The following is a 72089-nucleotide window of genomic DNA, read 5'->3' on the forward strand; positions in this document are numbered from 1 at the left end:
TTAGTGGTATAGATGCTACTGGTCTGTAGTTAGTTATTTCCCTTGTGTTTTTCTTTGTGTCCTTGGGTTTTGGGGTGAGTAAAATGTTTCCTTTTTCTTTTGGGAAAAGTCCGTTTTGTAGCATGAAATTCATGTGGTTAGTTAGGTCTATTATGAATTGTTGAGGGGCTGATTTCATGAGGTTGTTTGGGCAGATATCTAGTTTGCATTGGGATTTGGCGTATCTTTTGAGCGTTTTAGATATGAGGTCCTCTGATAGTATTTCGAATTCGGTCCAGATCCTGTCTGTTGGGTATATTCCGTCTTCTGGGTCTAGACAGTTTAGGAGTGTTGCGTATTCTGTAGGGCTGGTGGGTATTTTAAGTCGTAGTTGTATGATTTTTTCCTTGAAGTATTTTGCTAGGTCGTCGACCCCTGGTGTATCTTTGCTGTTGCTTGTTACTGATGTGGTGTCTAGCAATTTGTTTACAAGGTGGAAGAGTTTGTGTGTGTCTTTGTAGTTTGGTCCAATCATTGTTTTATAGTGTAGTCTTTTAGTCTGTTTGATGGTATATTTGTATTTCCTCCGGAGTGATTTCCAGGCATTCAGTGTGTGTTCGTCTTTCTTTTTGTTCCATGTGCGTTCTAGTTTTCTGACTTGTGTTTTGAGTTTTTTCAGTTCTTCGGTGAACCATGAATTTGGTTTTTTCCTGTGTGATGTTCTTGTTTGGATAGGGGCAATTGTGTCTAATGTTGTCCTACATATGTCATCCCATTCTTGGAGGAATTGAATGGTGTCTGTATTTGTTGACCATTCGTTTTGGTAGACCTGTTGCAGAATGTTGTAGGGTCTATTTTTCCTCTCGTGGTGTATGTTGTTCGTTCATGTTTGTTAATTGCGTTTCTGTTTGTTTTTTGCCAGTAGAGGGAGACCAGCGCTTTGTGGTGGTCTGTCCATGGTGCAGGTATCCATCTTGTATCTGTAAGTAGGAGAGTTGAGTCTGGGTCGAATTTGTGTGTAATGATGTCCAGTGTGTGTCCTTTTTCATGTGTTGAGTACAGAATAATGAGTACAGAAAGAAGAAATGTGGCAATAAGGGTAGATAAAAATGGCTAAGAAATGGAAGAGCTAGAAGGAAAGAAAAGGAGATGGAAAGTTGTTAAGTAAGTGAAAAGCAAAAAGAAGGAGATGAAGGACTGGGAATGAGAAAGAGGGTAAAATTTGAGTAGACAGAGAAGCAGAAAATGAAGAAAAGTGAGAAAACAGCTAAAAGGGAAATTGAATAGGGGGAATTGAATAAGATATTAGGAGGAAATGACAAATGGACAGTAGCTTCTGGAAAAAGTTAGCAGCAGAGAGACATAAAGAGAAAAGAGAAATTCTGATCAACATAATGGAAAAATAAAATGTCCATTCAACTAAGGTAGGATGAAAGTATCCTATTTTGAATTTATTAACTAGAATATGTATCATGGGTAATCAGTTGAAATAAACATGGAAAAGAAAATAAGATGATACCTTTATAGTACTAAAGAACAAATATTCTATTTGTCAACATTTGCTCATTTCTGACCTAAGAAGAAGGTATTGCCTTTGAATCTAATAAAAAATGTAAGTTAGATTCAAAGGCAATACCTTCTTCTTTAGGTCAGAAATGAGCAAATGTTGACAAATAGAATATATAAGAAAAACATAAAAGTATTCCAATGACAGTCTCACAGAAAGAGGGTAGAGATGGATTAGGTGAGGAACAGGGAGCTGGGTTGGTAATCGGAGAATGACAAAGCAGTATAATTTTATGATTTATAATGTGATAGAAAATCCAGATCTTTGTTAAGTCCTGTCTGGTGGATGTCAAAATATGTAATAATTTAAATAAAACAGCTCTAGAGGTGTAGTTAACCTTTCATGAATAACAATGGGGTCCTATAAGATGTGCTAAGAAGTGGTCTTAGCATGTTTTAATGCAGGACTTTCCCATATGCTAAGCCCATTTCTACTGCATCCCTAAATTAGGGCTTTTTCATTTTTGTAGATCCCAAAATGCACAAGATCTGCAAAAATATTAATATGGAAGCACTTACCACCTCCTATTTAGCGCAGGCTATGTGAACAAATACTTCTTAGTGTAAACTAGCAATAATGAGGTTGCATCATTAATACCTCTAACAGCTATAGGGTGAATATAAATGCCAAGGTGTTTATATTCAAATGAATTTACATTTATTAGCATCATATGTTAACTATACTGGTCGCACATTAAGAAGGAGGAAGGATCAAGGGGGGCGGAGCAAGATGGCGGCGGTACCATCTGTCTGCATCGGTGACTAGTTCAACGCTGCTGGAGATTGAATTTACTCTTGGGCTTTTTTCTTCAAAGATTCTTTCTTTTTCCTCTTACCTCCACGATGCCGCACACCAAGAGAAAGGGGACCGTTAGACCGGCGGCCCAGTCGGCGCTAACATCAACGCCCGTCCAGCAGAAGCTTGACCAGTTCCTGGTGCGACATTCCACTGCACAGATTGGAGGTCCTGCTGATATTTCGGCGTTAGGAGACGCCGAAATCTTGGGTTTAGACACGTCGTTGTCCCCTCCAAATATTTGCCCACCTTTGCAACCGGCGACGCTCGACTTCGAGGGTGGAACGCCGATACCGGAAGTCGGAGTAAGCGCTACACCGTTGGGCCAGAAAGTCGGTTTGTTTGCCGGGGCTTCCCTGCCATCGGAACCAGAGGGCATAATTGCTTCTCAGGAGAGTCCAATAACATCTAAGGCCTCGAATGCAAAGGTAACGCTGGAGACGATATGGGAGGTGCTCCAGCGTTTGGATAATACGATGAGGACTTCAACTAGCAAGATTGATTTACTGACTGAAAAGGTACAGACTTTAAATACTGCAGTTACTACAATGAAAAGTGAGGTTAATGAGCAAATAAACCTTTTGAATACTGATTCCACCAAAATGAAAGAAACAACTGTTAAGCTGATACAGGACAATACACTAATTCACAACAGACTTGAATACTTTGAAAACTTCAATCGAAGATTGAATCTTCGATTGTTAAATTTTCCTAGGATATCAGTGTATTCACCCATGGATATTTTTTAAAGATTTTGGTGGAAAACTTAAAGTTTACCTCTGATAATATTCCACCTTTGAGTAAAATTTATTACTTACCATCAAAAAGATTAAATGATGACTTACAGATTCCGCAAGGTGACTTAAACGTATCAGAACTTTTGGAAACCTCTTTGACCTCTAAAACTAATAGACAAACCCTTTTGGTATCTTTTGTGTTTCAACAGGACTTGGAGCTAGTGAGAAAACTGGCTCTAAGAAATTTACAAAACCCCTTTTATGGGGGGAAAATCTGGGTTTTCCCAGACGTTACCAAAGCTACACAAACAAAAAGAAAGGAATTTTTGCTCTTACGACCAGCAGTATTGTCATTGGGTGCCTCTTTCAATCTAAACTACCCGTGTAAATGCATTGTAAAATATATGGATGTAAAATATGTTTTCTTTGTACCAGATCACTTAAAACAATTTATTGCACAAAAGAATATTATGAAAGCTGTTTGAAGCCAACTTGTATTAACTTTAGGGAAAGTAATGAAGATTTACAGTGGTAATATCCGTTAAGCTTTACTTATTATTTACTATTTTTGATAAGCTCTTCTCCTGAGTTATCGGCATACTCCCCCCGTTATGGTGGTCTAAGACAAGATGTCTATTTTCTTTTAACTTCTTGTGAGAAATTTACTTTGTAAACCAAATTAATCTGTTTTTCTGTACAAGTATTTAAGCTTGTAAATATATAAAAGGATAAATAAAAGAATTAATAAGAAGGAGGAAGGATAAGAGACATTTTGGATGTGACCAAAATTAATCTGGATAATGACTATATGAGAATTGTGGGATATCATTTTTATTTGTTCAGGGTATTTTGGATACTCCTTGAAGGGCATGTGTTTGAGTTTCCATGTTCAGGTCTTAACCGTTTGAACCACAGCTCCATCAGTTCTCATGACCTTTGAAATTATTTGATGTGGAATGTCTGATGCCCTTCATTTCATTACATATTTGCTATCTTAAGGTTTTTGAAAAATGAAAGTTGGAGTTGCTGATGCTATGATGTCCCACTGTTAATTGTTTTGTAGTATTGTTATATTATGTACAGTATTATATTTTTCCTCTTGGTTGATCTCGTTTGGTGAAACAGGAGATAGATATTCAGCACTATCTGAGAAAACATTATTCATTTAGTCAGACAAAATAGCAGTACTAACTTAAATAGATAAGTTATCCATTTTAATTTACTGCCACATAATCTGCAGCCCTACCTAAATGGATAGGGTCACTGAATTATCAGCATACAGATAAATCATCAACTTTATCTTTTTACAATGGCCATGCAGTTGAGTACTGCCCATAAATATTTTTCAGAACCAGTATCAGTTAACATTTACATTAAGAAAAGGAGAGGAAGACCATGAAGATGGAGGAAGAGTTGTATGAAAAGAACCATGTGTTAATAATCCTAATTTTGATGGGAATCAAAAGAGACATAAAAGAAATCAGGTGTACATATGAAAATGAAAATTGATTCTCCACTGATAAAATTGAATGGACCCTTTTATTCTTTCTTTTCAGAAGCCTAACCATAAGACTGCAAGAAATACTGATAAAGACTGCAAGCAACTATGCTTACTATTCCCAGTAATAAATTGTGTTTGTGTTAATGAATAGTTCAACTGTAGCATTAAGTCAAAAGCTACAACATAAACAGAAGAACCAAAATAGAAAGTTGAGTCTGTTAAAGCTCAGTATGTTTAAGTAAGCAGATGTGGTCAGGAAAAATGTCATCAGCCTTGTTGCTTCCAAATTTAGAATACATTCACCAGAAACATCTTTAACAGCGAGAGGTGTTGCAGTATGTTTATGGTAATCCTAGCAGCCCCCCCCCCCCCCCCCCCCAATGATAATTTAGAAACTTTCAACAATGTCAGCTTTTTAGAGGATGAAAACCAGGGCTTTTTTTGATGGGGTACTTGGGTGTATTGAGTACCGGCACCTTTTCCATTGTCTGCTAAAATTAACCCATGGTCCCCAGGCTTTAATGAAAAAGCTCAGGCTCGACACACCAATTCTGCCTTGTCATAGATTCTGTGACTGATTGCAGGGGGCCTGGCTATTGTGGGATGAGTCCCTCAGTGATCACACCACCCCTGAAGGGTGGCCTAGCATTTGAGTACTGGCACCTTTTTTGCTAGGAAAAACATACTGATGAAAACTTCTTGTTCTCAAACTGGTTTCTGGAAAGAAAACATATTTTATAATATCTTTTACTAAATGAGCCAAATGAATTATACTTTAAACCATTCAGTTTTGACCCCTTCTTCAAGCGCAGAAGAGTATGGGAATGGAGCCTTTGCTGTGTTCTAGCACTTTTTACCCCTTTAAGTCACAGCAAGTGCATCTCTGGTAATTTTCATTCCATGGCTATATTAGGAACAGATATTTTTCATTAGGTATGATCAATATTTATTGTACACTGCATTTAGAAGAATTGTATTCCACTGTCTACAAAATTATTTTCATATTCTAACTACATGATGCCCCAGCAGGCCTGCGTAATATGCTAACTGATTGCAATAAAAAGAAATTCAAACAAAGCCCAACTGGAAAAATTGTTTCATTATCCATCTCATGCTAAATATTGCTACCTTCCGTATTTACAAACGATGAGGTCTTAATTTATTTTTATATATGAAAGAAACTTTCCCCAGACTACAACAGATGACAGTGTTTTAATATAAGGTAGGTTTGTCAGTTTAAAATAGTTGGTTCTTGCAACCTCATGTGGGATATTAAAATGTGCAGTCCTTAACGTGTGCCATTCACAATCCCAATTCCCTTCCCCAACAAATTACACTTGTATAATATTTATGGAGAAACAGGGCCGCAGCTTTATTAAATTGTATTCAAAGAAGACTTGCACTCAATAAGGACTTATTTTAAAAAGCCGTTTAGTGATTCCTGCATGGTAAATGAATGGAAGCCCATTCAATTCCTATGGGCTTCCTCTCATTTGCTGAGTGGGAATTGCTAGCGCAGCTTTGAAAAAGAAGCCATAAATCTCAAACCCATTCAGAAAACATAAATACATCTCAACTACTTGACTAGACGGTGTCATACTAGCCAAACATATACCATCCATAACTTCGGTCATCCGTGACCCCAAGGGTGATGCCAAGGGGCAGAATCAATGGCCATCATAAATTATTCATACCTGCACAAAACTCAAATCCTCAAGCAGTAATGCAAGAGAATCTGCATAGTCCGTGCTCAAAAATCAAATACTTAAACTCATCTTTTTTGGAAAATTCCAGGGCATACTTTTTTGAAACCGCAAAGCTGCGACAATTCACCCACCTCACTCAATCAAAACAACCAGGCAGGTGAGAGGAACCACAAAAACTACCCACGCGTTTGCCCTCCTGCGGCTTTGTAAAAGGGCCCCTAGATAATCAATAGGTGGACTACAAAAAGGGCCGGCTATTCTACCCAAATCAATTTCTTTACATAACTTCTCAATCACAATCCTACTATGTGTAATCACTTAGGGCTCTGTTTACTTATCCACGCTGTACGCACGCAAACGTTTTAGAAACACCCATAGGAATATAATGGGTGTGTTTATCAGGGCTTTTTTGGAGGGGTTACTTGGGGGTACTGAGTACCGGCACCTTTTCCATTGTCTGCTAAAATTGACCCATGGTCCCTAAGGTTTAATGAAACAGCTCAGGCTCTACACACCAATTCTGCCTTGTCATAGATTCTGTGACTGGTTGCAGGGGGCTTGGCTATTGTGGGGTGGGTCCCTCAGTGATCACCCCACCCCTGAAGGGTGGCCAGGCATTTGAGTACTGGCACCTTTTTTGCTAGGAGAAATGCACTGGTGTTTATTGTTAGAGCGAGCTAAAAAGTTATTGCTCCTACAGCACGGCTTAGTAAACAGGGCCCAGAGGGTTAATTCTGTGCCTTATAACCTAATCCAGACCCTGAAAAGAAATCCGAAAACCTTCACTAAAGCCCTCTAAAAGTAATTTTGCATCATCTCTGTGTGGATAATGCAATGACCAGTCTTCTAACATTACCACATTAATTGGAGATGGGGCCTTGCAAAATACTTCCAGAGGGCACTGTTCTGGGTCCATAGGGTCTGGCAGCCAAACCCACTTTAACATTGCAGCAGAAGGTGGGATGATTTCTTCCACAGATGTAGCATTTATTCTGAAACTTACAGGATTGTCTTGCACATTGTCCAGAGTTGAAGTGAAAACAGGCATCCCCCCCCCCCCCCCCCAACTCCTCTCACTCCAACAGTTCCTCCTGATAAACTAACCCCTCCTGCAAGGGTAAAAGTTTGTGCAAGCATTTAAAGGATAAAACATTCATGCACAATTTGAGATGTGTGGTAAAGCATCTTGATGATGAAAGCGCAAGAGAAGGGATATGGGTAATTATCCTGTAAATGTTTGGGAATCATCATCCACAATGAATATGAATGTAAGAGATCTGCATATAGTGGAAGCAGTGTGTGCAAATCAAGTTCATGCATATTCATTGTGAATATCCTGAAAACCTGACTGGCAATGGGTACTCCCAGGACTGGACTTGGGAAAACACTGCTATAAACAATGCTCAAAATTAGGCACCATTATAGAATAGTGCTTAGCACCGGGATCCACGACTACCTTTAGGCATGAGGATTTACACAAACTGAACCCATGATCCTCTCCTGCTTAGAGTACTAGGACCTGGATACTGAATTCTGGGAATGGGACCAGCCAACGTGAAGAGGCGTTTAGAGAATCAAATACCAAAGTACCAGGGTAATGTCCCTCTGATAGCCAAACTTTGCCCCACCTGGTTCCCTGGGACCCTTGAGATAACTATTAATCATGACCATGCAGTCTTCAGCAACAAAATAAGGGGTTGGTACTTAAAGTTAGTTAACTAGCACTCACTGGGTCTAGAACACTGAATATCATATCTGACTGCTTCAGCACTATCTGGTTATTGCCAGAACAGTCCAGAGGTGGAGCTAAGGCAGAACCAATAGTTATCTGGGTACTGGCAATATTGCCGGTGTCACAAGAGAAACAGATGCCAATGTACAAGTTCAGTGTTCGTGGCTTGTTCATTCACATTTCTTCACACCATAAACACAAAAGTAATTATCTTGTGGTATTGTTTTGGTTTCAAGGCATCGTGATTTGCCACTAGTTACTTGGCCCCCTGAGGAAGCTCAATTGCAGAGTGAAACGGTGAGCCCCGTTGGGCAAAATTAAACAGTTACGTAACATTACTTGTTTAAGCAACAGTTAAGCAACATGATTTAGGATATTGCTTACCTTATTCACAGCTCTTACTTACGCACAGTGGAGTTTTTTTGACCAATGATAAAAACGGAGTCAAAGAAATACGAGCATTGAATGCATTTATTGTTCTGCTGCTGCACGGTGACTACTGAGGTCTTTTTCTCCACTTCAAATAGAAGTAAGAAGTAAAAAAGAAAAAGAAAGCCATTAACTGGATACCGCACACTTTTAAGTGATTAGGTTAGTTAAGTTCATTTCAGCTCTTTATCAGCAGTATACTGGCAATATTGAACAGATAATTACCCAGGCAAGTTATATTAGAGAAATAGCTGTCTTAACTTGCCCAGATAGCTACCCGAGTACCGGTACTAAATATTAACCATACTCAGCTTCCAGTGGCTGCTAAATAACCAGATATTCAGCATCAGTATCTGGGTACAGCCTGGTGCTAAATCTGCCACAGGTTTAGCTGCTGCTCATGGGGTCATTTTACAAAGCTGCAGTAAAGCGTGGCCTGCGATAGTGTGGGCATGTCTTTTGGGCAATTTTTAAAGGGCCTGCGCTACTACTAAACTAATGCTCGCCTACTTACGGCCTGAGCCCATACTGCCACCCTTTGACTTTGCAGTAAGGGCTCACGCGTTACCCACACTGTAATCATGTAACGCATGTCAATTTGGTTGTGCTGCCAGTTGCTGCCAGGAATGCCCCCGCGGTATTTTCTACCATGAGATCAGCGCATGCCAGAAATCAGAATTACCACCGGGTGCATGCACTACCCCAGCGGTGGTGCCGAATGGACGCACACTACCCGCGTGTTAGCCCTCCTGTGCCTTTGTATAAGGGCCCCTGTAGGCAGTACACCAAAACAGTGAATGGATTTAATCAGACTAAAACTGGTTATTACAGATTAAACAGAAAATAGGCAATTAGGGTACATCTTAGGAAATAACATACAGTGAAACGTTAGCTAGATCATGGTTTTTGGTGTAAGACATTTTAGGCAGGAGAATGGGGAAAAAAACAGCCTGATGCCTAATGCCCAGGGCAGACCTGTCCCATTAAAAGAAAAAAACGCATATAAAACCTTATTCAGTCTGTTGGCAGCCACAAGCTGACTGAAGACTTCAACCTCTAGATGGAACTAAATGGAATACAGTCTCTGAGGCTTGCGGAGCACAGTCCCTGGACAAGAATCCTGATAGAACAACCCATCCCTATACAGCTCTGCCTCACAAACACTGCAGTCTCTGAGTTTAGGATCTTTATGGGGGGGGGGAGGGGGGTCAGCTCCTGATAAGTCTGAAATATCAGAACTCAGCCCCTATGTTAAATGGGAAGGAGAAGATTAAACTCACCTCCTTGACCATTCCTTCCTCAAAATAATAGATTGGAGAGGATATCCCCTCACTCTATTTTCTCAATGCAGCTATCACACAGCTAGAAGCTCACCCCTATGCTAAGCCCATGCTGAGTTATCCCCATTAAACCATATCTACCAGCTGTCTTGATTTGATTTAATTACTTAATATACCACTTATTACAATAAAGTTTTAAAGTGGTTTATAAAATTAAACAATAGTCATAACAATAAATAAAACCCATGCTGAGTCATTCTCATTAAACTGTATCTATCTGTATAGTCAGCAATTTTGTTTTTTAGTATAGCTTCTACAATTTTGCTCAGCATCCACAACAGGCTTATCATTATACTTTCCCATAGCTCTTTTTAAAAATTGGCACCCTCTACTCCTCAGTTATTGTGGCGATTTTAAATGGCAGGGAACAGATTAATAATAACAGGTTAGCTAATTCTTGTTTGAACTCCTTCAGAACTCTGCTGTGAATACCATCTGGTCCTACTGATTTGTTATTCTTTAGTCAATGTTAAAACACAAGCCTTTTCTTCTAGATTTACCCTGATTTGCTTCAGTTTTTTTATTTTTTTATTTATCAAGATTTTTATACCTTCACTTCCCAATATATGTGCTTCAAAACTATTTGCAAGGTACAAAAAAAAACTGTATAATCATAAAATACACATAAAGTAGCCAAATGGTTAGTGCAGTGGACTGAAATCCTGGGGAACTGAGTTCAATTCCCACTGCGGTTCATTGTGACCCCGAGCAAGTCACTTAGTCGTCCATTGCCCCAGATACAAAAAAACACCTTAGACTGTGAGCCCAATAGAGACAGTATATATAGGACTAGATTCTATATATGGTGCCAAAAAAATGTTATTCTATAAGCCAAGCTTAAAGTTAGGTGCAGTTTATGCAACAGCGCTGATGCCCGGGAATTACATATAACTTTAGGTACGACCATTTGCACCAACTGAAATGTGATGCAAATGTATGTACCTACATTAGGCATGTATCCCCATTATTCTATAATGATGTGCTTTAATTTTAAAAATGCCCCATTCCACCCATGCCCCTCCCATTTCCATGCTCCCTTTTTCAGTAGAATTGAACCTTGCTACTTTAAGGAGTCTGCCAAGTCCTTTAACCTGGATTGGCCACTGTTATAAACAGGACACTGGTCTGGATAGATGTATGCTAAGACCCAGTATGGAAGTTCTTATGTTCTAAGAGTGACAAGTCCAGATTCTATTTCCACAGCATCTGTAATCTTGTAGACCAGGAGGAGGCAAAGGTGTTGTATGTTGTATGCCATAACCATTATCCAGACTCTATCTTAGTAAAAGCAAGGTGACTAATGTATTCCAATAAAGCTGAGAGTTCTAAATTTGTGCCCTATTTTCAGCCAAACTTAGGAGCTAGTTTTCAGCTTAAAATTAATGGGGTCTTTTACTAAAGCTTAGCTCGAGTTATCTGCAGCAAGGCCCATTTTATTCCTATGGACCCTGCTGCAAATAACTCAAGCTAAGCTTTAGTAAAAGACCCCCTAAGTCATCTTAAGGAGCACATTTACTAAAGCTTGTTTAGATCTGGGCTTAGCGCATTTTAATGTGGAACTTTCCCATGCATTAAGCCCAGATAATCCATTGTAGTATTAAGGACTTCCTAAATAATTGCATTTTGTAGGTCCCGTGCTAATTTTCCCATTAGTGTGTGGGACTGGCAAAAAATTAATATGGAAGCACTTATCACTTCCTACTTAAGAGGTACTACGTGCTCCTGCATTAAGTCCATATTATCCAGTTAGAGCATGCTAATCTGAATGCTCCAACTGGATAAAACTCCCACACTCATTCCCCGCCCATGGCCCACACCATCCTGAAAAAATCTAAAATAAAATAAATAATGCATGATAAGAACGTGCTAACAGGCAAATTATCACAAAACCACTTTAAAGTGAATTAGGGTTTAATGCCCTTTAGTAAAAGGTTCCCTAATTTAGGAGCTTAAAGTTATGCATATAAATTTAGACCTGCCATTCATTTGCATAGATTTATATGCCTATTGCTGAAATCAGTGCTGATCTCCTATTTTTCCCACCCTAAATCTGCAGTGTTGACACCCACTTTTTATGTTCCTAAATTTAAGAATTGAGTGAAATTTTGAGTATAAGTTTGGGCACTTAGCTCTAGCAAATTTTGAAACAGACCAATTTATTAGCATAACTCTCAGAGTTAAGAGCAAAAATCCTTTGAATATTTGGTCCAAGGAGTTTAGTTCAGGTGAGGATTATTAAGTAATAAGACTATAAAATAATAATTACAACAAGATCATATTCATTATTATAATAATTAACTAGGAATAAGCTAAAACCTAAGTCCACCCACCACCTCCAGTTACCACCTAGACTGCATAACCATGTCTTAACCCCTTTTTCAATAACCTAGAAACACCCCTTCCAACCTTAACTCCCAATGTGGAGTGGAGGAGTGGCCTAGTGGCCTAGTGGTTAGAGCACCGGTCTTGCAATCCAGAGGTGGCCAGTTCAAATCCCACTGCTGCTCCTTGTGATCTTGGGCAAGTCACTTAACCCTCCATTGCCTCAGGTACAAACTTAGATTGTGAGCCCGCCTGGGACAGAGAAATATCCAGTGTACCTGAATGTAACTCACCTTGTGTCACGTCTGTGGCCGTGACCACCCTCAGACTTACCTTGTTCCTGGGGGTCAGCTTCCTAGCTGGCTCCTGTTTCTTCTGTCTGTCCTTTCTGAGCTAGCTCTGGCTCTCTGTGCTGGCTGCATCCAGCAGCATGACACTAATTGCCTCACTATACTGCACCTGTGGGTGTTGCCTGGGTTAGCTCTCTCTCTCTCTCTCTCTCTCTCTCTCTCTCTCTCTCTGTGTGCTGGCTGCTTCCAGCATGACTCTAATTGCTTCACTACACTACACCTGGGTGTGGGAAGCCTCTCTGTGTTTCACTGTGCTTTCTGCCTGCTCTGTGGTTTGTGCCTGAACAGCCTCCGTAGTTACTTAGAGATTGCTGCAGCTGTGTCTCTGGTGTTGAAGGGCTTTATTAATCACTTAGAGACTGCAGCCTTGGCCTTTGCATCGTATAAGGTCCCTGGTATGCTAGAGTGCTCTGTGCACTGCTACATTGTCCAGTTCTGTGTGATTGCCAAGTGTTTGCCTAGTTCGCTTGGGCACTGCTCTGCTTGTTAGCTTGTGTACAGCTTCCAGGTCTCCTGAGTTTAGCCTCTGGTTTTCCCCGGTGGGGTTTCCTTGGTTTCTGGAGCTTCAGCCCTAGTCTTATCCTTTGCCAGTTCTCCTTGTTACTGGAGCTCCAGCCCTAGTCTTGCTATTGGTTCTGACCCTTGCCTGTACCTATGTACTGCTCTGCTAACTGCCTGCCCAGAGACTCCTGCTTTGAACCTGACCACGCCTGTCTCTGCCTATTGCCTATACTCAGTTATTCTCTGCCAGCCACCTGTCTCTGCCTATTGCCTGTACTCAGATCTTCTCTGCCAGCCACCTGTCTCGAACTTTTGCCAGAACTCGGACATTCCCTGCCTGCCTGTCTCATGTTAACCTAGGTACCTGGGAGCACTGCTGGATCCTGACTCCGGTTGTTCCTGTTGCTAGTTCCAGTTCTGGTTTTCCCGTAAGCCCTACCGGCTGCTCGAACCTGAGGGCTCAACCCTCGGGGAAAGGCAGCTAAGCGTAGATGAAGCCTACTCCAGTGTGTTCCGGTCTGGTGCGTTCCAGTCCCGAGTGTTCCAGTGCAGGACTCCAGTCCGGGGTTCCAGTCCAGCCTTGTCTCTTCACTGCTCCGAAGGTGATCTTGCCTGCCACTGCCGCTCCTTGGCCGTGGTCCAAGGACTCACGTACCCAGGGTTCCCGGGGAAGAAGCCTGACAGAATGCCAAGGTCCTCGAGAATGCAACACCTTGATCTACTACTGAAAAAGGTGTGAGCAAAATCTAAATAAAATAAATAATAAATAAAATGTGATAAGTTCTATAGTATGGAAACTCTGGGGCTAGTCATGGGTTACATGATACTGCTGCCAACAACCTCAAAGACAAGTTTGAAGGTAGGACACAGGGGTAGGACACAGGGTGGGTTTAAGATAGGAGACATACCAGATTGGGGCAGAAGTCAGCTGTTAAGCATCTGCTGTCTGTGGCTTGCTTCTCATGGCACTTGGAGATGTTGACACATTGGACCAGCTTTCACCTCTTCAACGTCCCCCTACTGGAGTAGTCTGGGAGTTGCCTAAAGGAAGGGTGCAGAACCCATCCCTGGAAATCCCTGAGGAGAGAGTGTCTATCCAGAGCTGCTGCAGTTTGTGATAGGTCTTGTGTGCATCCAGTAAAGGGCATCACAAGTGGCCGAGCATCTCCTAGATTCATGTAATTGCACCAAGTTTACGCATGGACTTGCACATTTATTTACAGATTCAAAGGCAGTAAGTGTGGGTTTTTCAAGAGGGAAGGTTCCCTGAATGTGAGTTGTTTCCACAGTATGCAATATCAAGATGAACTGTCAGTCAGAAGTGCTGGAGATGTCAGTGAAAGGTCACCAAATTGAGGAAACAATGCTTGCTTTGCTACACACCATCCTCCTTCACCAAAGCACTGGGAAATTCCACTATAAGAAGTAAGAGACTTATTCCATTGAAACAGTAAGAATACAAGACATAGATTATGACTTTGAGTTTACTTATATGAGAGAGTCAACCACTAGATAAACTTTGAACTGACTTTTCAGTATATCAAATAAAGTTCATGATGATGAAGCTAAGAAGTGATATGCTCTTTAAGAGGCCCTTTTACTAAGCAGCGGTAAGCGCAATTTGAAACTACCGCCAGCCCGACGCGGGTGCCGGTAGTTCTGCCCCCAGCGTGTGGCATTTCCAGTGCTTGGGAAAATAGGTCCCTATTTTTTACTGCAGCAGTTACCCAGTGGTAATCAAGCAGCGCAGTTACTGCCGAGTTAGCACAGGAGCCCTTACCACAACCTCACTGGGTAGCGGTAAGTGCTCTCCCTCGCATGGCCACACGGTAAATGTAATCTTACCATATGAACATTTTTTTTCAGCCTTTTTACCCGCTTCAGTAAAAGGGCCTCAGCACGTGGCAAAAATGGCCACTGCCACTAGCACAGGGTCTCTTTTACCACAACTTAGTAAAATGACCCCTAAGAGCAGTAAGCAGCCTGGCTGTGGGAAGACAGAGCTTCCAAGTTACTCAGTTCCAGGAGGGAGATTTTACACCAGTCCTGGATTTCTTCCATCTTCACCCTGATGCATTATGGAACCTGAAACTCTGATTTCAATGGATAGAATCAGGAACTACAAATACCACACTGCTTTGGGAAGTAAGTTTAAAACCAGTACTGGCCAAAGAGTCTCCTTCCTGGAACTGGGTAATTTGGCAACAAAACCTGTTACAAAAATCTTAAAGATGGCTGACATCATTGCATGAATGAATTACTAATAAGAGGTTAGCAAATAAACAGACCCCTCCAAATTCATGGCTTTAGGAACTAGGATAATAACTATGAACTTATTTCTATTTTAACTGGCAATCAATGCAATTTTCCTAAGAACTGGCATAATATGCTCACTGAAAGAGAAGACCGAAGAGAAGGGTAAAGAGAGTGGCCCTTCCAAAAACATGAGGGAGACTGGATGATCCTTGTACATAGTGTTTATTTAAATACATCTAAAGACTTCAAAGAGTCTTCTCCTGCTACTTTCGTAGAGATTGGTGTTCCTCCACTTCACGTGGTCATTCTTACCATAATATGTTCACTAGCATTTTCCCCATTAGGACTCTAGCTAAAGTGTACTAGCTCAACTGTAATATCTTAATTATTCTTTGTGTCAGCCCTTGGTGCAGGGAATTCTAGTAATCCATGTGACTACAGCCATCTATACAATTATTGCCAAATAATCCTATCCAAAAATGGGTGAAGCTAACAAATGAACATTCCCTTATAGAGGTCCCAATTGTCACGTCTCTAATGATGTTCTGTTGGTGAGCCCTCAAGATCCCCGAGGCCCCACAAGGCCCCAGAGGACAGCCGAGCACCCTGAATCTTCACCCGCGGCGACCGCCGTTCACCGAGGGTTGAGCCCTCAGCTGCAGGCGGCCAGCAGGACTGCTGGAACCGCGGGGTGACGGCTGACCTGGCTGATAGTCAGCACGCAGTCCTTAAGGGAGGACTAGCCGAGGCGGCTAGAACTCCGAGAGGAGCTTCAGGCTCTGGAGGTGGCTAGCAAGATGGCTAGCTGAAGACACCGTCTCTGAAGGAGGCTAGCAGGACGGCTAGCTGAAGAGGAACACTGTCTCTGGAGTTGGCTAGCAAGGACGGCTAGCGGAAAACACAGTCTCTGAAGGAGGCTAGCAGGACGGCTAGCTGAAGAGGAACACTGTCTCTGGAGTTGGCTAGCAAGAACGGCTAGCGGAAAACACAGTCTCTGAAGGAGGCTAGCAGGACGGCTAGCTGAAGAGGAACACTGTCTCTGGAGTTGGCTAGCAAGGACGGCTAGCGGAAAACACAGTCTCTGAAGGAGGCTAGCAGGACGGCTAGCTGAAGAGGAGCACTGTCTCTGGAGTTGGCTAGCAAGGACGGCTAGCGGAAGCGGACACAGTCTCTGAAGGGGGCTAGCAGGACGGCTAGCTGAAGAGGAGCACTGTCTCTGGAGTTGGCTAGCAAGGACGGCTAGCGGAAGACACAGTCTCTGGAGGGGGCTAGCAGGACGGCTAGCTGAAGAGGAGCACTGTCTCTGGAGTTGGCTAGCAAGGACGGCTAGCGGAAGACACAGTCTCTGGAGGGGGCTAGCAGGACGGCTAGCTGAAGAGGAGCACTGTCTCTGGAGTTGGCTAGCAAGGACGGCTAGCGGAAGACACAGTCTCTGGAGGGGGCTAGCAGGACGGCTAGCTGAAGAGGAGCACTGTCTCTGGAGTTGGCTAGCAAGGACGGCTAGCGGAAGACACAGTCTCTGGAGGGGCCTAGCAGACGGGAACCCCTGTGTCGGCTTCTGACGAACGAAACGGAAGCACTGGACCTCTTCCGTTTCGTGGTTTAAATCCCCCGCCCGTTCTTCCTCTGGTAACAGCTGGAGCCAATCCTCTTGTCCCAGGCAGGCAGAGGGGGCCCGGATTGGTCCCCCTGCCCGGCGGGCGGAGTCTCCCCGTTGATGCGCCAATCCGGCGCGAGTGGGCGGAGCTGCCTCGCTGGTCCTGCCCCAACGAGGAGGACGACGACGCCGGCGCCGCCATCTTGGCCGGCGGATCACCTTCTCCGAGGCCGGCGCTTGCTCCCTCGGATCGCCGGCCTCGGAGCAGCCCGCGGCACCGCCGGCCCTGTCGGCAGCTTCTCTTTGCCGTCCCGGATCCTGCGGGTGCCACTGGTTCCCGCTCCCTCCTGCGGGCCGCCAGGTAAGAGCCCGGGATGGGACAGTATCCTCCCCGGATGCCCCCTTCTCCCGGGGCCCGGGTTTGGACGGATATCGGGCGTGGAAGGCTTTAACCAATTCTGGAGCATGTACATTAGCAGCGGGTTCCCAGGAGTTGTCTTCGGGGCCGAAATATTTCCAGGATAACAAATAATACAGCCTTCCCCGCCGCTTTTTAGAGTCGAGAACCTCCTCTACTTCATACTCCGGATCAGGAGTAACCTCGAGAGCTTCCTCCTCGGATGGGTGAGGGTGCCATCTGGACCCACGGAATCTCTTCAATAAGGAGATGTGGAAGGCGTTGTGCACTCGTAGGGTCCTCGGTAACCACAACCGGTACGTTACTGGTCCAATTCATTCTTGGATAGCAAAAGGTCCAGCATACCGAGGTCCCAGTCTCCGGGAGGGCACCCGGAGCCTCAGGTACTTGGTGCTTAACCATACCTTCTGCCCCGGCTGGAGCACTGGAGCGGGTCGCCGGTGGCGATCTGCAAAGACCTTATCTTTGGCAACGGTTTTCTGTAGTTGCTCCCGAGCCATCTCCCAGACCTTCTGTAGATCCGCTAGGGTTTGGTCCCCCACAGGGGTTAAAGCTGTAGAAGGGAACAGCCCCGGAAGCCGAGGATGTTGTCCGTATACCAAGAAGAACGGAGAGTGTCCTGAGGATGAATGGTCACTCTGGTTATAAGCAAACTCGGCCCATGGAAGCAGAGAGGTCCAGTTATCTTGACGTTGGTTGACAAATGCCCGCAAGAATCCTTTCAATGTTTGGTTAATCCTCTCGACCATGCCGTTGGTTTGGGGATGGTAGGCGGATGAAAAGTGAGTCTCTACCCCCAGAGCCGTGCACAAGGCTCTCCAGAAGCGTGAGGTAAATTGGGGTCCTCGGTCACTGATGATCCGACTGGGCAGCCCATGTAGCCGAAAAATGTGCTGAATGAAAGCCTGGGCTAGAGAGGCCGCCGAAGGAAGGCTCGATAATGGAACGAAATGAGCCATTTTAGAGAAACGGTCTACCACAACCCAAATCACGGTATGGCCCCGGGAGCGGGGTAGGTCGGTGATGAAATCCATGGATAACTCCGTCCAGGGAGTGGTCGGTACGGGCAGTGGTTGCAGGTCCCCCACGGGGGGCCCCACTAGTGGCTTGGTCCGTGCACACACAGGGCACGAGGTAACAAACTGGAGAACATCCCGCCTCATTTGCGGCCATTGATACTGTCTCGCGATGAACCGGAGGGTCTTTTGATACCCGAAGTGCCCGGCCCATCTCGATGAGTGCCCCCATTGCATTATTCTTTTTCGGTCGGCGGCCGACACGAACTCCCTAGTCGGCGCGACTTCCCCGGTAGCCGCACTGAGACATGCGGGATCTAACATAGGGTGGACCTCCTTGGTCTCTTCAGGAACTTCAAATGCTCGGGAGAGCGAGTCCGCCGGGGTATTCTGAGACGCCCCCCGGAATACTAACTGAAAGTGAAACCTGGCAAAGAATAACGACCATCGGGCCTGTCGGGGGTTTAACCGCTGAGCCTCTTGAAGGTATAAGAGGTTCTTGTGATCAGTGATTACCGTAAATCGGTGCTCCGCTCCCTCCAGCAGGTGCCTCCATTCCTGCAGGGCTAATTTCAGGGCCAAGAGTTCTCTATCCCCTACCGTATAATTCCGTTCTGCTGGGGAGAATTTACGTGAGAAGAAAGAGCACGGTTGACGCCGGCCTCCGGGGTTGACTTGTGAGATGACCGCCCCGGCCCCCAAGGCGGACGCGTCCACTTCTACAATGAAGGGTTTCTCGGGATCGGGAGCTAGCAGGATGGACGCTGACTCGAAGGCCTCCTTCACCTGGCGAAAGGCCGCTTGTGCCTCTGGCGGCCAATCCCGGACCCTCGCGTTCTTTTGGGTGAGCGCCGTCAGCGGCGCTGTCAGTTGGGAATACTGAGGGATAAACTGGCGATAGTAATTTGCGAACCCCAGGAACCGTTGCAGTGCCTTCAATCCCAACGGTTGTGGCCACTCTCGAATCGCCCGGAGTTTGTCTGGCTCCATCTGTAGGCCCCCAGGTAGCAGAATGTGTCCTAAAAAGGGTAATGACCGCTGATGGAAGGCGCATTTACTGAGTTTAGCGAATAGACGGGCTTGTCTTAACCGGTGCAGCACAGCGCGGACGTGGCCCGTATGCTCCGCGGGGTCCTTAGAGTAGACCAGAATGTCATCCAGGTACACAATCACCATGGAGTTCAACAAATCCTCTAGCACGTAGTTGATAAGACGTTGAAACACCGCAGGGGCATTACATAGGCCGAACGGCATCACCCGATATTCAAAATGTCCCTCGTGGGTGTTAAAAGCCGTTTTCCATTCGTCCCCTGACCGGATTCGAACTAAGTTGTAGGCCCCCCGCAAATCCAACTTGGTGAACATCTGTGCTCCTTGCAGCCTGTCAAAGAGCTCGGGAATGAGCGGTAGAGGAAAGCGATCTTTCACTGTGATGGCATTGAGACCCCGATAGTCAATACAGGGCCTCAGGGACCCATCCTTCTTGGTAACAAAAAAGAATCCCGCCCCCGCTGGGGACGTAGAGGGCCAGATGAACCCTCTCCGCAGGTTCTCCCGGATGTATTCTTGCATTACCTTGGACTCTGCTCGGGACAGGGTGTACAGTCGGCCCCGAGGGGGCATGGTATCCGTCTTCAGATTAATGGCACAGTCAAAAGACCGATGAGGCGGTAGCACCTCCGCTTCCTTGGGATTAAACACATCTGCAAAGTCTCTATAATCCATAGGCAGAGAGCCCAGCTCTACCCGTCCCTCGCCGGGCAGCGTATTTAAGGCAGGGCAGCTGCCAGCCCGGCCCTTACAACAGTTCTCCTGACAGGAACTACCCCAAGCTTGAATCCTTCCCCCGGTCCAGTCGATAACAGGACTGTGGCACCGTAGCCACGGCAATCCCAGGACCACTGAGTGGATGGTCCGGGATAGCACTAGGAATTGGACCTCCTCCCGGTGATCCTCCCCCACCTGTAATCCCAACACGGGGGTGATCTCCGTGACCGGCTGGGGAAGTGTAGTTCCTTGGATGGAGGTTATTCGCAGCGCCGGCCTCCGCGGGAGCGTAGGCCAGCCCATCTGCTGCAGCAGTTCGAGTCCGATAAAATTGCCCCAGGACCCCGAGTCCACCAGAGCCCGGGTCTGGATTGTGGCCTCTTGCCACCGTAATATTACTTGCAGTGTTATCAAGGAGTCCGGTAGGGGAGCGGAGTGCCCCAAGAACCCTCCCCTCAGGGTGCCTTGGGGGAAGCATTTCCCGGCCGGACGGGACAAGTCCGGATGAAATGACCAGCCTCACCACAATAGAGGCACAGTCCGTTCGACAAGCGTTTCTGCCTGTCGGAGGGAGCCAGCCGTTGACGGCCCATCACCATCGGCTCTTCCCCGGGCTCCGTGGAGTCCCGGTTCCCCTGGCGAGGGGACGGCCCTTTGCCCATCCGGGACGTCCCCCGCGCCCACTTCTGCCGCTCCGCCCGGGCTCTGGCTCGCTCCTGGAACCGGGTGTCTACTCGTATACAGAGCGAGATGAGGGCATCCAACTGTCCTGGGACCTCCCGTCCCGCCAATTCATCCTTGATTCGTTCTTGTAAGCCTTCCATAAAGATGGCCATCAAGGACTCCGGATTCCAACGCAGCTCCGTGGCTAAGGTCCGAAACCGAATGGCATAATCGGCCACCGTCCCTTCTCCCTGATGAATCCGCAGCAGTTCCGACGCCACAGAGGAGGGTCTCCCAGGAAGGTCGAACACCATCCGGAACCGGCGCTGAAATTCACTGTAATCATCCAAGATGGGGTCCTGTTGTTCGTTTAGGGGGGCCACCCAGGCCTGGGCCTTCCCTTCGCAGAGGCCCATAATGTAGCCCACCTTACTTTGGCAGAAGCAAATGCCTCCGGTTGCATCCGGAAGGCCAGGTTGCACTGGTTGAGGAACCCCCGACAACCTCCGGGGGTCCCATCATATCTTGCTGGTTCAGGGAACCGAGGTCCCATGCGGAACCCTCCCACACGGGGAGCTGCTGCGGCCCCCTGGACCGCAGCGGCCTGGTTCTGTACCTGAAGCGTGGAAAGTTGAGAGCATACGTTCTGCGTTAAGCTGCTCCTGCTGCTGCTGGAGTACCTTGGCCAGGTCCCGTAGATCAGGTTGCGTTGGCGAGCTCATGGCTTCCGTTTCCTGTCACGTCTCTAATGATGTTCTGTTGGTGAGCCCTCAAGATCCCCGAGGCCCCACAAGGCCCCAGAGGACAGCCGAGCACCCCGAATCTTCACCCGCGGCGACCGCCGTTCACCGAGGGTTGAGCCCTCAGCTGCAGGCGGCCAGCAGGACTGCTGGAACCGCGGGGTGACGGCTGACCTGGCTGATAGTCAGCACGCAGTCCTTAAAGGAGGACTAGCCGAGGCGGCTAGAACTCCGAGAGGAGCTTCAGGCTCTGGAGGTGGCTAGCAAGATGGCTAGCTGAAGACACCGTCTCTGAAGGAGGCTAGCAGGACGGCTAGCTGAAGAGGAACACTGTCTCTGGAGTTGGCTAGCAAGGACGGCTAGCGGAAAACACAGTCTCTGAAGGAGGCTAGCAGGACGGCTAGCTGAAGAGGAACACTGTCTCTGGAGTTGGCTAGCAAGGACGGCTAGCGGAAAACACAGTCTCTGAAGGAGGCTAGCAGGATGGCTAGCTGAAGAGGAGCACTGTCTCTGGAGTTGGCTAGCAAGGACGGCTAGCGGAAGCGGACACAGTCTCTGAAGGGGGCTAGCAGGACGGCTAGCTGAAGAGGAGCACTGTCTCTGGAGTTGGCTAGCAAGGACGGCTAGCGGAAGACACAGTCTCTGGAGGGGGCTAGCAGGACGGCTAGCTGAAGAGGAGCACTGTCTCTGGAGTTGGCTAGCAAGGACGGCTAGCGGAAGACACAGTCTCTGGAGGGGCCTAGCAGACGGGAACCCCTGTGTCGGCTTCTGACGAACGAAACGGAAGCACTGGACCTCTTCCGTTTCGTGGTTTAAATCCCCCGCCCGTTCTTCCTCTGGTAACAGCTAGAGCCAATCCTCTTGTCCCAGGCAGGCAGAGGGGGCCCGGATTGGTCCCCCTGCCCGGCGGGCGGAGTCTCCCCGTTGATGCGCCAATCCGGCGCGAGTGGGCAGAGCTGCCTCGCTGGTCCTGCCCCAACGAGGAGGACGACGACGCCGGCGCCGCCATCTTGGCCGGCGGATCGCCTTCTCCGAGGCCGGCGCTTGCTCCCTCGGATCGCCGGCCTCGGAGCAGCCCGCGGCAGCGCCGGCCCTGTCGGCAGCTTCTCTTTGCCGTCCCGGATCCTGCGGGTGCCACTGGTTCCCGCTCCCTCCTGCGGGCCGCCAGGTAAGAGCCCGGGATGGGACACCAATAGTTCCATTGAATATTCTTTTAGATCCATCATAAACTAAACACTGACTTTCTGCATTCTACCAATACACTTCACTTTGTCAGCTTAACTAACAAAGGTATAGACAACCTGGAATACCATAGAAACTCAGACTTGACAAGGTTTCATTTTAATTTGTCGGAATCCAACCAATGCCCTACTGTGTTGAAGCACAAATTCAACTGAAAACTGGCTGGCTCTTGGTCTTCCTCCACCCTTATATAGAGCTCTATAATGTCTTTAAGGTATGATACTCAATTTCAAAGCTCTGTATGACATCAACAAATAGAGGTTAAATAAAATGACTAACAAGGCAGATCTTTGAGGAACCTCATACATGAGGGTTCTAGAGATTGATCAAGAATTTCTCCAGACTGGGTTCTATTAACAAGAAAGTACTTAAATCAGTTCCATGGTGTGCCAATACAATCCAATAGCTACATTCCTTCAATAATAGATTGTGAACAATTGTATTGAATTTTGCAGATAAATCTACAAAACACCAAGAAGGAATCCATCCCAGTATCTGTACTAAGAATTAGGTTGCCTGATCTGTGCCATTATGGAGGAGAAGAACAAGGCACAAAATAAATGAGATAAATGGAGAAAAATGTAGTTAATATCTGCCATACTGATGTTCTTCATGGGTTTGTAATAATGAGTTATATAATGGGGCTTGTGTTTTAACATTGATTTTCTGCCTTCTGTGTTTATGTTTAAATAACACAATGCTATTCAGTTTCTTTTATATTAATAATCTTCAGAAAAGATAACAGTTTAAATTAACAGTTCTACAATTCCTAGAGGGAAAAAAACAGTCTTTCTTTTATATACCAGTACACAGATTGAGGGCAATTCTATAACTGGGTGCCAAAGTTAGAGGTTTAGATACAGCACGCTAAACGCTAATTCTAAAATGATATCTGGGTGCCCTGATTCTATTTTACAATACTAACATATTTTGGCATCTACACACCTACAGTTAGGTGTGCCCACTTACACCATGTCAACAGCAGGCATACATGTGTGCACCTAAATGCGGCATTTTAACACATAACTAATAGTATTCTGTAAGGGGTCCTTTTACTAAGGTGCACTGAAAATGGCTTGTGGTAGTATAGGCACGGGTTTGGGGCGTGCACTGATCCATTTTTCAGCACACCTATAAAAAAGGCCTTTCTTAATTTTTGCAGAAAATGGACGTGCAGCAAAATCAAAATTGCTGCGCGTCCATTATGGGTCTGCGACCTTACTCCAGCCATTGACCTAGCGTTAAAGTCTCATGCGCTAACTGGGCAGTAATGACCTATGCGCGTCAAATGCCACTTGGCGCACATCCAATACATGTGTCCAAAAATATTTTTCAGATGCGCATATTGGACACATGCCAAAAATGGAATTACCGCAACAGCTACGCAGTACTCAGATGGTAGCTCCATTTTGACACGTGTTGGGTGAGCGTAGGCACTTACATGGCTTAGTAAAAGGGCCCCTAAGTTATGTGTAGAAGTTGGAGTCCTGCCTATGCCTCACCCATGCTCCACCTGTTTGTATACCCTTTGCATTTACATGCTAAGCAAATTGTGAGCTTAAATTATAGAATGTGCGCAAGTATATATATTTTGCACATAAATGCTAGTATTCTATAATTTAAGCATGCAATTGACACTTAAATATAAGCACCTTGTTATAGAATGAGGGAGATTGTTTGACTGCTCTTCTCTTTCCTTCTCTGTTTTACCCTAAAGCTCCAGAATATCACGAGTTGTACGTAGCTAGATAAGTTTCCTAAATGTCTCCACCGTGCTTGGAACTTTGTTTCAAGTCCATCAGCGAAGTAGGTAAGTGTGTCATCTGATTCTATATAATGTCACTTTGGTGCATTAGGGCACAATTAGAAATCAAGCTAAACTAGAATTAGCTTAGACATAGACCCAAGGGTATCAGCTTGTAGCTTGATATAATTGTAATCCATCCCCCTATCTTTATTGTATGGTTTGTGAATTAATAAATTCCCTGCAGCTGATATTTATATTAAGTTAAAAAATAAAATGAAAGAAAAAAAAACAATGTAAAAATGACTTTCAGACATTCTGTCTGGCAGTCTGATCATCACGAACCTTATAGGAAGCCATTAGCACAGAGAAAAAAAAATCTGATGTCAAGATATTGCAGTAAAGGACTAAATTGAAAGTAGAAAAGGAAAATCATATAGCTACATAGTGCCAATTATATTATCACATTTTGTCGTTGCTGCAAGACTGAAAAGAATCTACCAGCATCTAGATCCCAAGTGACTTGAGCATGTCTGCTGAAAATTGGAAATCAATAGGAGTCTATAATCGCCAACAAACTGCATTATTTTCATTAAGGTGAAAGATGACAGACATCAAACCATTGCTAAAGAAACTGCTCCACACACAGTGCACTTGAGGAAACCTTGCTCATCATGAGTAATACATCACAGTTTTGTAATGTAAAACACCTGCCTTCAGGATAACAAAATTAAAATAAACAAATGTGTCACTTATAGTGCATTTTTTCTAGCAAAAAAGGTGCCAGTACTCAAATGCTAAGCCACCCTTCTAGGATGGGGTAATCACTGAGGGACCACCCCACAATAGCTAGGCCCCCTGCAACCAGTCACAGAATCTATGACAAGGCAACATTGGTGTGTAGAGCCTGAGATCTTTCAATTAAAACTTGGGGTCCATGGGTCAATTATAGCAGACAATGGAAAAGGTGCCAGTACTCAGTACCCCCATGTACCTCAAAAAAGCCCTGCTTATTGTAAACAACAACCCTATTTAGGGGGGGGGGGGAATTATCAACATGGGCTAATGTTAAGATGTGTTATTTTACTATTAACCCCTGTTACTAGTAACTAGGTCTCGTAGTATCAAATGATGAGACCTGTGATAAAATAGCACGTGTTAATGTAAAATAACACATCTTAACGGCAGCCCACATTGATAACTATGGGCCTTTTTTTATCGTGCCACACTAACAGTTCCCGCGTGGCAATGCTGACAGTGCACATTCAAAGTGAATGGGCTTTGTCGGCAATTGCTGCACCGGTGTGTGTTGGGGCAGAGAACGGGCATGAAGGCACTATTCAACTAGCGCATCAACATGGGTGCGCACTAATTGGTTAGCACGACCAAAATGCGGGGAAGAGGTAAGTGCTCCTGCATCAAATTTTTCAGGTTAGGCAAACATTAGCACACAACCTGAAAAAAAGATACTTAAAAATGCCCTATTTCCTGGGCACACAAGAAATGGGCATACCCCCGGGTTCTATATAGCGCACCTAGAGTTACGTGTGATTCTGCACATAAATCAACATATATATTTTATAACTACATGCGTAGATTAATTATTTTAACAAGCTGTTAAGCGTTGTTAACAGCTCTTAACAAGCAATAATGAGCACTAATTGGCAAAAATTTGAATTTACGCACATACATTGCTAAGCATATTCAGTAATGTACTGCGCCTAAATTCTTATGCGCACAGTTAAAAAGGAGTGTGCTTATGGGCATGGAAATAGGCATTTTGTGGGAGTTCCAAAATCTACATGTGTTGTTATAAAATAGGGGCCAGTGCGTGGAAATCCACGCGCAGAGATTTATACCAACTTTTCATTGGCATAAATGGATGCACGTAGATTTAGGGCCCTGTTTACTAAGCAGTGTTCTAGGCACATTAATGTTTTTAACGCGTGTTAACAATGTACGTGCATTAATCATGTACGTGCCTACAATATTCCTATAGGCACCTACATGATTAGCGCATGCGCCTATAGTAGGCGTGCTAAAAACACTAACGCACCTTAGTGAAAAGAGCCCTTAGTCTCATAAACTACACCTGAGTATGCTAAACACCACGCATAGATTTATGCACGGTATTTAGAATACACTTAGGCGTAATTGCCTAGCGCACTTTAATTTTAGGCGCCATATATAGAATTTGGTCCTTAGTGCACAGGAAAGTCTCTAAGCACACACTAACCCATTTACTAGCGCACTTTAGTAGACATACCCCTCTGTTTCACAAATGTGTACATGCTGGCACCAGGGCCGCCGAGAGACTGGGTCGACCCCCCCCCCCCAAGGTCATTGTCGTCGCCGCTGCCCCCCTTCCACCCACCCCCTCTGTCCACCACTGGGCCAGGCCCCCCTGAATTCAAATCATAGCGCCTCACTTCGACCTCGCTCCGTGTGAAAGAAGCGCAGCAGCGGCAGTCTACAGATCGCCTCCCTTCGGGCTTTCCCTCCCTGTGCCCTGCCCTTGCATGAGGGTGGGACACAGGGAGGGAAGGCCCGAAGGGAGGCGATCTGCAGACTGCCGCTGCTGCGCTTCTTTCACATGGAGCGAGATCGAGGTGAGGTGCTATGATTTGAATTCAGAGGGGCCCGGCCTGGTGGTGGATGGAGGGGGGTGGGTGGAGGGGACTGCGGTGCCTGGCCCCCCTTGGAGGCCCAGGCCCGGGGAATTTTGTCCCCCCCTGCCCCCCCTCTCAGCGGTCCTGGCAGGCACACCTGTGTATTTAGCAAACAAATTTCAGTTATGTGAAGCTAGTAGGTTGCTTCATTCTTCACAACAATGTCTGTTAAAGGGAGCCTGACCTGTTTGTTTATCCTGCAGCAGAGTGAGTTCTTTCTGTTGTTCCAAGTCTTTGGAATTTTGACTTAAACAACACTATCTCCAGTTTAACTATCTTAAAACCTATTTCTTTTGTTCATATTTTTGAGGATTAAGCTGAACTAGAGATGGAGTGGGGATTCTGTTATATTATTTTAGCATTTTGGTGTCTTTTGCGGGGAATTTTTAATATGACATCTAAATTCGATTTTGGATGCTTTGCTGAAAACATCGAAAAATCAAGTGGCTATTTTCAAACCAGAAAAATGTCTATCTTTTTGTTTCAAAAATTGCCATTCCCTATACGTTTTGTGCTCAGTGCATTTTTCTTTCTGAACGTTTACAAAAAAAAAAAAGTCCAAGGGAAAAACGCAGAAAAACAAGCCATTGGGATATATGAGAGGCCAGAATTCTTGATAGATTGGCCACACAGACATCCCAGCAGAGCAGTGAAGTGCCCTAGGAGGCACTGCAGTGGACTTCACATAAAAGGTACACATCTCACTGTTATTCCCTTATATTGTATGAGGAGCCCTCCAAAATCCACCAAAAACCTATTGTACCCAACTGTACACCACTACAATAGCCCTTTTGGCAGTAGATATCACCTTTTAGGTTTTGGGTGGGTTTTGGAGGGCTCACACTTTCCACCACAAGTGTAATAGAGTGGGATATTGGCCTGGGTCCCTTTCTTTACAGTACACTGCACTGACCACTAGGCTACTCCAGGGACCTGCTTGCTGTTCTGATAGGACTGGCCATAACATCTGAAGCTGTCTTAGAGGCTGGTATGTACTGTCTCTTTCACATCTTTGGGGGGTGGGAGGGGGTAAGTGACCAGTGGAGGAGTAAGGAGAGGGTCATTTTTTTTTTTTTTTTTTGTTGCATTTGTATCCCACATTTTCCCACCTTTTTGCAGGCTCAATGTGGCTTACATGGTACCGTAGTCGGCGTTAACCGATTTCGGTATGAACAAATACAAGTTGCGATTAATATCAAGGTGATATTATGGTAGAGTGAGATACATGTAAGGTAAAGACAATTGGGGAGAGCTTAGAGAGGGAAGAAGAGTTAGGATATGTCCGTTATGATCTTTGGTTAAGTCATGCCTTAATCCCGCCAGTGGTCATCTGGTCATTCAGGGCCCCTTTTTATGACTTAGTCGTGGTTGACTAACTTCTAGTCCTGGACGGTTTTGCATTGTTCCATTATAGCAGAAAAATGTCCACGTTCTGGGAACACCCAAATCCTGCGCTCACATGTCCCCTTGTGATTTGGACACACTGTAGACAAACGGCTTGGAAAAATGTCTTTAAAATGGGTTTTGAAAATAGCTATTTGGATGTTTTGGCACAAAAAAAAGTTCATCTGCCGCTTTTTGGACATTTTTCTGTTTCAATAATGAGCCCCTTTATATGTAACATTTTGGTGTTAAATGTAAAATATTTTATATTATACTCTGTCTTTTATTATCACAATTCACTAGGGTTTGAGCAGTTACAGACAGAAGATCAAATGATTAAATCAAAGCCCTTGCCTGCACATCGCACTAGTAACCTCAGATAGCTAGTTTTTGCACTGTGAGTGTAGGCCATCTGGGGGAAAAAAAAATCTCATCTGCATATTTAAAAAATAACTTTGACTTACAAACAGCATCCAGAAATCCAAGAGAGAAGTAATATCTGGAGAAACTTCTGAATCACTGATCAATGAACCAATATGAAAGTCAAAATGAAGAATAGCAAACCATATTACAGACCTCCGAATCATAGGCTATCAAAATCCAAGAGTGTAATATTGTTGTATCGTTGTTAAATTTACACATGGTCAATGGATAATCAAACTGGTAGGAAATCATCTGTATATTTTGAGGACAAATGCACTGATGATAAAGCCATAATGGCCAGCTTTGTGTTTTCAGTGAAAGCAAAATATGTTAACATAATATTTAATATTGGTTATACATAAAATACACACGCCTTCTTGTTTCCTAACATAATTTAAATCAGTAGTCTATATAAGTCAAACATTTTTTCATGGAACAAACTGTCTTCATAAAATATATGCTGCTATACAGAGCATAATATTTATGCTAAATGTACTAAATATTATGGAAAATGACATGTAAAATAAAGAATGTTCAGATGCATTGGTTCAGAATTACATAGTAACGTGGTAACATAGTAGATGACGGCAGAAAAAGACCTGCACAGTCCATCCAGTCTGCTCAACAAGACAAACTCATATGTGCTACTTTTTATGTATATCTTACCTTGATTTGTAACTGTCATTTTCAGGGCACAGACCGTACAAGTCTGCCCAGCACTAACCCCGCCTCCCACCACCGGCTCTGGCACAGACCGTATAAGTCTGGCCAGCACTATATATATATATATATATAGAAGCTCATTTTCAAAGAACTTAGGGGTCCTTTTATGAAGCTGTGGATAAAGGGTATTGCGCTGGCATCGGCGTGTGTTATTGATGTGCACCGAGACCCCCTTTTACCGCGGCGGGTAAAGGAAAGTCTTTCCTTTTTTTAAAGAAATGGCTGTGCAGCAAGTGAAGCCCTTGGGACGCAGCCATTTTCGGAGGGGGAGTACTTACCGCGTAAGGGCTGCCATGCTAGCCCAGCGGTAACTGGGCAGCATGCGGCACTGCCCAATTATCGCCTTGTACACACTGGTGCTACAGAAAATTTTTTTTTTTTTTGTAGTGCCAGAAATGGTGCACACTGGGGATGGGGACTACCACCAGGCTACTGCGGTAGCCCAGTGGTACTTTTGTTTTAGCGAGCCGTAAGCCTACACTGGGGTTACTACTGCTTTGTAAAAGGACCCCTTAGACTTACAAAGTTCCATAGGTTACTATGGGGCTCCTGCAGTCAGCGTTGAGTCTGAATATTCAATGCTGGGCAATTTTCAATGATTAGCATTGAATATCCAACTTATTTTTGGCTGGTTCCAACTTAACCGGCCAAGCAGATATTCAGCACTGGCTGGTTAACTTTGAACTGGCCAAAGATAGGCCTGCTATTGATGGTAGTTGGTGATGTGCTGAAAATCAGCGGATAGTCAGTTATATTGTGCAATATAACCGGCTATCTGCTAGACACTAATCGGCAATATTCAGCAGGAGACAGCTGGCTATCTCCCACTGAATATGACCTGATAGCCAACTAAGTACCATTTAACCGGCCAGATGCCCTTCCTGACTGGTTAAATGGTTTTAAATATTGGGGGGCATAGACTTACAAAGTTACATAGAAGGGCATTTTCGATAGTGTCTAGGACTTTGGACGTCTTGCACCAAATGTACCAAATCTGAATAGAAAATATACCCATTTCAAAAAAAAAAGAAAAACATCTATCTATACTTTTGAAAATACCATTTTGTTTTGTGTGTTTACCTTTTCAGGCCATTATCGAAAAGAAAAAACATTCAAGTGAAAAACTTAGAAAATCAAGCCATTCAGATGTAGTGTAGGAGGGGGGCCAGCATTTTTAGTAGACAAGTCCCCCAGACATCCCAGGAGAGCAATAGGGAACCCTAGGGGTCACTGCTGTGGGCTTCATATAAATGCTCTGAGGTACACATCTCATGGATGCTCCCTTATCTTGTCTGCTCAGCCCTCCAAAACCCACTACCCCATAGGCGCCGGTATAAAAGGCTTGGGGAGGCAGCCACAGCAGGATGGATCAGCTGTTTCTATAGAAATGCTAAATAGTATTAGTAGTAGTTCTCCTGCAGAGTCCTGCTGCTCTGGGATAGCAGCAGCTGCAGTGAAAGCCCTCTCTAGCCTTGTGTATAACCAGTTGTAATTTGATCATCTTACTGCTGGGAGAGCAGAGCAGGGGAGGGGGGTTGGCTGGAGGTGTCCTGGGTTGTCAGGGAGATATTTAACTAGGATCATGAATACCTGCACATGAGCAATTCACACCAAAGAGACTTGCAATAACCCCTGATATTTTAAAGGTGCTAAAAATAAGTTTTAAAAGTATTTGCATTAAATCTAATTGCAGAATTTAGGTGCTAGGAAGTGGGATTGGTATGCTATGTACTCAAATTTGCTCAAGCCATATGCAAATTAGTCCGTTTTTGGGATGTTCTCATTTGCATATTTATGGGTAAAAATTGTTGGAAATGTTTACAGCTTTAATGTTAGGGCATGGCTCTGATCAAAAATGTGAACTTTGATCCAAAAATGAAGGGTTTAGCTAGTGTTTTTGACTAAAGATTCCCATTAGAGTGTTTCTGTTGGATTATTTGTAGTAAATAATTAGCAGATTTTATACACACAGCTTCAGCTTTAGAAATGTTAATTTCTTTTCTTCATCTCTCTCACATACACCCCAGAATAATTCACTGCTGAGTCACTTTAAAGTTGAAGTAACAAAACATCTGTTTACTCACAGTTTGTAGTTAGATTATATTCAGACAGGCTTATATATACATAATACTATACATTTGGATTATCAGCTCTTTCCATGTACTTAGATGGTAATGGATGCTCACACCACAGATCCTCAGCTTAGGAGAGATCATGAGCTCCATGTGCTGTGCCTAACCCCCACAGGAAGTTGCATAGGTGTGACCTCTCTAGGTAATTCACATCAGAGGTCACAGAGTAATCACAGAGAAAAAATTGGTGACAGGCAATGCATGTAAAATACAATACATTATTCCAACAAACCCCTTCTCATGCATAACTGTCATGCAATTATTAATTCACACAAAGTCCAAGCTTTATTCGCAGATTCTCAAAACGTTCTCTGGGTAACGGTTTGGTCATGATGTCAGCTGTCATCTCACTGGTGTGACAATAGTCTAGACTGATGACCCCTTCTTTCGCCAGCTCTCGCACGTTGTGATATTTTGTTGCGATGTGCTTGGTGCGTGACTGAACCTTGTCATTCTGTGACAGTCTGATGCAGCTCTGATTATCTTCCATTATCTGGATTGGTCTCTGTTCAGCTATTCCAAAATCCAGCAAAAGTTTTTCAATCCACATCAGTTCTCTGCATGCTTCTGATACGGCCACATATTCAGCTTCTGTAGAAAACAGACTCACAATACTTTGTTTATGACTGGCCCAAGAAATTTGTACATTTCCATACATAAACACATATCCACTTGTGGATTTATAATCAGAATGATCCCCTGCCCAATCTGAATCACAGTAACATATTAGTTTTGGATTACTATTGGCTGAAATCTTTAATTTACAATCAATGGTACCTTTTAAATACCTTACCATCCTTTTAACTGCAGTCCAATCTGATTTGGTAGGTGAGCTGACCCTTCTGCTCAAAATTCCTACTGCATTTGCTATATCAGCCCTGTATGTGGTAGTCAGATATAAAAGCTTACCTATGGCTGATCTATATTGGATGTTATCTGGTAAAGGTTCTCTTACTGTTTCATCCTTCAGAAAATCAGTGATCATGGGAGTGCTTACAACTTGGGCATCTTGCATACCTAAACTTTCAATAAGCTCATTTATTTTCTGCTTCTGGCTTAGAAGATAAGAACCATCATTTTGTTTCTCAATTTCTATACCAAGATAGTATGACACATTACCAAGTTCTTTTATCTCAACATTCAGGTTTAAATATTTTACAATGTCCTTGTACTCTTGCTCACTTTCGCTTGCAATGAGCAGATCATCAACAAAAGCTAAAATGTATGCATATTGTCCATTTCTGCACCTAGTGTACAAGCATTTATCTGCTTCACCTTGCTTAAATCCTAAATTTGTCAATATTTCATGCAATTTGTCATTCCAACATTTTGCACTTTGCTTTAGTCCATAAAGACCTTTGTTTAATTTACACACTAGCTGTCTTTGTTTTGTATTTATGAAACCTGTTGGCTGTTCCATGTACAAGTCTTCAGTTATATCTCCATGAAGAAATGCTGTTTTCACATCAATGTGGTTGACTTGCATGCCTTTTTAGACTGCAATGCTCAGAAGTGTTCTAATTGTCGTGTGTTTCACTACAGGTGCAAACACTTCATCAAAATCTTCTCCATATTTTTGAAGATATCCCTTTGCGACTAATCTGGCTTTATACCTTTCCACTTTTCCTTGTGCATTCCTTTTTAACTTGAATACCCATTTGCATCCTATAGCTTTCTTGCCAGGAGGTAATTTTGTAAGAATCCAAGTTTTATTTTTATCCAATGCATCAATTTCTTCTACATAAGTACATAAGTACATAAGTAGTGCCATACTGGGAAAGACCAAAGGTCCATCTAGCCCAGCATCCTGTCACCGACAGTGGCCAATCCAGGTCAAGGGCACCTGGCACGCTCCCCAAACGTAAAAACATTCCAGACAAGTTATACCTAAAAATGAGGAATTTTTCCAGTCCATTTAATAGCGGTCTATGGACTTGTCCTTTAGGAATCTATCTAACCCCTTTTTAAACTCCGTCAAGCTAACCGCCCGTACCACGTTCTCCGGCAATGAATTCCAGAGTCTAATTACACGTTGGGTGAAGAAAAATTTTCTCCGATTCGTTTTAAATTTACCACACTGTAGCTTCAACTCATGCCCTCTAGTCCTAGTATTTTTGGATAGCGTGAACAGTCGCTTCACATCCACCCGATCCATTCCACTCATTATTTTATACACTTCTATCATATCTCCCCTCAGCCGTCTCTTCTCCAAGCTGAAAAGCCCTAGCCTTCTCAGCCTCTCTTCATAGGAAAGTCGTCCCATCCCCACTATCATTTTCGTCGCCCTTCGCTGTACCTTTTCCAATTCTACTATATCTTTTTTGAGATACGGAGACCAGTACTGAACACAATACTCCAGGTGCGGTCGCACCATGGAGCGATACAACGGCATTATAACATCCGCACACCTGGACTCCATACCCTTCTTAATAACACCCAACATTCTATTCGCTTTCCTAGCCGCAGCAGCACACTGAGCAGAAGGTTTCAGCGTATCATCGACGACGACACCCAGATCCCTTTCTTGATCCGTAACTCCTAACGCGGAACCTTGCAAGACGTAGCTATAATTCGGGTTCCTCTTACCCACATGCATCACTTTGCACTTGTCAACATTGAACTTCATCTGCCACTTGCACGCCCATTCTCCCAGTCTCGCAAGGTCCTCCTGTAATCGTTCACATTCCTCCTGCGACTTGACGACCCTGAATAATTTTGTGTCATCGGCGAATTTAATTACCTCACTAGTTATTCCCATCTCTAGGTCATTTATAAATACATTAAAAAGCAACGGACCCAGCACAGACCCCTGCGGGACCCCACTAACTACCCTCCTCCACTGAGAATACTGGCCACGCAATCCTACTCTCTGCTTCCTATCTTTCAACCAGTTCTTAATCCATAATAATACCCTACCTCCGATTCCATGACTCTGCAATTTCTTCAGGAGTCTTTCGTGCGGCACTTTGTCAAACGCCTTCTGAAAATCCAGATATACAATATCAACCGGCTCCCCATTGTCCACATGTTTGCTTACCCCCTCAAAAAAATGCATTAGATTGGTGAGGCAAGACTTCCCTTCACTAAAGGCAGCTCTCCCTCCACTAGTCCGTTCCCCTCTCTCTCCTTCCCCTCATTCCCTTTCCTCCTTTCCTGAAGTTACTATTGAGGAAACTACACTTCTCCTTTCTTCCTCAAAATGTACCACCTGTTCCTCTGATCCCATTCCCACCCACCTTCTTAATGCCATCTCTCCTACTCTTATTCCTTTTATCTGTCACATTCTCAACCTCTCACTTTCCACTGCGACTGTCCCTGCTTCCTTTAAACATGCTGTGGTCACACCTCTCCTTAAGAAGCCTTCACTTGACCCTACTTGTCCCTCTAATTACCGACCCATCTCCCTCCTTCCTTTTCTCTCCAAATTACTTGAGCGTGCTGTTCACCGCCGCTGCCTTGATTTTCTCTCCTCACATGCTATTCTTGACCCATTACAATCTGGTTTTCGCCCTCTCCACTCAACTGAAACTGCGCTTACTAAAGTCTCCAATGACCTATTACTGGCTAAATCCAGAGGTCAATATTCCATCCTCATTCTTCTTGATCTTTCCGCTGCTTTTGACACTGTCGATCACAGCATACTTCTCGATACCCTGTCCTCACTTGGATTCCAGGGCTCTGTCCTTTCCTGGTTCTCTTCCTACCTCTCCCTCCGCACCTTTAGTGTTCACTCTGGTGGATCCTCTTCTACTTCTATCCCTCTGCCTGTCGGTGTACCTCAGGGTTCTGTTCTTGGTCCCCTCCTCTTTTCTATCTACACTTCTTCCCTTGGTTCATTAATCTCATCCCATGGCTTTTCCTACCACCTCTATGCTGATGACTCCCAAATCTACCTTTCTACCCCTGATATCTCACCTTGCATCCAAACCAAAGTTTCAGCGTGCTTGTCTGACATTGCTGCCTGGATGTCTCAACGCCACCTGAAATTAAATATGACCAAAACCGAGCTTCTCATTTTCCCCCCCAAACCCACCTCCCCGCTCCCCCCGTTTTCTATTTCTGTTGATGGCTCTCTCATTCTCCCTGTCTCCTCAGCTCGAAACCTTGGGGTCATCTTTGACTCTTCTCTCTCCTTCTCTGCTCATATCCAGCAGACCGCCAAGACCTGTCGTTTCTTTCTTTACAACATCCGTAAAATCCGCCCCTTTCTTTCCGAGCACTCTACCAAAACCCTCATCCACACCCTTGTCACCTCTCGTTTAGACTACTGCAATCTGCTTCTTGCTGGCCTCCCACTTAGTCACCTCTCCCCTCTCCAGTCGGTTCAAAACTCTGCTGCCCGTCTCATCTTCCGCCAGGGTCGCTTTACTCATACTACCCCTCTCCTCAAGACCCTTCACTGGCTCCCTATCCGTTTTCGCATCCTGTTCAAACTTCTTCTACTAACCTATAAATGTATTCACTATGCTGCTCCCCAGTATCTCTCCACACTCGTCCTTCCCTACACCCCTTCCCGTGCACTCCGCTCCATGGATAAATCCTTCTTATCTGTTCCCTTCTCCACTACTGCCAACTCCAGACTTCGCGCCTTCTATCTCGCTGCACCCTACGCCTGGAATAAACTTCCTGAGCCCCTACGTCTTGCCCCATCCTTGGCCACCTTTAAATCTAGACTGAAAACCCACCTCTTTAACATTGCTTTTGACTCGTAACCACTTGTAACCACTCGCCTCCACCTACCCTCCTCTCTTCCTTCCCGTTCACATTAATTGATTTGATTTGCTTACTTTATTTATTTTTTGTCTATTAGATTGTAAGCTCTTTGAGCAGGGACTGTCTTTCTTCTATGTTTGTACAGCGCTGCGTATGCCTTGTAGCGCTATAGAAATGCTAAATAGTAGTAGTAGTAGTAGTAAATCCGTGCTGACTTTGTCTCATCAGTCCATGTTTTTGTATATGCTCTGCAATTTTATTCTTAATAATAGCCTCCACCATCTTGCCCGGCACCGACGTCAGACTCACCGGTCTATAATTTCCCGGATCTCCTCTGGAACCTTTCTTAAAAATCGGAGTAACATTGGCTACCCTCCAGTCTTCCGGTATTACACTCGATTTTAGGGACAGATTGCATATTTCTAACAGTAGCTCCGCAAGTTCATTTTTTAGTTCTATTAATACTCTGGGATGAATACCATCAGGTCCCGGTGATTTACTACTCTTCAGCTTGCTGAACTGACCCATTACATCCTCCAAGGTTACAGAGAATTTGTTTAGTTTCTCCGACTCCCCCGCTTCAAATATTCTTTCCGGCACCGGTGTCCCCCCCAAATCCTCCTCGGTGAAGACCGAAGCAAAGAATTCATTTAATTTCTCCGCTACGGCTTTGTCCTCCTTGATCGCCCCTTTAACACCATTTTCGTCCAGCGGCCCAACCGACTCTTTGGCCGGTTTCCTGCTTTTAATGTATCTAAAAAGTTTTTACTATGTATTTTTGCTTCCAACGCTAATTTCTTCTCAAAGTCCTTTTTTGCCCTCCTTATCTCCGCTTTGCATTTGGCTTGGCATTCCTTATGATCTATCCTGTTACTTTCAGTTGGTTCTCTTCTCCACTTTCTGAAGGATTGTTTTTTGGCTCTAATGATTTCCTTTATCTTACTGTTTAGCCACGCCGGCTGACGTTTAGTCTTTTTTCCCTTTTTTCTAATACGTGGAATATATTTGTCCTGAACCTCCAGGATGGTGTTTTAAACAGCATCCACGCCTGATGCAAGTTTTTTACTCTGCGAGCTGCTCCTTTCAGTCTTTTTTTCACCATTTTTCTCATTTTGTCGTAATCACCTTTTCTATAGTTAAACGCTAGCGTACTTGATTTCCTAGTTTCACTTCCTTCAATGCCAATATCAAAACCGATCATATTATGATCACTGTTATCAAGCGGCCCTCGTATCGTTACCCCCTGCACTAGATCATGAGCACCACTAAGGACTAAGTCTAGTATTTTTCCTTCTCTTGTCGGCTCCTGAACTAGCTGTTCCATGAAGCTGTCCTTGATTTCATCAAGAAATCTTATGTCCCTTGCGTGTACAGATGTTACATTAACCCAGTCTATATGCGGGTAATTGAAATCCCCCATTATTATTGTGTTGCCCAGTTTGTTTGCGTCCCTGATTTCCTTTAACATTTCCGCATCCGTCTGTTCGTCCTGGCCAGGCGGACGGTAGTACACTCCTATCACTATCCTTTTCCCCTTTGCACATGGAATTTCAATCCACAGTGATTCCAAGGAGTGTTTTGCTTCCTGCAGAATTTTCAATCTATTTGATTCAAGGCTCTCGTTAATATACAATGCTACCCCTCCACCAATCCGATTCACCCTATCACTACGATATAATTTGTACCCCGGTATGACAGTGTCCCACTGGTTATCCTCCTTCCACCAGGTCTCAGAGATGCCTATTATATCTAATTTTTCATTTAGTGCAATATATTCTAACTCCCCCATCTTATTTCTTAGGCTCCTGGCATTCGCATATAGACATTTCAAACTATGTTTGTTGTTCCTAAGTACATCATGCTTAGTACTTGACAGTATTAATTGGCAATCTTTTGTCTGATTTTTATTGTTATTTAAAGATACCCGATCTACTACAATCTCTTTTGCAACCTCACTATCAGGATACTCTTATCTTCCCTGTTATGGTGATATCTTTGAAAGATACCTTATCCCGAACCATGCTCTTTTGAGCGACTGTCGGCCTTCCCCCCATTTCTAGTTTAAAAGCTGCTCTATCTCCTTCTTAAACGCCGATGCCAGCAGCCTGGTCCCACTCTGGTTAAGATGGAGCCCATCCTTTCGGAATAGGCTCCCCCTTCCCCAGAATGTTGCCCAGTTCCTAACAAATCTAAAGCCCTCCTCCCTGCACCATCGTCTCATCCACGCATTGAGACTCTGGAGCTCTGCCTGTCTCTTGGGCCCTGCGCGTGGCACAGGTAGCATTTCAGAAATGCTACCCTGGAGGATCTGGATTTCAGCTTTCTACCTAAGAGCCTAAATTTTGCTTCCAGAACCTCTCTCCCACATTTTCCTATGTCATTGGTACCCACATGTACCAAGACAGCGGACTCCTCCCCAGCACTATTCAGCAGCTTCTTCTGCTGGCATTTTCTCAATCTCATCCCATGTTAAGGGCTCTTGAGCTTCTGCTGACTTTGTTAGGTAAGACAGTCTTGGGGGTGGAACACCTTTGTTTTCCCTGGATGAGCGTCTGACAACAGGTTGGTCTGACCTTTCCGCATCCTCTAAATCTGAGAGTCCTTCTCCAATTGATTCCCCTTCTCCAACTGTACTGTCTTCTTCAATGATCCTTTCTGTGTCTGCTTCCTCTGCCTGTTCCTCGTTAGATACAGATGAGTTGCTTTCAGACATCTGCCTTGGTATGGCATTTATATACACTGGCATGTCTATTATGGTTCTAGTTTCATATTCTGGATGATAAGGCTCATCTGGGATAATCCAGCCTTTATTAACTCTTTTGTTTTCATCAAAATATGTAACAAGTCTTATGCCAACAATGCCAGTTTTCAGATTCAAAATTCTATATCCTTTGTGTCCTGGAGCATAGCCAACTAAAATGCCCCTTTCTGTTGTGGAATCCAGCTTATGCCTTCTTTGCTTTGGTACATGAACATATGCTGTACTTCCAAATGTTCTTATGTGTGACAGGTTTGGCTTCCTACCATGCCGTGTCTCATGTGGTGTGCGCTCAGCGCCTTTAGTTGGCATTCTGTTTTGTAGGTACACTGCTGTGAGAATGGCTTCCCCCCATAGTCTTTTAGGGAGATTGCTATCTGACAGCATACACCTGGTCATTTCCACAAGTGACCTAAATTTTCTCTCTGCAACAGAATTTTGCTCTGGTGTATAAGCTACTGTTGTGATATGCTGAATGCCTTCTTGTTCTAGAAATGTGCGCATGCTTTGTGAAGTGAACTCACCACCATTGTCGGTCTGAAGAACCTTTGGTTTTCTTTCAAATTTATTGCTCACCATGGCTACGTATTTCTTCAGCATGTCTGTGACTTGACTTTTTTCTTTCAGCAAATAGGCCACACAATATCTAGAGAAATCATCCAAGAATATTAGCACAAATCTGTTATTTCCCAATGATGGGATATTAAATGGTCCACATAAGTCACTGTGTATTAAGTCCAGTACTTTATTACTCCTATTTCCTGTGTATGCAGGAAATGAGGGTCTCACACCTTTTTGAGTAACACAGTCTATGCATTTCTCCATTTTACCAGTATCTGCACTTATCTGAATGCCTGTGGCAAGTTGCTTACTGTAAAGATCCTGGATCACCTTAAAATCACGATGTCCCAGGCGGCGGTGCCAGATTTCCAGACTACATTTACCATCATTCTTCCTTACTTGCGCCAGATGTGAGGCTTCACCTGAAATGCTCAGTTTATAAACATCATTATGCATAAAAGCTTCAGCATACACTTCATCATTTTTAGAGATTGTGCACTTACTGTTTTCAAAATGAATCGCAAATCCCTTCTTATCTAATGTAGATACACTAAGCATATTGCAAACTGCTTGGGGAATATACAAGACATCACTTACAGGAATTTCTTTAACTTCATTAGACACTTTGCATTTTAAGAATCCAATGCCTTTTGCTTGGATCTGAGTAGTCCCTGCGTTTGCAGTATGAAGAATTCCTTCTTCTGGACTCACTTCCTGAAAGAAATCCTTACAATTGGTTAAATGGCATGTGCTCCCCGAATCCAAAATCCAAGTACTTTCATTTGAATTATTATTTACCATAGTCAAAGATTTTTCTGCCATTAGAAAGCTCTTATGTTTATCATTGTCTTTTGTGCATGTCCTGCTTGGAAAATTCTTTTGTTCCATTGGCTTAGGTGAGCTAGAGGGGGTGTTTTGTGTTTTCTTACACCATTTAGATACATGTCCCTCCTTTCCACATGAATAGCAAATCAGCTTGCCCTTGGGTGGAGTTTTCCCATAGCTCCGCCTTCCTCTATTCTTTGCCAAGAAATTTGTTTCATTTCTCTCTGACTGTCTTTGAGAACACATCTCCTCAGAATCATTAATTATGCATTCCTGCCTCAGTTTTGATGCTGCCTGTTCAAAAGATTGCCCTTCAATGGCTTCATTTACAGACCTAAAAACATCAAACTTCTTTGATAGTGAAGTAAAAAGAAATGCTCTTTTCAATGCATCACACATGGGAATTCCAGAAAGTTCTAACTTTTGAAATGAAGACATAAGATGCATAATGTGATCATTACATTTACTTTTATCCCTTAATTTGGTTTCATTCAACTCTGCTAACCAAATTGGTTGCTGTTTTGCATATGTAGTTGCATACATAGTTCTCAGTTTATATAAAATTTCGTTTGCTGTATCTTTTGCCTCCACTAATATGGCTTGTTTCTCTGAGAGAGCTTCCAAAAACATGCACTTCACATAATAGTTTGCATTGTCCCATTCAGCCATATTTTCAGCTGTTCTGTTTTGGTCTAAACATATACTTAATTTCTTTGCTTGAAGGAGACATCTGAATCTTAGTTCCCACTGCTGATAATTAAATTCAGTTAATTTAGGCACCTTGAGAGAGTAGAAAAATGGTGAATTTCCTCCCTCAGCCATTTTGTAGCCTTGCCTTCTGTTTGGTGTGTGGGGAGAGAGAGAGACAGACTGAATCTTTCTTTTAAAACTTAAGAGAAAAATTTGGCTTTTTCACTGCCTGGTAATATTTCTCCCTTTTCAATTCCTGGGCTGGGCCCATAACCCTTTTTGTTGGATTATTTGTAGTAAATAATTAGCAGATTTTATACACACAGCTTCAGCTTTAGAAATGTTAATTTCTTTTCTTCATCTCTCTCACATACACCCCAGAATAATTCACTGCTGAGTCACTTTAAAGTTGAAGTAACAAAACATCTGTTTACTCACAGTTTGTAGTTAGATTATATTCAGACAGGTTTATATATACATAATACTATACATTTGGATTATCAGCTCTTTCCATGTGCTTAGATGGTAATGGATGCTCACACCACAGATCCTCAGCTTAGGAGAGATCATGAGCTCCATGTGCTGTGCCTAACCCCCACAGGAAGTTGCATAGGTGTGACCTCTCTAGGTAATTCACATCAGAGGTCACAGAGTAATCACAGAGAAAAAATTGGTGACAGGCAATGCATGTAAAATACAATACATTATTCCAACAGTTTCTTTGTTAATCTGCATTCAAATAGAGCTCTCTGATTGGATGAGCAGCTCCTGTTAGAAAATCTGCCCAGGAACAGAGAGGAGAGGAGAGAATCAATGGGTGGGTGGGTGTGGATGGCTGGAGGGGGGGCAGGGGAGAGGAGAGAATCAATGGGTGGGTGTGGATGGCTGGAGGGGGGGCAGGGGAGCGAGGACAAGAAATGAAGAAAGGCAGAAAGTAAAGAAATAAATGGAAAGGAAGACCTGGAAACGGAGTTAAGAGGACAGATAGCAGCAGAATCGGATACTGGGCCAGCATGATCAGAAAAACAAAGTCACCAGACAACAAAGGTAGAAAAGATAATTTTATTTTCATTATAGTGTTTGGAATATGTCCACTTTGAGAATCAGATGCTCAACATTAAATGTTTATATTTATTTACTTATGTATGGCATTTTATCCCACATTAAACATGAATTAGGATGTTTTGTGGCTCTACATGAGAATTGTGATATTATGATCCTTGTTTCATATTGTTAACGGTCTGCATTTTCCGTATGGGTGGTATATTGGTGTATTAGGTTCTGCCCAGTGTAATATGTATGGTACAGTAAGGTTCTGAGTGTGTTTTTGCACAAAGTTGTGCATAGTGTTTTGTAGCTATGATTGCGGTTAGTATATGCTTTGAGCAACCACTTTATTCTTTGACATATGCATATCTAATATCTAAATTTAATAAAAGGTATTAATTGTGACTTTTTATTTATTTATTTTTTCTGTGTGTTATCAGACAATTATGGATTTAAGCTCCACCCCTGGCCACACCCCTAACCCTGCCCCCTTTAGCCTCCCCAAACAGTTGGGCCACCGACCGTCTATGCACTACCCCAACTGTTCACCGCTACAATAGCCCTTATAGGTGAAGGGGGCACCTATATGTGGGCATAGTGGGTTTTGGAGGGCCCAAAGTTTCCACCACATGTGTAACAGGTAGAAGAAGGTATGGACCTGGGTCCACTTGTCTACAGTGCACTGAACCCACCACTACACTACTTCAGAGACCTTTCATGCTGCTCTAATGGACCTGGCTATAACATCTGAGGCTGTCATAGGGGCTGGTGAGTACAATTTTTAGACATATTTTTGGGGATGGAAGAAGGCCATTGAACACTGGGGGAGTAAGGGGGGGGTCATCCCTGAGTACCTTCAGTGGTCATCTGGTCATTTACAGCACTTTTTTATGTCTTATTTGTTCTAAAACCAGGTCTAGACCAAAATGTTGAAGTTTTTGCCCTAGACATTTTGGTTTTGTTTCATTATGGCCTTCAAAATTCCCTAAGCGACCCCCTTGTGATTTGGATGCACTGCAGATGAATTGCATAGATAGATGTCTGCAAAATAGGTTTTGAAAATACTGATTTGGATGTTTTGAGAAGAAAAATATCCAAATGCTGCTTTATGACACTTTTTGGATGTTTTTCTCTTTCGAAAATGAACTGTTTAGTAGACATCTGAAGAATGTAGTGATTAAACAAATAAGATGTTCCAAAAGATATCCCAAAAAGCGCATATAAGTAATAAAAAGAATAAAGGACAGAGGAGAGCCCTGAGGGACTCCACATGGATTAGTCCATTTGTCAGATAACTTATCATCCGTTTTAACTCTGTATGATTGTTGAGTATGAAAGCCCCGTAACCAATTATGAACTTGGCCCACTATGCCCATATTCTCCAGAATGTGTAATAAAATGCAATGATCCATCAAGTAAAAGGCACTGGAAAGGTCGAACCATAATATCAATGCCTTTCTACCTTTGCACAATAATTGTCAAACATTATCTACTAAGGAATAAATTACTGTTTCTGTACCTGTAACCTGAAACCGGACTGAAAGAAATATAAAATGTTATATAATTCTACATATTCCATTAACTGAGATGTAACCAATCCCTCCAGAGTTTTTTCCCTTGTCCATCCTCACCAGGTCCTCAAATCTCACCCTCATAAGTACATAAGCACTGCCACGCTGGGAAAAGACCAAAGGTCCATCAAGCTCAGCACTCCGTCTCCGACAGCAGCCAATCCAGGCCCCAAGAACCTGGCAAAAACCCAAAATTTAATAATGATCAATGGACTTTTCCTTCAGGAATCTGTCCAGACCCCCTTTAAACTCAGCAAGGCCAGCTGCCGTCACTACCTTCTCCGGCAATGAGTTTCAGAGTCTAACCACGCGCTGAGTAAAGAAAAACTTTCTCCAATTTGTTTTAAACCTACCACATTCTAATTTCATCTTGTGTCCCCTGGTTCTATTATTGTTAGAAAGCGTAAACAAACACTTCACATCTGTCTGCTCTACCCCACTCATTATTTTGTACACCTCTATCATATCTCCCCTCAGCCGCCTTTTCTCCAGGCTAAGGAGTCCTAGCCTTCTTAACCTCTCCTCATAAGATAGTCGTCCCATCCCCGTTATCATTTTCGTTGCCCTTCTCTGCACCTTCTCCAATTCCTTTATATCTGTTTTGAGATGAGGCGACCAGAACTGAACACAATACTCCAGGTGTGGTCGCACCATGGAGCGATATAACGGCATTATAACATCCTCATGCTTGTTTTCCATCCCTTTTCTAATAATACTCAACATTCTGTTCGCCTTCTTAGCTGCCGCAGCACATTGAGCGGAAGATTTCAACGTCCTATCCACGATGACTCCCAGATCCCCTTCTCGGTCTGTAACTCCTAAAGCGGAACCTTGCATGACATAGCCGTAATTCGGGTTCCTCCTTCCCACGTGCATCACTTTGCACTTGTCAACGTTGAACTTCATCTGCCATTTGGATGCCCAATCCCCCAGTCTCACGAGGTCCTCTTGTAATCTTTCACACTCCTCCAGCGACGAGATGACCCTGGATAACTTTGTGTCATTTGCGAATTTAATTACCTCACTAGTTACTCCCATCTCAAGGTCATTTATAAATATGTTAAAAGCAGCTGCTGAGCTCTGAGTGCTGATTACACTTCCAGGACCACACACCTCCGCTGAGCTCCAAGTGCAGATTGTATCCCAAGGAGCCTCTGCCTCCTCCAGACTCTGAATGTCAACTGCACTCTCAGGAGCCTTTCTGCTGCTTGGCCTTTTATACTGATTTCACACACCCCCCCCCCCCCCCAAGGCCTTGCTGTGTGCTAGCTCTCAAGGGTTGCTCTACTGCTGGACTTCGGGCCTGACTATGCCCCAGAGGTCTTCTGTCTCACCCTGAGCTGCTCCTGAGGGCTGTTGTGCTTCTCGTCCTTGGGCACTGATTGTGCCATCAATGACCCTTTTTCCTACCCTGAGCTGCTCCCAGGGGCCACTGCTCTGAGCTTGCTCCTCAAATTGGCCTCAGGCACCAATTGTGACCTCAACGGCTCTTTTTCTGCCCTGAGCTTTCTCCCAGAGGTTTCTCTGCCCTGAGCCTGCTCTTAAGGGCTGTTCCACTGCTGTCTTCACTCAGGAGGAGCCTCAAGAGGTCTCCTTCCCTGCTAAACCCATAGCTCCTAGCTCTGAGCATATGGCCTGCAGTTCCAGGTTTTTCCCACTAGAGGGCAACCTGTCAAAAGGTCAAGAGCAGAATCTCCGTATATCAGAGAAACACCTCCAGAGCATGACTAACCCAGAGAAGTTACGGTTAGCCCACCTTCTGAACTCCTGATGAGGAGATTTCCTGACCTCTTGATCAGCTTCAGTTACCCTTATCCAGTGAGTGTGTATTATTAATCCTAATTTACTCATATCACCCCTCTCCTCAGGTCACTTCACTGGCTTCCAATCAGATACCGCATTCAATTCAAGCTTCTCCTTCTTACCTACAAATGCATTCAGTCTGCTGCCCCTCACTACCTCTCCTCCCTCATCTCCCCCTATGTTCCCGCCCGTAACCTCCGTTCACAGGACAAATCCCTCCTCTCTGTACCCTTCTCCAACACCGCCAACTCTAGGCTCCGCTCATTCTGCCTCGCCTCACCCTATGCTTGGAACAACCTTCCTGAGCCCTTACGCCAAGCCCCCTCCCTGCCCATCTTCAAGTCTTTGCTTAAAACCCACCTCTTCAATGCTGCATTCGGCACCTAACTCTTCCGTTCACTAAACCCAGACTGCCCCAATTTGACCGCCCCTATCGGACTGTCCGTTCACTTGTCTCTTAGATTGTAAGCTCCTTGAGCAGGGACCGTCCCTCTATGTTAAATTGTACAGCGTTGCGTAACCCTAGTAGCGCTTTAGAAATGTTAAGTAGTAGTAGTAGTAGTTTATCAACATTAAAGGAATAGTTATCCCCAAACCACCAAATTCTATAAATGGCGCCTTAAGTTGTACGCGCTAATTTGGTTGCATGGCCAAATTGAGTGCACAACTTAATTAACAAGCCAATCAGTGCTGATAATTGGTACTTAACTAATTAGTCACACTAATTGGCGTTAATTAAAATTTACATGCACAACTTTCTAGGTGTATTCTACAACATGGTGTACATAAATTCTAATGTGTGCAGCCAAAAAAGGGGCATGGCCATGGGTGTAGAATGGGCAGCTTGTGGGCATTTAAAAAAACTATGTGCACTGTTATAGAATACACCCGATCTGCACCTAAGTTAGGTGCAGGTATTTAGGCCTGGTCTTAGGTGGCCTAAATGGGTGCGCCTAAATTTTAGTTGCAAAAATGACGCGTGAGCATATTCTATAAACTACGCCTAACTTTAGGCATAGTTTATAGAATCATGCCACACGCATGGTTTTTAAGCGCCAATTTTAAGGTGCCATTTATAGAATTTGGCCCAAGGTGTATAAATATGACCCATTTTTCCTGTCTGTTTCTCTCAGTGAGCAATTTACATATCCCCGTGTACAACTAAGTCTGGAGACAACAATGTACATTCTTGTATGTTACTCAGCTTGTGTAAAGGAGGATTTTGGGTAGAATGCAGTTTAATGTAATTTATTCAGATTGTTTATAAAGTGCATGTTTTTGCACATATATTCTTACCCACTACAAACATTAACCGAGGAATGTTCCAAAAATGTGGAATCCACAAAGTAGCCATCTTGCAGACACATTACCTGCTTCATCAGGGTTTCTTTTGCACCTTTTGCTATTCCTTACTGTTGCAGACGTTTTTGCTGTTTCTGGCTTCTGTAGAAACCTTCTTATTGATAACACTTATCTAGTCAAATGTCAGGTTCTGTCCTGCTTATGCCAGGTCAGAAGAAAGTGGAGATTTCTGGGTGAAAATGATCTCTGAAGGGGTTGCATTATTTTGCATATCACAGTCTCACTACCTTTACAGCCCCCCTGCACAAAGAAGAAAAGGCCAAAATCCAGTGTTTTCAGAAATCTTCAGATAGTTTCAACCTCATTTCAGACAGTTGAAAAACCACAAGTTTTATATTCAGGACCAGTTGATGGGGAGGGATCTTACCTCTTAGCAGTGTCTCCATTAGTATTATAGCTATGGTGAAGGCTGTGCCGTCAGAGGTTCTACACTTCTGTTTTTGTGCTTTTGTCTACCTCTGCTCAATTTCTATGTGTAGTCTCTTTGACTGCTACTCATTATCAAAATGGAAACTTTTCATACTGGCATACTGTCAATAGTGGAGGAGTGGCCTAGTGGTTAGGTTGGTGGACTTTGGTCCTGAGGAACTGAGTTTGATTCCCACTTCAGGCACAGGCAGCTCCTTGTGACTCTGGGCAAGTCACTTAATCCTCCATTGCCCCATGTAAGCCACATTGAGCCTGCCATGAGTGGGAAAGCACAGGGTACAAATGTAACAAAAAAAAAAAACAGGCCTAAGGTAAACACCAAACTTCAGAACTGTCCATCCCTTCTTCCTTATTCTGTCCCCTAAAGCCCAAAGGTGGGCACTGTAACCCTTTTCTAATTTCATCTGTGTTTTGTTTTGGTTTTTTTGTTACATTTGTACCCCGCGCTTTCCCACTCATGGCAGGCTCAATGCGGCTTACATATTATATACAGATACTTATTTGTACCTGGGGCAATGGAGGATTAAGTGACTTGCCCAGAGTCACAAGGAGCTGCCTGTGCCTGAAGTGGGAATCAAACTCAGTTCCTCAGTTCCCCAGGACCAGAGTCCACCACCCTGTGTGGAAGGTAATTTTATAATAGGGAACTCAGACAGAGAAGACAAGTAGGTGCATATAATATGTATGTACCTATATGCCTTTATAAAATTGCAAACAAGTCCAAGAGTAGGGATGAACCAAAGAGACTCTTGCAGCTGAACGGGTAGTATATAAATCTTTATTAGGCATCACTCTTGCAGCAAACCTGCTATTGGGCCGTGTTTCGACAGGAAACACTCATCTGCCTCAGGGGTCATACACTCTGGAAGAGTAAAAATGGTATGAGTTGGTGCAGAAACAAAACAGTAAAATACCAAAACATGTACTACTATGAATGCTGTGGTATCTACAAAGATGCCGTCAAGCCCGCCAAAATTTAAAAAAAATTTATAAAATTGCTCCCAGGAAGTAGGTGCAGGCAATTTATACCTGCTTTGACTCTTGCTATTTTTTAAAAACTTTTTCCAGTCATTCACTAATGTTCACATTAGCCCACAATACCGGTAAAATGTTAAGGAGGGGAAAGTGCTCCTACGCTAGCCATTTTCTTGAATGACTGAGAACGGAGACGAGCCATAGAAGTGAAGTGAGGCATTTAAATTTACTGTTTTGCTACAAGCTGCATTTAATACTGAGATGTGATAATGGCCTTGGACAGCAGGAAGAAATTATGCATCTTTATAAGATAAGTTTTTGAATTTTGTGATTATCTTTTGTTCCCACACAAGTTCATGAACCTTTCCAATTTAGAGCTGATTTTGAGAAATGTATTAGGTTATTGCAGCTAAGTTATATTTTTGATAAGGATCCAGTAGACAATATTTTTTCAGTGGTGAAAAATAAATCAAGCTGGATGCCTCTAGGATCTATAAATTCCATGATTGCTACTAAGAAATTAAAGTCATAGAGCAGGAAAAAGGTGAGTGCAAAATCTATTGTACTAGACTAGAAAAAAATGCATTGAAGATTCTTCAGAATAATAAGGCAATTGTTATTTGAACAGCGGACAAAGAAAGAACTATTGTTCTACAGAATTGATCAGATTATGATGGCAAGATTCTAAGACATCTATTAAAGGCTGTAGATTACCAGTAACTTGAAAGTGATCCAATGGAGCAGCTACAAGAGCAGATTAGATACATAATGCAGGAAAGTTTGCAAAAGGGTATTTGACCAAACAAGAGTATGATTTCTTCAACATGTCCTATCCGGTTATGCAGTTAAATATTTTACCCAAAAATTTTTTTTAATTTATACAGTCTTTCAAGTAGACCCAAAGTCTCCAGTAAAGTTTCATTATTAAAACCATTGTTTATATATGTGGACTGTTTATTGAAAAATTTAGTTCAGGGATCTTTTTCCTATATTAGAGATTCTAAGGAGCCCTTTTACTAAGCTGTGTTCAGCTAATGCAGTGTTTACCACATGGTAGATGGTAACACACACCCGTGTTATTATCTCCTGTGTTACAAAGACAGCTGCTATTGTAAAAATCCTATTTTAGAGATTTTTACCTCAGCTGCTGTGACAGCTAGTGTGCAGGTCAGTACTATGCACTAACTGTCATGACTGCCAATAGCAGAGCTGAACTTATCACCACCTCAAGAGGCAGCAGTACATGCTTACCGGTAGTCTGGTAATACAGTACGCTGTCAGAGGAGTTGTGGTGACGCTCTTTCCCCTTCAGCATCACTCTCCCTCATCCCCCCCCAAATAACACCTGATCACTACCCCATACCCTGAGTCTAAAGTTTAAGTCCTCCCAGCATCCCTGATCTAATGTTCGAGCCCCCTGGCATTCCGATCTAAAGCTTAACTTCCACAGCACCCCTGATCCAAAGTTGAAGTCATCCCAGGACCCCTGATCTAATTTTCAAGCCTCCAGCAATTCTGATCTAAAGTTTAACTCTATCTGGCATCCTTGATACGAAGTTGAACTCCTCCCAGCACCCTCTATCTAACATTCAAGCCCCTTTGCACCCCCAGTCTAAAGTTTAACTCCCTCTGGCACTCCTGATCCAAAGCTTAAGTCCTTCTCTAACCCAGCCTACCCAAAAACACAAACCTCACCCCCTCCTGTAAAACCCCACCCCCTGCATGGAAGCCCTGTCCCCCTCCAGTCAACCCTACCCCTACCACGTCTCCCAGGACTGACCCTGACAAGTCCTCTTTGGTGTCCAGTGGTCCCAAGTGGCAGCGAGCTCCCTTCACTGATATCTAGGTAGGGGCTGGAGTCCAAATTGGCCCAGATGACCCCTGGAAGTGGTCTCACAGTATAACTACTAGAACAGGGTTGTCCAACCTTGGTCCATGAGGGCTGCAATTCAGTCTGGTTCTCAGGATTTCCCCAATGGAGATGCTTGAGATCTATTTTCATTCACTGTCTCCATTGTACGCAAATAGATCTCAGGCATATTCATTGAGGAAATCCTGAAAAACAGACCTGGCGAGGGTCGATGTTGGACACCCCTGCCCTAGAGGTAGTACTACAAGACTACCACCAGGTGTCATCACCATTTTGGATTCAAGTGTCTACCCAAATGGCAGCAAAAGGGGATCACTCCCTCCTGGGTCAATTGGACATCAATGCAATCCCCCAGTGAGTCCAGGTGGGTGGATGTGAGGGGACAGTTGACTGGAGGATGTGGGATTTTCATGGCAGACGGTGGGATTTCACAGAAAGGGACAAGGTTTATGTGTTGGGGGCTGGTTATTTGGGAGGAAGGACTTAGCTTTGGATCAGGGGTGCAAGGGAGTTAAACTTCAGATCAAGATTGCTGGGGAGTTTAAATTTAGACTGGGGGTGCTAGGAGGAGTTCAACTTTGGATTTATGGTACCAGGAAGTTAAACTTTAAATCATGGTGCCAGGGGGCTTGAATATTAGATCAGGGTGCCGGGAGGACCTAAACTTTGGATTGGGGGTGCTGGGAGGAATTTAACATTGTATTGGGTGTGCTGGGGGGCTTGAACTTTGGTTCAAGGGGTGCAAGGTAGAGATTGGGTGCTATCGGGGAGGGGGAAAATTGGGGCAAGGGATGTCAAAGGATGGGAAAGCACCACCATACCAGGACTGTTTTTTAATTAATTTACAGCTGGGTCATTGTGTTCAGTACCCATGTTTTATCATTCCCACCTTAGTAATTCCCTTAGCTCTTATTTGTCCTGTTTGTCTGTCCTAATTAGATTGTAAGCTCTGTCGAGCAGGGACTGTCTCTTCATGTCCAGTGTATAGCGCTGTGTACGTCTAGTAGCGCTATAGAAATGATAAGTAGTAGTAATAAAAGGAGATAATTCTGTCATTCAGACAACATTTAGAAAGCATACAGATTGGAGCACTTTTTAACATTATTCCAGTTGTTATTCAACTTCACTTTTCTTAAGTCAGCCTATTCTGCAATTTGTACAGTACCAAAGGATTTGTTCCACTGATATCGAATGCAAAGAACAAGCTAAGATTCTTTCTGAGAGGTTAATAGCAAGGGGATATCCATTTCAAGTGGTAAAGCAAGTGTATAAGTGAGCGCTATACAAGAGTAGAGTCCTGCCACTTCATCTAAGGGACACAGATATATGAGAAGAACAAGTCATAACCTACGTGCTTAACATTCCACTTGTACTAACAGCATTATTGAAATTCTCCATAAATATTGGAATATTTTATCATTACATAACATTTGAAGATAAAGCATTATGAATTACCTCAAACAGAGGGAAAAATCTAAAAGAGGAATTATGCCCATTAGAGTTAACTTATGTGTTTAGCCTCTACTGACAAGATTAATGATGAGAACTTAAGATGGGGTCATTTTCAATTTGAAATATGTTGTACTTGCAGGATTACTTTACAAATTACTGAGTTTAAAAATCCAAATCACAAGGGAACTGGAAGGAAGCAGTACCTGTGCTTAGATGAAGATATGCCCATAGAAGAAGAGGAGGAGAAGATTGGTGGTGACAATGCCTTGTGCAAAACAGTCACCCTGATGATGTCATCAATCAGGGTCACCAGAAAACCTTGAAACCAGAGGCGTAGCTAGGTGGGATGCAAGGAGAGCAGCCATGTCCCCAAACAGATTTTGAATGAAATGGTACCTATGCAAATCGGCCCTTCAGCCTTGACTGGCACCTATTTTTACAAAAGGTCTGCTCCCTCAGACATCAAAACTTGGCTATGCTTCTGATTAAAGCCACACACTCTCTGCTTTCCTGTGGGACCAGGAAGTAGTACCTGACCACAGGTAGAGATATGCAAAAGGAGAAGAAGAAGACATGTTCAGTGCACAGCACTGCATACGTCTAGTAGCGCTATAGAAATGATAAGTAGTAGTAGTAGTTGTTTTAGAAGACGAGAAGATTGGTGGTGACAGCATCCTGAGCAACACAGTGACCCTGGATGTACGTGTCTTGTGCCTTTGGAGCCCAGGAGAAACCAGGAGAGTACATTTGACGTATTCCTGGTACTGTTTGATCACCATGGAGAAGGGTAAAGGGAGAAATGAGGGGTCAACTGCTCCTGTAGTTTCATCAGGCCTATCCCTCCCCTTCCTGGACCTTCCTTATCTTTCTCCAAGGGGGGATTTCACCAGAAGGTTTTCCCTCTATGGAGGGTTGTCCACTATGAAGCCCTTTATATATTTCAATGTATTCTTTGATGCAGAGTGAGGTTCCTATTCCTAAAGCAGTTTTATGTCCATATTTGGGAGACTGTAGAGTCACCACAGCCAATACCTCTTCTGGATGTTTGCAAAGTAGATACTAGGACAAGAGTTATTGAAAAGAAATTCTATTGCCCATCTGCATGACTTTTCTCAACAAGTTGTTGTCCAAATGAAGGACAGATACTGAACAGGACCAAATATAGTCTTGTCCGGGACAGTGTGAAACTCAGGTCTCCAGCTAGAGCCTCTGGAATTAAGGGCAGTTCAATTTTACATAAGAAAATTGAGTTTCTGGGGAATCAGTTGAGGCAGAGAGATATTGTTGAGGAAATATTTTAAGGAAGTGATTTTGTTACTTGGTCCAGAAAAGATTATTTGCCTAGGAAAGTTTTTCAAAATTAAGGGCAGTTCAATTTTACATAAGAAAATTGAGTTTCTGGGGAATCAGTTGAGGCAGAGAGATATTGTTGAGGAAATATTTTAAGGAAGTGATTTTGTTACTTGGTCCAGAAAAGATTATTTGCCTAGGAAAGTTTTTCAAAAGGACAAGGAAAAAAAGGCCTTTGATGTACAGGAAGAAGTGGATTCCCTTGATTTGTCTAAATTTCTGGATACTTCTCAAGATAATATTACTTCAAGGGTCATGCTTGTGCTTTCCTTGTTCTCTGAACAAGATAAATCTATTATAAAATCTTACTTTAAGAAAAAAAAAGACATGATGTTTTGGGGCCAAGGGGTTCAAATATTTGCTGATGCAATTTCTATGCAATTTTTTTGAGTGTGTATCCATGTTTTCCTTTGAATTATTTTATATTTTCCCTTCTATTTCCCATTGATGTGGACTTTTAATTTCCTTTGGCTTTCTTCTTTTGATATATACTTGAAGAAAATTCGATTTTAAAAAATTCAAATGATAGAAGAATTTACATATTGCAGAAAGCAAAGATACCAGTAGCAGGTATTCTCTGAGGACAGCAGGCCTTATATTCTCACAATTGAGTAATGTGATCCAGTGTGCCCAGTCTGGAGCTTGTAACAAACTTTAAAAGAGCTTTTGTGGAGCACGAGGCATGCTCTACTGTGCATGCACGAGTGCCTTTCCACCTGCCACAAGAGTGCAGTTACCGCTGTTAAATACTACAGTATAAATAGAAAAAAAATAGGAGATAACTCCAAGGGGAAGGGGGAAGGTTTGTGAGAACATAAGGCCTGCAGCCCTCAGAGAATACCTGCTACAGGTAAGTATCTTCGCTTTCTCTGAGGACAAGCAAGCTATAATTCTCACAATTGGGGTATCCCTGACATCCAGGCTTACTGAAAACAACAAACATTGGTCAATTGGGCCTTGCAATGGCAAGGACAGTACTCAGATTAACCTGAAACTATATATAAACTGAGTGAGAGTGTAGCCTGGAACAGAATAAAACAGGTCTAAGGGGTGGAGTTGGATTCTAGACCCCAAACAGATTATGCAAAACTGTCTGCCCGAATGACTGTAACATCAGATATCCTGCTCAAGGCAGTAATAAGATGTGAAAATGGGGACTGAACACCACGTCGCAGCCTTACAAATTTCTTCAATGAAAGCTTACCACAAGTGGGCTACCGATGCAGCCATATGGTTCTGACATTGTGAGCCTTGATATGGCCCTCCAGGGTCAGCCCAGCCTGGGCATAAGTAAAAGAAGTGCAATCTGCCAGCCAGTTAAAGATTGTGCATTTCCCAGTGGCGATCCCCATTCCATTGAGATCAGTTAGGCGGACTGTCTCTGTGGCCTAGTCCGCTCCATCTAATAGACCAATGCTCACTTGCAGTCCAAGGTGTGCAAGGTGCTCTCACCAGGATGGGAATTAGGTCGGGGAAAGAATGTTTGTATGACAATCGGCTGGTTCAGATGAAAATCTGACACCACCTTCAGCTACAATTTAGGGTATGTTAACCTGTTTCTGATTGATTATTTTCAATGTGGGCATCCTTCATAAAAAGAGCCACCATGAAAGTGAGCTTTTTGGTGACAGAAATGATACACACATGAGTGAACCAGTAATTGTCATCTGAATACGTCAGTCTCCATGGATTGTTAAGAAAGAGAGATTCTTCTAAATATATATATATATTTATTTGTTTATTAACCGCCTTTATGAGGAGATTCACCCAAGAATGAGGGAATGAGGGAAGGAGATGAAGGTTCAAGAAAGAAGGAGAGCCAGGCATCAAAGTCAGTGAGAAAGATAGTGGAATATAGCTCTTATTGAAGTAAATGGGGTATGGGTTGAAGCAACTGACGCTGCCTAGTTTCTTTGTAAAATTTGGTTAAATTAGCTTAAAATATCCAGATTCGTAAATCTTGAATGTCAATATTGTGGACTTTAGTAAACTGGCATTAATTGTTTCCCACATTTATATTTTTTCTTTTTTTTTAAACCTTAAAGGGTATAATGTTTGTCAATGTTTAATTTCCAACGAGTATTAATGTGCTTGTTTTTGTAATTGTAAATCATAAATAAATAAAAAGTCAGTGAGAAAGGAAGAGGGGGATTTAGCAGGGGGTCAATAAATGACTGCTACCTGGAGAGGTAGAGGAGCGAATAGATGGATTGAGTGGACTTTGAAGGAAGAAAAACAGTGAGACCATAGGCGCCTCGTATAGGAGGCTTGGGGAGGCTAAGCCTCCCCAGCCCAATCGTGGACTTCCAATTTCCCTGCTGCCCTCACAATCGCAGCGGTTTTGCGAGGCAGCTCTGGCTCTCCCTCCTTCCTTCCTTAGTTCCCGCTCTGTGGCTCCCCGAATCAATCGGCAGCCCCCCCCCCCCCCCCCCCGCGCGTTTTAACCTTTACTTTCCGACGTGGCAGCGACGTCAATCAAAGAAGAGAAGGGCACAACAGGCTCCCTCGCTTCCAGCTTCTCTCTTCACACAGTGTCCCGCCTTCGCGAAACAGAAAAATGCATCATCACTGATGCTGAAGGCGGGACACTGTGTGAAGAGAGAAGCTGGAAGCGAGGGAGCCTGTTGTGCCCTTCTTCTTCTTTGATTGACGTCGCTGCCACGTCAGAAAGTAAAGGTTAAAACGCGCGGGGGGGGCTGCCGATCGATTCGGGGAGCCAGTCAGAGCGGGATCCAAGGAAGGAAGGAAGGAGGGTGAGCCAGAGCTGCCTCGCAAAACCGCTGCCACGGAGAGGAAAAGGGTTGCGCGGGGGGGGGTGTTGGGGAGCTGAGGGAGGCAGGGAGAATCGCTGGTTGTGGAGAGAAGGCGAGTTCAAGGGGAGAGAACAGACTGCTGTAGAGGAGGGGAGGGCAGGGTAGAGGAGAATTACTGGACTTGGATGGTTGGAGGGGAGGGCATGGGGAGAGAAGAAATCGCTGGACAGGAGGGCAGGGGAGAGGAGAATTGTTGGACATGGATGGAGGTGACAGGGGAGAGAGCAAATTTTCTGGAGATGGATGGAGGAGAGGGCAGGGGAGAATGGAGATGGACATGGATGGATGGATGGAGCGGAGGGCAAGGGAGAGAGGAGAATTGCTGGACATGGATGAATGAATGGGGACAGGGGAGAGAGGAAATTTGCAGGATATGGGTGGATGGAGGAGATGGCAGGGGAGAATGAAGAGGTCCTGGACATGGATGAAGGGGAGGGCAGGGGAGAGAGGAGAATTGCTGGACAACATGGATGTGGATGGAGGAGGCAGGGGTGAGAGGAAATTTGTTGGACATGGATGGATGGATGGAGGGGAGGGAAATCAGGAAGGAGATGCACATGGATGGAGGGGAGGGAAGAGAGGAGAAATGCTGGACATGGATGGAGGGCAGGGAAGAGAGGAGAAATCTTGGACAAGGATGGAGGGAAGGAAAGATAGATAGATAAAGGAAGGAGATGCACACGGATGGAGTGGAAGGAAGAGAGGAGAAATGCTAGACATGGATGGAGGGGAGAGAAGACAGAGGAAGTAGATGCACATGGATGGAGGGGAGGGGAGTGAGGAGAAATGCTTTATATGGATGGAGGGGAAATTGCTGAATTTAAGGGCTGGATTGGAACACTTTGAGGGCAGATGTTGAAACTGGAGAAAGGATAGGGTCAGGGCTACAGATGGTAGACAGGACGCATAAGGACACAGAAGGATGGTGGACATGGTGAGAGAAAAAATATCAGATGGAAAGAAGACACTGGGACCAAGCTAATAGAAAAACTAAATGCTCAGACAGCAAAGGTAGAAAACATTTTTTATTCAGAATTTATTAATTGGAATATGTCAGCTTTTGGAAATGTATATCTGTGATATTTTGCATGTAAGTTTCAATTTTTCTAGTATTGCTGCATGCTGAGTCTGATTTCTTGAGGTAACTTTCCAGTTCAGTATTTTGCCTTCATATCTGTTGTGTCATGTGTTTTTCATGTGTGATCAAGATGCAGTATTCTGCTAGTGTGTAGTATTTGCAGCCCTTTTTGTTTTGTTTTGTTTTGTTTTTGTTTCACTAGGTTGTGTACTGGTGTTTTAGAGCCCATGTAATTATAGTCCTGCCTTTCCACACATAAAGGTTGTAGCTCGTCCTGTCCTTGGAATTAGTGCTTTTATGGTTTGGTAAGGCTATGAGTGTGTTTTTGCACAAGTGTGTGTATAGTGTTTTGCAGTGGAGAGATTATGTGTTGGGCTTACTGAGGTGGCACCAAAACATCAGAAAGGGTGTACAGCGTAAATCATGACACACTACCTCTTGAAGGATCTACATATGGTCGTTAATAAAAGGAGCTCATTGTGAACACTATCCACCCTAAAAGGGTGTTTTGTGGCTCTAAATGAGAATTGTGATATGATCCCTTGTATCATATTGTTGACGGTCTGCATTTTCCCTATGGGTCCAACACCCACAGAGGGTGATCTCACCATAGGAGAAACCGAAAGTCAAATGTACAACAAGTGGATCCAAAACAAAAGGGGTCCTCGCACAAATGGTGTTTCCCAAACAAGGTCTTTATTAGAATAAATAAAATGACCCGACACGAATCGTGTTTCGGCCACAAGGGCCTGCCTCAGGGGTCTATAGACCTTTAGTGCAAACCAATGGTAAAACAAATAGCTCACGGTCAATTTGTCAAACAGGTGTCACATCGAATGTGCCGCTGCAACAATCCCTCTGTCAAGAGTGTGTGACGTTCACAAAGAGAACGTCTTTGTGAACGTCACACACTCTTGACATAGGGATTGTTGCAGCGGCACATTCGATGTGACACCTGTTTGACAAATTGACCGCAAGCTATTTGTTTTACCATTGGTTTGCACTAAAGGTCTATAGACCCCTGAGGCAGGCCCTTGTGGCCGAAACACGATTCATGTCGGGTCATTTTATTTATTCTAATAAAGGCCTTTTCCCTATGGGTGGTATATTGGTGTATTAGGGTCTGCCCAGTGTAATATTTATGGTACAGTAAGGTTCTGAGTGTGTTTTTGCACAAAGTTGTGCATAGTGTTTTGCAGTTGAGCAATTGTGGTTAATATATGCTTTGAGCAACCACTTTATTCTTTGACATCTAATATCTAAATTTAATAAAAGGTATTAACTGTGACTATTTTATTTTTACTTATTTTTTTTCTGTGTTGTCAGACAATTATGGAGGTAAGCTCCGCCCATGGCCCCACCCCTAACCCCGCCCCCTTTAGCCTCCCCAAACAGTTGGGCCACCGACCGCCTATGAGTAAGACTGAGGTGGAAGAATGGGTTGAAATTTACAGGAGGGTGAGAGTAGTAGCCCGACACCGCCTCCGCGGCCAACTGAGCGAGGAGTGTGGGAGAATAGATAACCTCCAGGACATATGGCCGTAACTGAAGCAGAGTCTTCAGGATAAATCCAGGTTTCAGTTAGGGCAAGCAGATGAAGGGTATGAGAGATAAAGAGATCATGGATGTAGGAGAGGACATGCGGCAAAATAAAAATTGGTGCACTTCCATTTTGGGTCTGAGACCTTACCGTTACCCATCGACTTAGCGGTAAGGTCTCACGCGTTAACCAAGCAGTAATCACCAGCGCGCATACACTGTTGATTACCACCCAGTTAGTGCCGCGCGTTGGAAAATAAAAAAATAGTTTCCGTCACGCATATTGGATGTGTATAAAAAATGTTATTACCACCCGAGCCACACGGTAGCCAGGCGGTAGTTCCAAATTGGCGTGTGTTGGACGGACATAGGCACCTACACGGTTTAGTAAAAGGGCCCCTCAGGATCTATTCATATAAATTGACTATGTTTAAATGGGTTCTAACCCACCTAAAACTGTGTGCATAAATTGATAATGTGCATAAATTTGACTGCAACACGCTGGGAGAGTTTTGGGATGTCTTACGCATGTAACTAAAATTTTCAAAAGGTACACTCTCAACAAGCAAGAAGTCCCATATATACATTGGTTAGCTACATAAAAATCTACCTAATGTTTGAAAACTAGGTTGTTTTCTGCATGCTTAAAAGAGCTTACATGCATTACTGATAATTTAGTCTTTAAAGTTCCACCTCAACTTTAAAAAAGGTCACTACCTTTGTATAAGGAATAATCAGACAGTTCATTCACTACAGCTACATGTGTTTTTCAACTTCTCAAATTAAAACAAGACATAAAGAAACGTTCATTTATTAGCAAGTTGTGTTTGACAGTTTATTTCATGCAAGCCTCCAGCTTTCCTTTGCAAGCTTATTTACATAATGTGTTATTATGTCTAAATGGAAAACTAAATGCCTCCATGTGGTCTTTAAATGACAAGTGCTTCTCAGCTTCATGCAAAATTCAGAAGTAATAGATCCAAATCACAGCAGCACTCACTGAAATGTAAGAAAAAAAATGTGTTGTATATCCTTTCTTGACAAATTTACACTTTGATACAAAATTGTCAATTAGCCATCCTTTATGCTAAACAGTTTAGATCAACTGTGACAGTGTTTACACTAGTTTCCTTCTGTACCTACAAAAGTAGGTGCTATCTGGGTCAGATCAGTGGTCCATTCCTGAGAATGGTTAATCCAGGCCACTTGAAATATCCAGTAGGTTCTAATAAGGAGATCTATTCCATGTTGTTTGCTCCCAGAGGAACAGTGCCTTGCAAAAGTAAGTCTTCATACTTTTACACAATTTTCACATTCTGCTTTATATAATTTTCACTTTCAAGATGCATTAAATATGGGAATTTGTTTCATTGATCTGCATAACATACTCTACACTTTCAACATGAAAAAAAAAACCCATAAAACACTCAGGGCATTACCTGGCACTCTTCCCTGCATAATTTTACACCTTAGTGCCACTAAAACTTTAGCCATCAATATCTGAACTATGGGCTGTGAAGCTCTACCTTGTAGCAGTAGCCCTGCCCATCTCATCAGCATCATCAGTACCAGCCTGACATTTTCTGCATATAAGCCCATCGCCTTTGAGGCACACCACTCAATGCCCCTTTGTGGGCAACTGCCCTTTTACCAAGCTGTGGCAAAATGGGGCTGGTGCTGCCTGTGGCACATGTTTTACATACGCGCCAAAGCCCTCTTTTACAGCAGCTGGTAAAAGGGAATTCTCACTTTCCTACAGGAAATGGCCAAATGGCAAGTAAAGCACTTGCGCATGGCCATTTCAGGGGTGAGCCCTTACCGCCACCCATTGAGGTGGCGGTAAGATCTCCCACATTAACCCGGCGGTAACCAGACAATGTGCTGCACTGCCCAATTAGCACCAGGTACACTCTGGTGCTACAAAAATAAATACATTTTTGTAGTGCCAGAAATGACGGCGCGCTACGGGTGGGAAATATTGCCAGGCTACTGCAGTAGCCCGGTGGTGCTTCCTATATAGCGAGCGTAAGCCCGCGTTGGGCTTCCTGCCGCTTAGTAAAAGGAGCCCTAAAAGGAATATAGTTTTATTTTTTTGTTTTACTTAATTTTTTAACCACATTTAAATAGTAGTTTGGATCTCCAATATGCATTGGTTTATATTATATCTGTTAAGCTTATTTGGGTGGGTGATGGCAAACAACCGTGTATGGAAACACTTAGATATAAGCCAGATAGTGAACATTTAACAGTAACAAGTATTTTCTCTTAAAGGGTCTAATGAAGTGGAGGAGTGGCCTAGTGGTTAGGGTGGTGGACTTTGGTCCTGAGGAAATGAGTTCAATTCCTGGCACAGGCAGCTCCTTGTGACTCTGGCCAAGTCACTTAACCCTCCATTGCCTGCCACATTGAGTCTGCCATGAGTTGGAAATTGCGGGGTACAAAGGTAACTAAAATAAAATAATAAGGGATTCACAGGTTAGGTTTTCATTTATAACTGAAACCTGGATTAAGGAAAATGATCCTTTTATCATCTCTGAATTCTGCCCCACTGGTTATAAGGCCCTTTGCTATTCTAGTCCTGAACGAAAAAGTTGGTGGTCTTGCTCTTATATGTAAATATTTTTAATGTCACACTAATTGATTCTATCTCTGTCCCTGGTTAAGAAATGATGTTATGCAAATTATTAGATTCATATTTTTAGGTAGGCCGGCGAGGGGCATGCTGAGCAGCCACACATAACATGGCGGCTGCTGCCCGGCAGCTCCTGCGTCAGAGCAACCCTTCCTTTCCGGCTTCCCCATCGGCGATTGAGATGACGCGGCAGGAGACCCCCTTGCTGTTGGTTGGGAAACCGGAAGGGGCAGGGCTACAGGGGAAAGCATAAAAGCTGCCAACGAGGGCTAGGGAGCCTCTTGTTGGCAGCGAGCGGCGCAGGAGTTTCAATCGCGGTATTAGCCGGCTATCAGATCAGCAGATTTCCCTCCCTTTTTTTTATTTTCTCCGTTTCTCACAAAAGCCGGCCATTTCCCTTTCCTTGTTCGCAATCGCAGTGTAGCGGTGTCGCGCCTTTTTAAAAATGTTGCTTTTTCCACAGAGCCGGCCATCTCGCAATCATCACGGGCAGAGAGCGGCGCGGGAGTTTCCAACATGGTTCCCCACATGGTAAAACCTGCTTTTCTTTGTTTCCCTATCGCGTTACTAGCCGGCTATCTAATCAGCTGATTTCCCGGCCGCCTTTTATTTTGCCGCTTCTCCCATTTCCCTTTCCTGTGCCATGGTGCCGCGCCCTTGGCATTAACAACCGGCGCAGCAGTACCGGGACGCCCAATACCACGGTGAGCAGTTATGTACTAACGTTTTCTTGCACGCTCCTTTATGCCCTTCTCCATTTAACATTTCATTCTTTTGCCGCTCACCTCGGTTTTTCCCGCGTAGCCGGCTACTTCGTGCCCTGGTTATAAGGCCCTTTGCTATTCTAGTCCTGAACGAAAAAGTTGGTGGACTTGCTCTTATATGTAAATATTTTTAATGTCACACTAATTGATTCTATCTCTGTCCCTGGTTAAGAAATGATGTTATGTAAATTACTAGATTCATATTTTTTGGGCTCAACTGGTTTTATTCTTGTATATTGACCACCAGGTAATTGGAAAAGTGTCCAAACCTTATTTACTGATTGTTTTAGTTCAACAATCTATAAATTTTGATTCTTTTGTGATTCTTGGAGATATTAACTTGCATTTAGAAAACAGGGATGACCTGATGTTTTAGAATTTTTGTCATTTGGGGGGGGGGGGGGGGCGGAACCAGGATGGCAGCATGACTGCTGGTGGCATTCTGAGTGGACTAAAGCTTATCATTTTCTTTGTCCTTTTTTCTTCTCACCTAATGCTTCATGTGAAGTGGAGGGGGTGGTGAAGGCTGCTGACTCTGCAACCCGTACATCCACCTTGGTGCAGCAGTCCATTATTTGATACACCACTGGGACGCCTGAAAATGATGGAGAGCTCGCTGTTCCCATTGGCGTGGGAAAGCTCAAGAACTTGAGCCCAGAAAATCTCTGTCTCCTCCATTCTGTAACCCACCTTCTTGTCCGGATGCAGAAGGCGCTGCAGGGAAATCGCAAGAGGTGGTCTGCCCTGGAGGTTCTATCTCTGCTGGGATTCCCCCTGATTGGGCCAATTCTACATCTGTTGCCCCTGGTGGGGTAACTCTGGAAGGTATGTGACAGATGCTACAGAGAATGGATGTCTCTTTAACCAAATCTTCAACTAACTATGCTTATGAGTAAGATTGATGTTTCATCTAAAAACGTTAAGACTGTCAAGTCAGATTTTTTAATGCAACTTCAACAGGTTAAAAAGAATGTTAAATCTGTACAAGATCTAACAGCCTGTCTAGATTCACAAAAAAAATGGAAAATTTTGAGAACTATAATCGTCGCTTAAATGTGCATTTCTTGAATTTTCCTAAGTTTGTGGGTTTGATGCTTTCAAGAAATATTTGATTGATATTTTGTATTATTCCTCTGAACATATTCCCCCAGTTAATGAGGTCTACATCTTCAAGTAAACCACCTGGTGAAACAATTGCAAACAAATAAGCTGGAGTTGAGCAAAAGGAACTTTTAACTAAGAACTTTGAAGGAGAAAATAATATGGATTTGGATTTAAGTAATTTGTCTGCCCTCTTAGAAACCTCTACGTTTGAAGTGATAGATGTGGAGGGGCATAATCGAACGGAAACGCTTATCTCCATGGGCGTTTATCTCCAAGAACGGGTCCGTGAAGGGGCGGGCCGAACCGTATTTTCGAAAAAATGGACGTTTTTGAGCTGGGCGTTTCTTTTTTTTAGCAATAATGGAAACTAAAAACGCCCAGCTCAAAAACGTCCTAATCCGAGCCATTTGGTCGTGGGAGGGGCCACGATTCGTAGTACACTGGCCCCCCTGATATGCCAGGACACCAACTGGGCACCCTAGGTCAGTGCGGTGGACTTCAGAAAAAGCTCCCACATGCATAGCTCCCTTATCACGGGTGCTGAGCTCCCAACCCCCCTCCTCCAAAACCCACTACCAACAAATGTACAACACTACCATAGCTCTTAGGGGTGAAGGGGGCACCTACATGTGGGTACAGTGGGTTTTGGAGGCCTCCCATTTACCAGCACAATTGTTACAGGTAGGGGGGGATGGGCCTAGGTCCACCTGGCTGAAGTGCACTGCGGTACCCACTAAAAGTGCTCCAGGGACCTGCATACACGCAGGCCTCTAGGATTTGTTGCTGCAGTATAACATTGGCACACCAGTTGACACCTGAAGACTAATCTCTCCGAAAACGTCCTTTATTGGAATAAGCAGGCTTACTCACAGTTAACTGCAGATCAGAGGTTGTGCCCCACCACTGGCAACGAGTCTCCCTGGTAGTGAGATTAGCAGGTCAGAGCTGGCAGAATGTTGTACAATGCCCTCTTTCAGCCACATTCAAGGTAAGAACTAAGTTCTCTAATGTGGCTAACACATGGAAGGGATCTAAAACTGGCTTACAAAAATGGCCACTACCTCATGGACTACCAGAAACACAACAGGGCACACTCTGACCCAGTAGGCAGGGGGAAAAGCACCATGGGAGAAGAGCCTACCAACTACCAACATCGTGAGACTGTAACAGGAGCTAATGAAATCACGGAGCCCAATACCCTACACCCACCACAATGCAATGCTGATGTGACCCTGTAGTGCACCTGAGAGCCACATCTGACCCAGGGAAATGCTGTGACAGGATTGAACATATTCTGCTGTCATGGAGGTGGGTACGGCATTTGAGGCTGCCATAGAGGCTGGAAAAAAAGTTTTTAAAGTGGTTTTTTTTTGGTGGGAGGGGGTTAGTGACCACTGGGGGAGTCCGGGGAGGTCATCCTCGATTCCCTTCAGTGGTCATCTGAGCAGTTGGGGCACTTTTTTGGGACTTGTTCGTGAAAAAAAAGGGTCCAAAAAAAGTGACCGAAAATCGCGGTAAAAATGCCTTTTTTTTTCGATTATCAGCTAAAGACGCCCATCTCTCCTTGGCTGATAACCACGCCCCAGTCCCGCCTCCACCACGCATCTGACACGCCCTCGTCAACTTTATTTGTTTCCGCGACGGAGTGCAGTTGGAAACGCCCAAAATCAGCTTTCGATTATACCGATTTGGGCGCCTTTGCGAGAAAAACGCCCATCTCCCGATTTGGGTCGAAATATAGGCATTTTTCTCTTTCGATTATAAGCTGGAGAGTAACCTTGTTGGTTATGTTTATTTTTGAGCAAGATTTAAGCGCTATGATGAGGCTGTATTTTAGGACATCTAGAGGGGCATTTTCGAACGGGGACGCCCATCTCTAAGGGCGCCCATCTCTGAGGACGTCCCCGTGAAGGGGTAGGGCATCCCGTATTATCGAAACAAGTTGGGTGTCCATCTTTCATTTCGATAATACGGTCGGGGACGCTCAAATCTCAACATTTAGGTCAACCTAAGGGATGGTCGACCTAAATGTTGAGATGGTCGACCTTAGAGATGGACGACCTCGGTTTTCAACGATAATGGAAACCGAGAATGCCCATCTCAAAAATGACCAAATGCAAACCCTTTGGTCATGGGAGGAGCCAGCATTCATAATGCACTGGTCCCCCTCACATGCCAGGACACCAACCGGGCAACCTAGGGGGCACTGCAGCGGACTTCACAAATCACTCCCAGGTGCATAGCTCCCTTACCTTTGGTTCTGAACCCCTCAACCCCCCCCCCAAAACCCACTCCCCACAACTGTGCACCACTACCATAGCCCTAAGGGGTGAAGGGGGCACCTACATGTGGGTACAGTGGGTTTTGGGTGAGTTTTGGAGGGTTCTCATTTACCACCACAAGTGTAACAGGTAGGGGGAGATGGGCCTGGGTCCGCCTGCCTGAAGTGCACTGCACCCACTAAAAACTGCTCCAGGGACCTGCATACTGCTGTGATGGAGCTGGGTATGACATTTGAGGCTGGCATAAAGGCTGGAAAAACATTTTTTAATTTTTTGGGGGGTGAGAGGGGGTTGGTGACCACTGAGTGAGTAAGGGCAGGTCATTCTCCATTCCCTCCGGTGATCATCTGGTCAGTTCGGGCACCTTTTCGAGGCTTGGTCGTGAAAATATTGGACCAAGTAAAGTCGGCCAAATGCTCATCAGGGACGCCCTTCTTTTTTCCATTATTGGCCGAGGACACCCAACTCTTAACCACGCCCCAGTTCCGCCTTCGGCACACTGCCAACACACCCCCATGAACTCTGGTCATCCCTGCGACGGAAAGCAGTTGAGGACGCCCAAAATCAGCTTTCGATTATGCCGATTTGGGCGACCCTGAGTGAAGGACGCCCATCTCCCGATTTGTATCAGAAGATGGGCGTCCTTCTCTTTTGATTATGCCGCTGCTAGTGATCTATTTTTTGGGCAGAAAGTCTGGATTTATTTAGATGTTTCTAAAGTAACACAAGAAAGGAGGAAAGCTTTTCTTTCTTTACGACAGTGAGTTAAAGATTTGGGAGCTTCCTTTTTATTAAACTATCCTTGTAAATGTGTTGTTAAGTACTTAGGAATAAAGTATGTTTTCTTTGTACCTGAACAGTTAAAATTATTCTTGGATTTGAAGAGTATCTCCATTGTTTCAGATAGCAGTGCTAAAGATACAGATTAATATTTAATGTAGCAGAGTTTATCATGCTAGTGTCTTTCCTCAGTTTTCTTTTTCCCTAGTAATTTCTCTCTATATAGGTTTGGTTAGACTGACCCCCATGGCTCTTCTTGTGGTCTAATCTAAGAGCTAAATGATTTCTTGTTTACAGGAAATATGTTTTATTTCCTTGTTTCTTCTAAATATTAATGCTCTGTGGGGCCCTTTTACTAAGGTGTGCCCAAAAGTGGCCTGTGCTGGTGTAGGCACGTGTTTTGGATGCATGCTAATCCATTTTCTGGGACTCGCTCTTACCAGCATCCTGGGCACCAACTAGCTCTCAGGGTCAGGCACCCTGAACCTGGGCCATAAAACAAAATATACACAAAGTTTCTCTCTCTTTGCTTTATCACTTCATATACTGAGCTGGGCGCAGGCCGTGGCTGGATAAAAATCCAGAAGGTTGTAGGGTTTGAGTTAGTCTCTTTTACTCGGGGTTATCTCGCACCAATGAATGAAAGAGACTCCAGTCTGGGTTTTATGCAGTCAATAGGAACTTTACTGAACTTCTGCAACAGCAATGCAAACTTTCAAACTCCTCCTGTCCTTTACCCATCTCTTCAGGGTGGAACAATTTAAGTCTGTGCTTGCAACTCTGATGCTACAAGCAATCTTCTCCCTGGATCAAACTCCTTTGTCTGTCCACTCCTTCCCCAAAAGTTTACCTCTCTGGGCTACTACCTTGAGTTCCAACAACTCTGATCTCCTCCTGCTCCTAGGCTGAGATTCCTCTTCCCACCTAGAGCACTTCACCTCCTCACAGTTACTGTTTTGACTGGCAGAAACCTCTCCCTTGGTCAACCTTAGCTATTTGAACACATCCAGGAGTCCCCCTCTCCTCAAGGGTCCCAGCAGGGTTAGAGGCAACCAAAGACCTCGTGCTTCCTCCAACCTCAATATTTCTTAACTTCAAACTATTTCCTTTCCATTCAACAACCAGGAATATTTCCTTTGGCACTTTCCCACAAATACTCCCCTTGGGGCTGGATCCTTGTCCACCCACAAGCTCAAACCCTCCCCCCAGTAACTCTGGACAGCTCTACACTGATCTTTCATAATCCCCATTATAAAGGGGGATTTCACTGATTAAAAAAAAAACCCCAAAAAAACTTAATTTGAAAAAAGCCATTAAACAATATAAGCAAACAATCCTCGATGCTAAGAAATCTTACTATACAACTCAAATAAAGAGCTCTGTTTTAAAACCAGAAAAAGCTTTTTGGGGAGATATTTAGAAATGTAACATCTTCTTCTTCCCTTTATTCTAATAATCAGGAGAGTTACCTATCAGCTAATGTGTTAGCTAGTTACTTTTCTGAAAAAAAAAATAGTTAAGATCAGAACCTCAATATCACCCAACATAGAGGCCATAATTGAATCTTTTACGGCATATTTTACTTACAACTTAGCCTGTTCTGCAGACAGAGTATGGACTTCTTTTCCTGAGACTGATAGAACAACAATTAGAGATCTTTTGAAGATATTATCCTCTTCTTCTTGTCTTTTGGATAGTTGTCCATCTTACTTAATAGCAGATCCACCTATGCAGATCATAGATTGGTTTAGATCTTTTCAAAACTATCTTTTAAAAACTGGCCATTTCCCTGTTGAATTAAGTGCTATTGTTTTGATACCAATTCTTCAATATCAATATTATGCTTATTAATTGCTATAGCCCTTGATTGAGGGTTCATTGTGATTTACAAGTAAAATTATCAATAAACAAAGTTTAAATAAAAAACATTCAAAATAATTAATAACACTTACCAAAAAAATAGGTTTTCAATTTTTTCCTAAAACTTAAGTAATTCACTTCAATTTTAACATCAACTGGAAGAGAATTCCATAAAGGTATCAATACAACTCCAAAGATAGTATTAAATTAAAAAAAAAAAGAATCTTCCCGAAATATACAGGACAAAGAAGTAACTGCTTGATCAATCTTGAAGAGAAGCCAAATAGAGATGTAGAGATTGAATTAATCAGAAAATAAGATGCCAAACCATGAATTACTTGAAATAAAATACAGAAAGCTTTGAATCAAATGTGTTCAGCTATTGGCAACCAATGCAGAATCTTAAAAAAGCAACATCAGATTATGGCCAATCAGTCAACGTTAGATCTGTAGCTAGCATTCTTCTGTTAGAAAAATGTCTGAGGCAATTGTGGCTGACCTGTTGTCTAATTATTTAGAATATCACAACCGTCTTAGTCCTCTCTAATTTAGATTTAGGATCCCTCATAGCATGGAAAAGGCAGTGTTATCGCTGGTTACAGATGCTAAAATTTCTTTATCAAAAGTTAAAGCTTTGATTTTATTGCAGTTTGATCTTACAGCATCTTTTGACACAGTTGCCCACGACATTCTTTTATAAATTATCCTCTTTAGACATCTTGAGTAGTGTGCTAAATGGTTAGCAAATTTTTATTTTATAGACATTATACACTCAAGATGAAAGATCTAATCTAAGACTTGTTTAGTCGCTGAATCCCGAAAGAGGTCCTAATCAACTTACCGCAAAAGAAAACCCCAACAATAATTGGGGAAAGTCATAATAAAAACAAGTGAAATAACATAAAATCCTACAAGAAATCAAATAAAAATGTTTTCAATCTCTTATGAAACAGCATATAATTTGAAATCATCCTAACAGAAGTAGGTATTGCATGCCAAACATTAATAGCTTGAAATGAGAACATGGAATTAAGTATACACTTGTAACAGATACGTCTAACAGGGGGATATCTTAATAACAATATGTCTTGAAGTCAGAGAGACTGACAGTAAGAAGATTGAAGAAGTAAGCGAACTACTGGTTCTGGGGGTGTTACTTTGTAATATAAGAAACATAATACAGGCAATTTTGAAAGCAGCACATGCTTTTAGCAGAAGCCAATGTTCTTTCAGCAAATTGGGCTCATCCTTGCAGAATGCCATAAGAAGTTGCCATACTGGGACAGACTGAAGGTCCATCAAGCCTAGTATCCTGTTTCTAACAGTGGCCAATCCAGCTCCCTGCTTTCACCTCTATTGTTTAATATGTATATGACTTTTTTTTTACTGTGGTTTTTCAGATCTAGTGCCAAACTTTATTCTTATACAAATGGCTTATTTCTTCTGATTCCTGTTGATGATAACAAGGAAATTACACTATCTAGGCTGTTGAACTGTATCATATTAATTGAACATTATAGTGTGATACATGGATTTAAGCTTAATAAGGACAAAACCAAACTCCTTTGGTTACAATATGGTGTGAATTCCACTCCTGAAGAGTTATGACGACCTAGGTAGAGAATTCATGCAATGTTTTAGGAGACCATCTAGACACTACACTGACTTTTCAATCTCAGGTTAACTCAGTAGTACGTACAGTTTTTTCATACTCTGCCAACTTCGTAATATCCGTTTCTTGTTTTCAGAGAAACAATTTTCTGTACTGATTCAGGCTTTAGTTTTATCTAATTTAGACTATTATGGTTAAATTGCATTGCAAACTTCAGATTCTCCAAAATACTGCTGCAAAATTGATCTGTCATTTAAAGGAATTGATAGAACAATTCCAACCTGATAAGTGGAGCTTGATATAAAAATATAGTAAGTTTGGAGGTGTCCCTTTAAGGAATGGGGAAACTCCAACCTTTGCAGACTTTATCTAACAAATGGAACCTCAAACCTCCAAACAAGGGACCATACCAAAGTACTCATAACACCTTGTATACACAGGAGTAGATTACTATCATAGGTTCCTACTAAGGAGGGAGAAGAGAAAAAAAGCCCAAACGCAAAAACTCATCTTAAATGAGAAAACCGTATGGGATGAAAAACTCTCCTCCCCTCTTGTAAAAGTATATTAACTATATTAAAGGAACACCAAAACCAAACCAACCTAAACTGACCCCAACCCAGAACCAGACTACCTATTAGGAGACCCCTCGAGAGAAGAGAGCCCCAAAGTAACCAACTCGAGCACTATAGCAGTAAGGGAAAACCCAAACCTACCCACTCTTTTAGTAAACTTGGTAGCCCCCCATAGCCAAGCATCCAACTGAAAGATTTTATACTTAGCTTAGTCCCAACACGGAAGCTTCAAAAGGAACCTGTGTAGTTGTTTTGTTGAGAATGCTGGCAATTGATGATCTACAATCCCCCAAGGGCTCCGGAGCCTTGCAAAAAATTTTTAATTCGACGAAAAAACACCGACCCTCCAACAAGAGCGCCTTGTTTCGCCACCCTCGTGGCTGCTTCAGGAAGGGCGCTTTGAATCCATCTGCTACTGAAAATGACGCTGGAAACCGAGTCTCTGTCGTATATGTGCCAAAGATGGTATAGGAGCAGGAACTCCGGTTCAAATTAAGTTTCTTAAGTATTGCTACAACGTCCTGACGTCATGACGTAATGACGTCCTATCGTTTCCAATCATCATGAAGAAGCGAAGGAAACCACACCTCCAACTTTATAATTAATAATAAGCATTCCACTCAATGTTTTTATTTAATCCTGAGGGTGCAACTGTTTTAAGTACATAAATCCAGTGTTGTTCCTTATGCCATAAGATTTTTTTAAATCCCCCCCTCTCTTACCCATAAACACTTGATCAATGACCATGTATTGTAACTGATCAAACTGATGTTGAGCCTGATAACAATGGCGAGTCATAGGTGCTTCCCACTTGGAATTGGTAATGCAATGCTGATGTTCTATCACCCTCGTTTTGAACTGACGAGTAGTGTGTCCTATGTAAATCAAATTGCATGGACACCGAAAAAGATAGACCACATTCTTCGATTCACACGTGGTTCTAAACTTTAGTTTGTAAGTCCTACCATCTGTAGACTTGAACTCCGAACTTTCCACTGTTATAGAGCATATAGAACAGTGTCCACATTTATGATGATATCCCTCAGTGTGTGTGGTCATAGACCACACATCTGCCACACTGAGTTGATCCTGTAGATTCAGGTTCCGAACATAAAAGCATAAGATGATGGTCTTGAAATGCTTCCTGTGTCAACATAGCATTCCAATGCTTCCTTAAAATTGCAGAAATCTGAGGAGATCTGTTTGTAAATTTCAAAACACAGGAGATGACCTTGTCCATGCTGTTAGGCCTCTCTTGCTGATTATCTTGAATCAGAAGATCTCTATGTTGACACAAAGCCCTCTTATAGGATTGTTTTACTAGTTTGTCTGGATATCCCCTTTCCTTGAATTTATAATGCAATTCCCCTGCTGATTCTTGGAATTGTTGAGTGGTGTCGCAAATCCTCCGATACCGCAAGAACTGTGAATAGGGCAGACTGCGTTTAAGATGATAGGGGTGCATACTGTCATACCTCAGCAGAGAATTCCTATCTGTTGGTTTGACAAAGACATTTGTTCTTAGCAACCCACTCTCCTTTTTGACTAAAACATCCAAGAAGTTGATACTTTCAACATGGGAATTACATTCAAATTTAATAGTGACATGGCAACTGTTGAGATAGTGAACAAAGTCTCTTAACTGTTCCTCAGAGCCCTGCCAAATCATGAACACATCATCTATGTAGCGGCCCCAGTATTGTACCCAAGCAAACCCCGTACTGGTGTACACATATTGTTCCTCAAACTGTCCCATAAAGATGTTTGCAACAGAAGGGGCAAAAGAAGCCCCCATGGCTATGCCTGAAGTTTGAAGATACAACTCTTCATCAAAGATGAAATGGTTATTATACAGGGCTAGCTGGGTAAGATCAATGAGAAAATCTGTAGGTACCACATGAGGACGGAACCT

Source organism: Microcaecilia unicolor, chromosome 6 (genome assembly GCF_901765095.1).
Source record: "Microcaecilia unicolor chromosome 6, aMicUni1.1, whole genome shotgun sequence".
NCBI classification, from domain to species: Eukaryota; Metazoa; Chordata; class Amphibia; order Gymnophiona; family Siphonopidae; genus Microcaecilia; species Microcaecilia unicolor.